The following is a 72,089-nucleotide window of genomic DNA, read 5'->3' as shown; positions in this document are numbered from 1 at the left end:
TATTGATATGGAAATCAACACTGAGTGGACTGACAGGGACCAGGGAGGAGGGGAGAATGAGAGGAGAGAGAAAGAGAGGAGGGAAAAGATCATTTCTATCTATGTTTTTACCTCTTTTTATCTCTGTTCTCTGCACTCACCCATCTCTTTTCTCCACTCACTGCTCCAGTTGATTGAAGCCTTTTTCATGATGCCAACCCTTCATCTTTATTAGACTTTTATTTGACTTGGTGTAACGTGGAGAAAGAATGGTAAAATAACATTGGCACTAACAGCAGGGCTTATCGTACACCAAAGTAACATGTGCCCTTCACAATATTGATTCCTCTGTCTGTGTGATTTCACGAACAGGCTTACCTTAACACACCTCAGCTCTGATCAAGTTATCCACATAAACACTGCAATGCAATTATCCCCTCTTCCAAGGTAGATGACTTTCTCTTGCAGTACACCTGAACAGTATATAGATTGGACAGAATATCAATACTGGAATGTGTTTGAATGGGAGTCTGTGTTATTTTTAATCTGTTTGGTCCAACTTTATAAGACATTATAGAACATTCATAAGCACTATATAGATGCCCTCCATAGATGCCCTACATATATTCTACATAGATGCAACATATATGCACTACATAGATGCTACATAGATGCCCTACATAGATGCTCTACATAGATGATACTTAGATGATGCATAGATGCCCTACATAGATTCCCTACATAGACGATACATAGATGACACATAGATGCCCTAAATAGATGCCCTACATAGACGATACATAGATGACACATAGATGCACTCCATAGATGCCCTCCATAGATGCCCTCCATATATTATACATAGATGCAACATAGATGCCCTACATAGATGCTCTACATAGATGATACTTATATGATACATAGATGATGCATAGACGCCCTACATAGATGACCTACAGAGATGCCCTACATAGATGCCCTAAATAGGCGCTACATATATGCATACATAGATGCTACATAGATGCCCTAATAGATGCCCTACATAGATGTCGTACATATATTCTACATAGACGCCCTACATAGATGCTACATAGATTCCCTACATAGATGATACATAGATGATACATAGACGCTAAATAGATGATACATCAATGCTACATAGATGCCCTACATAAATGCCCTGCATAGCTGCCACATTGATTATACATATATGATAAATAAATGCCCTACACGGATGCTACATAGATGCCCTACATAGATGCTACATAGATGCCCAACATGTAAGCTACATAGATAATATATATATGTCCTACATAGATGCCCTACATAGGTACTACATAGATGCCCTACATAGATGCTACAAAGATGCCCTACATAGATGGTACATAGATGCCCTACATACAATCCCTACATAGATGCTACATGCATGCTACATAGATGATACATAGATGCCCTACATAGATGCTATAAAAATGCCCTACATAGATTCTACATAGATGCCCTACATATATTCAACATAGATCCTACATAGATGCCCTACAAAGATGCTACATATATTCTACATAGATCTTACATAGATGCCCTACATAGATGCTACATATATTCTACATAGATGCTACATATATGCCCTACATATATTCTACATAGATCCTACATAGATGCTACATATATTCCACATAGATTCTACTTCGGGCGGCAGGTAGCCTAGTGGTTAGAGTGTTTGTTCTTAACTGACTTGCGTAGTTAAAAGGTAAAAAAAGCCCTACATATATTCTACCTAGATGCCCTACATAGATGCTACATAGATGCTACATAGATTCCCTACATAGATGCTACATATATTCTACACAGATCCCCTACATAGAAGCTACATAGATGCTACATAGATTCTTCATAGATGCTACATAGATGCCCTACATAAATGCTACATAGATGATACATAGATGATATGTAGATGATACATAGATGTTACATAGATGCCCTACATAGATACCCAACATATATTCTACATAAATGCTACATAGATGATACATAGATGCTACAAGGATACCCTACATAAATGCACTACATAGATGCTACATAGATGCCCAACATAGATGCCCTACATAGATTCTATATAAATGCCCTAAATAGATGCTACATAGATGCCCTACAAATATTCAACATAGATCCTACATAGATACCCTACATATATGCTACATAGATGCTACATAGGTCCTATATAGATGCCACATATAGTCTACATAGATCCTACATAGATGCCCTACATAGATGCTAATATATATTTTACATAGATGATACATATAAGCCCTACATAGATGCTACATAAATGCCCTACATGGATGCTACATAGATGCCCTAAATAGACGCTACATAGATGCCCTACATAGATGCTACATAGATGCCCTACATAGAAGCTCTACATAGATGATACAAAGATGCCCTACATAGATGCCCTAAATAGACGATACATATATGCACTACATAGATGCTACATAAATGCCCTACATGGATGCTACATAGATGCCCTAAATAGACGCTACATAGATGCCCTACATAGATGCTACATAGATGCCCTACATAGAAGCTCTACATAGATGATACAAAGATGCCCTACATAGATGCCCTAAATAGACGATACATATATGCACTACATAGATGCTACATAGATGCACTACATAGATGCTACATAGATGCCCTACATATATTCTACATAGATACCCTACATAGATGCTACATAGATGCTACATAGATTCTTCATAGATGCTACATATATGCCCTACATAGATGCTACATATATTCTAGATAGATAGATAGATAGATAGATAGATAGATAGATAGATAGATAGATAGATAGATAGGTCAAAGGTGGACCTGTGAATTCCTCCACTCCCTCTCCACGTCTGCCTGGCCTCCGTGCAGTCTGCACTGAAAGCAGGCCAAAGGAGAATCACTTACATCACTCTATCAAGCACTCTCGTTAGCCTGTACTCAATTGTGTCTCAAAGTCTTGCCCCTGAACTATACAGTCTACCATTCAACACAGTAAAACGGGCCAAAGGAGAATCATTCACTCACTCATTCTGTATTCATGTTCTGTGCTATACAGTGCGTCTACCCTACTCTCCTACTCTCCTTGCCTCAGCCAGGCATGTCCAGTTCCTCTGCACGTGTGTGTGTGTGTGTGTGTGTGTGTGTGTGTGTGTGTGTGTGTGTGTGTGTGTGTGTGTGTGTGTGTGTGTGTGTGTGTGTGTGTGTGTGTGTGTGTGTGTGTGTGTGTGTGTGTGTGTGTGTGTGTGTGTGTGTGCTCTGTATTGTTACATAAACCTCTGTTAAATTGTCTGGTTTCTTTGTCCTGCTGTCCTCCCGGCAGCAGCAGAGTTGGTCTGTGTCTCTCTGCTATGAGAACAAACAGGCAGCAGCAGAGTTGGTCTGTGTCTCTCTGCTATGAGAACAAACAGGCAGCAGCAGAGTTGGTCTGTGTCTCTCTGCTATGAGAACAAACAGGCAGCAGCAGAGTTGGTCTGTGTCTCTCTGCTATGAGAACAAACAGGCAGCAGCAGAGTTGGTCTGTGTCTCTCTGCTATGAGAACAAACAGGCAGCAGCAGAGTTGGTCGGTGTCTCTCTGCTATGAGAACAAACAGGCAGCAGCAGAGTTGGTCTGTGTCTCTGCTATGAGAACAAACAGGCAGCAGCAGAGTTGGTCTGTGTCTCTCTGCTATGAGAACAAACAGGCAGCAGCAGAGTTGGTCTGTGTCTCTCTGCTATGAGAACAAACAGGCAGCAGCAGAGTTGGTCTGTCTCTCTGCTATGAGAACAAACAGGCAGCAGCAGAGTTGGTCTGTCTCTCTGCTATGAGAACAAACAGGTAGCAGCAGAGTTGGTCTGTGTCTCTCTGCTATGAGAACAAACAGGCAGCAGCAGAGTTGGTCTGTCTCTCTGCTATGAGAACAAACAGGCAGCAGCAGAGTTGGTCTGTCTCTCTGCTATGAGAACAAACAGGCAGCAGCAGAGTTGGTCTGTCTCTCTGCTATGAGAACAAACAGGCAGCAGCAGAGTTGGTCTGTCTCCCTGCTATGAGAACAAACAGGCTGCAGCAGAGTTGGTCTGTCTCTCTGCTATGAGAACAAACAGGCAGCAGCAGAGTTGGTCTGTCTCCCTGCTATGAGAACAAACAGGCAGCAGCAGAGTTGGTCGGTGTCTCTCTGCTGTGGGAACAAACAGGCAGCAGCAGAGTTGGTCTGTGTCTCTCTGCTATGAGAACAAACAGGCAGCAGCAGAGTTGGTCTGTGTCTCTCTGCTATGAGAACAAACAGGCAGCAGCAGAGTTGGTCTGTGTCTCTCTGCTATGAGAACAAACAGGCAGCAGCAGAGTTGGTCTGTGTCTCTCTGCTATGAGAACAAACAGGCAGCAGCAGAGTTGGTCTGTCTCTCTGCTATGAGAACAAACAGGCAGCAGCAGAGTTGGTCTGTCTCTCTGCTATGAGAACAAACAGGCAGCAGCAGAGTTGGTCTGTCTCCCTGCTATGAGAACAAACAGGCAGCAGCAGAGTTGGTCTGTCTCTCTGCTATGAGAACAAACAGGCAGCAGCAGAGTTGGTCTGTCTCCCTGCTATGAGAACAAACAGGCAGCAGCAGAGTTGGTCTGTGTCTCTCTGCTGTGGGAACAAACAGGCAGCAGAAAGGAGAGGACTCTGTGATCCAATCGGGTTTCGATTGGATAACTGCTTACATAATCATTCTGTCTGCCTGGATTATGAAAAGATGACTTGTCAGAAATTAGTGTGTGTGTATGTCTGTGTATGCGCAAGCGTTCGTGTGAAATTTGTTTGTTTTGGTTGAACAGGTTAACACAGAATTTCTGGAATATTTGGCATGGAAACTAGCCAGGGAATGTTTTGGGGTTGTGTTCTGTCAGGGATGGTTGTTGTAATATATTGTCTCCCTAAGAACCTGCATTGTCCAGCCCTTCTCCTCCTCCCAGTCCATACACCAACCTGTTTACTGTAAAATATATGGTTATTTTCATAAGTTTGACATTCAATATACATGCATCTTCTATTGCAGAAATGAGTTGATCAGAACTTCAAATGGTTTGATCAAATGGCCTTCAAACATACCATCAAATCTCTCTTTAACTCCTGTGACCCTAGAGGATATGCTATGCCAGGGTATTGCGTTGGGCCCAGACCTATGCTAATGGTGTGTGAAACAGTCATCTGCAGTTAGATTGAGTTGTCTTTGTTCTGTCTCTGACACATATCCCTCTATCCCTCCCTCCCTCCATCCCTCTATCCTACCCCCTTTCATTGTTTTCCTTAACTACCCCTGTACAGGATTAGTCCACATTGTGTGTTGTGGGGAAAGGACTACTGGTCATTTGGAAAGGGAGGTGGCTGATACGCACAGCACTGACTGCTGGTTTGATGTCCCTCATTACACTTTGTTGTTTGTTTGTGTGCGTATGTGTGTGTGTTGTAGTCAACAACAGTTACAGCCTGACAACAATGCAATCAGGAAAAAACAAAAGGCCAATGAGGCTTTACCTTCTAATGCATTGCAAATCTCAGGCTCTTTAACAGCTTCTAACCCCAAGCCGTAAGACTGCTGAACAATTAATCAAATGGCCACGCAGACTATTTGCATATTTTTTTACACTGCTGCTACTCGCTGTTTATTATCTATGCATAGTCACTTTACCCCTACCTACATGTACATATACCTCAATTACCTCGACTAACCTGTACCCCTGCACATTGACTCCTTACTAGTACCCCTTGTATATAGCCTCGTTATTGTTATTTTATTGTGTTACTTTTTTTGACTTTAGTTTATTTAGTAACTCTATTTTCTTAAAACTGCACTGTTGGTTAAGGGCTCGTAAGCAATTTCACTGTAAAGTTGAATTCAGCGCATGTGATAAATAGCAGTATCTCATTGAATCACTGTGTTCTATTCTGTTGCCTTGCCCTTTGCTCTAAAGGAATCCAACCCAAAGCCCTGTACTCTACTGTCCACTGACCCACCCCCTGTTCCTGTTGCTTAACACGTCTGACACAGCAGTCGAAGGCAACAGTCACGTCGTGTTATCCATGACACAGGCCTGTCCGTCACACTGTTGCCGTGACACTGTCGCTGTGGCACCCAACCCGTTTTAATGTTAGTAAGTGTGTGTGTGTGTGTGTGTGTGTGTGTGTGTGTGTGTGTGTGTGTGTGTGTGTGTGTGTGTGTGTGTGTGTGTGTGTGTGTGTGTGTGTGTGTGTGTGTGTGTGTGTGTGTGTGTGTGTGTGTGTGTGTGTGTGTGTGTGTGTGTGTGTGTGCGCGTGCGTGCGCATGCGTGTTTGTGTGTGTTACTTTGCTATAGAGTTACACATGGCCGGTCAGCCCGGCCCGGTCATGGGAAGACCAGCAGTCAGACTACTGCTGCTGCCCACATAGAGTTGTCTTTGTATGAGAACATACAGGGCATTAGAAATAGGACAGACACTAGCTGGGCAACATCTGAATTGGATCCTGTGTGTCCACCTAAGGGGGTATTCAATGTAAGCAAACTTTACCATTGAGCCCTTTGAGGACAGTGGAAATCCCCTAGCTGAGTTGTCATGTAATAATGTACCAGTTAGCTATCTACTTTGAAGTAAAGTCTTATATTTTCCTTTACATTTGAGGCATTTAGCAGAGACTCTTATCCAGAGTAACTTACAGGAGCAAATAGGGTTGAGTACCTTGCTCAGGGGCACATCGATAGATTTTTCACCTGAACCAACCACCTTTTGGTTACTGGCCCAACGCTCTTAATTGCTAGTCCACCTGGTTATGTCAGAGCAGCTTGGTGTTTCAAATCCTTACCATTCCTGTGTGTAGACATGTTTTCTCAATCTTATATTTAATGAAGGCCTATAAATCTTTATTAGACTAATTAATGATATGCATTAAACATATGTTACACAGTATCTCCATGCGGAGAGAAAAACAACAACAAATGTTTATACATTTATTTTATTTGTAAAATTTTTAGTTTTCAACTACATCATTTTTTGGCAGTAGTTTATATCATTAATCTCCACAGTAATGTAAAGACAAGCTGGCATTTGCTGTGTGACTTTTGCTGCCTTGTCACAGCTAAGCCTTGCATTGATTAGTGCTGAGTGGTGAGCACAGCACAGCACAGCCAAGCTGCTTGTGTGTGTGTGTGTGTGTGTGTGTGTGTGTGTGTGTGTGTGTGTGTGTGTGTGTGTGTGTGTGTGTGCGTGTGTGTGCGTGCGCATGGCTTCATTAGGCCACTGGCGGCATATGTCCATGGCTTGTGTGGCTATGCATGAGGCATCACCACAGTGTAATTGTTGTGTAGTGAGGCTCAATTGTGGTTTGACAATGACTGTGTCACAGCCTTTTGTTTGTCAAGGAGAGAGAAGGAAAAGCCCCAAACCAAGCCTGACTCTTCAGGAGCAGAGCAGAGAGATGTCAATGGGTACACCACACTTCACTAATGAATTAAGAGAGAGACAGAGGGGAGAGAAAGCGAGACAGAGAGAGAGAATGAGAGACAAAGAGAAAGAGAGACGGAGAGAGAGACAAAGAGGGAGAGAGAGGGGAGAGAAAGAGTATGTGTACGTGCATGCATGTGTTCTTGTGTGCGTGTTTGTGTGTGTGTGTGTGTGTGTGTTTGTGTGTGTGTGTGTGTGTAGCGAGCGCGCTCTCTCGCTCTGCCACAAGCATTGTCTGTCTGTGATTCCTGTGCATCCAGCTTTTTGTCCCCTGATGTCCATGGCCACATTGCTCCACTACACACTACCCTGCCCATTGGGCTGGTAACACATACCAACTCCTCTACTGCATATACAAGAAGGACCCTACTCCCCATTCTCCCTAGGGGTCAGGGTTGGGGTGAATTTATTGAAAAATCCTCATAGGAAAATAATTTTAAATACAAAATTGACTGAATTGAAAATAATCTTCTTTAATGTTCGGGGACTGGGGTTGGCTCTTAACTACACACATCTCCGTGATTATTGTGTTATGTTTGGCCCATCTGTGGCTTGAGGCGACTGCCACGCCTGCACCTTCAGCTGTTATCAGCGCTTATTCCCAGAGCTGAGCTGAGCTCCCACTCCGTGGAGCTGCCACACTGTTAATTGGGCTACTCAATGATTCATGATCTTGGCTTAATGTCACCACCCTCACATACCACCCACCCACCTGACCAACTCCTGACTGACTGACTTACACTTAACTCACAGTCCCACTTAACTCACAGTCCCACGGTACACTAATGGTCAAAAGTTTTAGAACACCTACTCATTAAAAAATATATATATTTCACCTTTATTTAACCAGGTAGACCAGTTGTGAACAAGTTCTCATTTACAACTGCGACCTGGCCAAGATGAAGCAAAGCAGTTGGACAAAAACAAGAATACAGAGTTACACATGGGATGAACAAACGTAGAGTCAATAACACAATAGAAAAAAATCGATATACAGTGTGTGCAAATGTTGTAAGATTAGGGAGGTAAGGCAATAAATAGGCCATAGTGGTGAAATAATTACAATTTAGCATTAACACTGGAGTGATAGATGTGCAGATGATGATGTGCAAGTAGGGATACTGGGGAGCAAAAGAGCAAAAATAAATAACAATATGGAGGTGAGGTAGTTGTGTGGGCTATTTACAGATGGGCTGTGTACAGGTGCAGTGATTGTTAAGCTGCTCTGACAGCTGATGCTTAAAGTTAGTTAGGGAGACATAAGTCTCCAGCTTCAATGATTTTTGCAATTTGTTCCAGTCATTGGCAGCAGAGAACTGGAAAGAAAGGCGGGCAAAGGAGGTGTTGGCTTTGGGGATGACCAGTGAAATATAACTGCTGGAGCGCGTGCTACGGGTGGGTGTTTTATTAGGGTATATTTAGCAGCATGAGTGAAGGAGGCTTTGTTGCAAAATAGGAAGCCGATGCTAGATTTAATTTTGGAATGGAGATGATTAATGTGAGTCGGGAAGGAGAGATATTACTCCAGTGCTAGCCTCTCTACACTGGCTTCCTGTCAAAGCAAGGGCTGATTTCAAGGTTTTACTGCTAACCTACAAAGCATTACATGGGCTTGCTCCTACCTATCTCTCTGATTTGGTCCTGCCGTACATACCTACACGTACGCTACGGTCACAAGACGCAGGCCACCTAATTGTCCCTAGAATTTCTAAGAAAACAGCTGGAGGCAGGGCTTTCTCCTATAGAGCTCCATTTTTATGGAACGGTCTGCCTACCCATGTCAGAGACGCAAACTCGGTCTCAACCTTTAAGTCTTTACTGAAGACTCATCTCTTCAGTGGGTCATATGATTGAGTGTAGTCTGGCCCAGGAGTGGGAAGGTGAACGGAAAGGCTCTGGAGCAACGAACCGCCCTTGCTGTCTCTGCCTGGCCTGTTCCCCTCTTTCCACCGGGATTCTCTGCCTCTAACCCTATTACAGGGGCTGAGTCACTGGCTTGCTGGGGCTCTCTCATGCCATCCCTGGAGGGGGTGCGTCACCTGAGTGGGTTGATTCACTGTTGTGGTCATCCTGTCTGGGTTGGCGCCCCCCCCTTGGGTTGTGCCGTGGCGGAGATCTTTGTGGGCTATACTCAGCCTTGTCTCAGGATGGTAAGTTGGTGGTTGAAGATATCCCTCTAGTGGTGTGGGGGCTGTGCTTTGGCAAAGTGGGTGGGGTTATATCCTTCCTGTTTGGCCCTGTCCGGGGGTGTCCTCGGATGGGGCCACAGTGTCTCCTGACCCCTCCTGTCTCAGCCTCCAGTATTTATGCTGCAGTAGTTTATGTGTCGGGGGGCTGGGGTCAGTTTGTTATATCTGGAGTACTTCTCCTGTCCTATTCGGTGTCCTGTGTGAATCTAAGTGTGCGTTCTCTAATTCTCTCCTTCTCTCTTTCTTTCTCTCTCTCGGAGGACCTGAGCCCTAGGACCATGCCCCAGGACTACCTGACATGATGACTCCTTGCTGTCCCCAGTCCACCTGGCCATGCTGCTGTTCCAGTTTCAACTGACCTGAGCCCTAGGACCATGCCCCAGGACTACCTGACATGATGACTCCTTGCTGTCCCCAGTCCACCTGGCCATGCTGCTGCTCCAGTTTCAACTTCCACCTGACTGTGCTGCTGCTCCAGTTTCAACTGTTCTGCCTTATTATTATTCGACCATGCTGGTCATTTATGAACATTTGAACATCTTGGCCATGTTCTGTTATAATCTCCACCCGGCACAGCCAGAAGAGGACTGGCCACCCCACATAGCCTGGTTCCTCTCTAGGTTTCTTCCTAGGTATTGGCCTTTCTAGGGAGTTTTTCCTAGCCACCGTGCTTCTACACCTGCATTGCTTGCTGTTTGGGGTTTTAGGCTGGGTTTCTGTACAGCACTTTGAGATATCAGCTGATGTACGAAGGGCTATATAAATAAATTTGATTTGATTTGAGATACAGTCTAACCAGTGTTGGCCACTTTGGGTATACCAAGCCCATCCCCCTCTCCCTACCTCCTCCTTTCCTCCTTCAACTAGGTTGCTGTGGTCAGAGAGACGTCGTAAATTCCTGAGAATCTCCTCATGGACACACAGTATAGAGAGAGTAGATTTTCATGGAGAACAAAGGAATTCCTTCCACCTCACAGAAATTGAGGTACGAACAAATTTCATGTTCCGGAGAAAGTATAAAAGATCGGTGAAGAATCCAGCTACGAACTGGTCCGTTTGTCACAACTTGGGGAAGCTCATGGGAGACGGTGTGGCCACATTACCATAACGCTGTTTATATAATAACCTCAGATATGAGGTTTACATCTAATTGTTGTATAAGATGAATGAGTGAGTATGATACTGTTTTTATAATTGTGTAATATGATTTTGGACTGTTTAACGAAGAAAAATAGAATTCCATTTTGATTTGAACTAAATCAGAGGACCGCCCCTGAGCCCAGTTAGGGTCAGGCCTCCTGGGACAGCCCATTTTCTGCCATTCTGAATAAAACCCAACTGAGAAATTATCAGCAGACCGAGCTTACCTCAATTACGAGATGGCTAAAGGTTGCAGACCATGTTTTTCTCCATTAGGAGGACAAAGGTTATAGACCATTGCTGAATCTTTTAACCATACCACATGGTTAAACTCTTAGACTATCGATACCGACAGAATAAGAACAAGTCTTTGATATTGATTACTAGTCTGCAGCTAGGAATTCGGCATCATTGAACGCGAAGAACGACAACCGCCGAAACATTCATTCTATAACGAATGTCACTCTGAACAATCCCCTCTAACCACAACCGAGAGAGAGAGGGAGAGAGACGGACAATTCTGACACACTGAGCGTAAATATATACACTGCTCAAAAAAATAAAGGGAACACTTAAACAACACAATGTAACTCCAAGTCAATCACACTTCTGTGAAATCAAACTGTCCACTTAGGAAGCAACACTGATTGACAATAAATTTCACATGCTGTTGTGCAAATGGAATAGACAACAGGTGGAAATTATAGGCAATTAGCAAGACACCCACAATAAAGGTGTGGTTCTGCAGGTGGGGACCACAGACCACTTCTCAGTTCCTATGCTTCCTGGCTGATGTTTTGGTCACTTGTGAATGCTGGTGGTGCTTTCACTCTAGTGGTAGCATGAGACGGAGTCTACAACACACACAAGTGGCTCAGGTAGTGCAGCTCATCCAGGTTGGCACATCAATGCGAGCTGTGGCAAGAAGGTTTGCTGTATCTGTCAGCGTAGTGTCCAGTGCATGGAGGCGCTACCAGGAGACAGGCCAGTACATCAGGAGACGTGGAGGAGGCCGTAGGAGGGCAACAACCCAGCAACAGGACCGCTACCTCTGCCTTTGTGCAAGGAGGAGCAGGAGGACCACTGCCAGAGCCCTGCAAAATTACCTCCAGCAGGCCACAAATGTGCATGTGTCTGCTCAAACGGTCAGAAACAGACTCCATGAGGGTAATATGAGGGCCTTACAGGTGGGGGTTGTGCTTACAGCCCAACACCGTGCAGGACGTTTGGCATTTGTCAGAGAACACCAAGATTGGCAAATTCGCCACTGGCGCCCTGTGCTCTTCACAGATGAAAGCAGGTTCACACTGACCACATGTGACAGACGTGACAGAGTCTGGAGACGCCGTGGAGAACGTTCTGCTGCCTGCAACATCCTCCAGCATGACCGGTTTGGCGGTGGGTCAGTCATGGTGTGGGGTGGCATTTCTTTGGGGGGCCGCATAGCCCTCCATGTGCTCGCCAGAGGTAGCCTGACTGCCATTAGGTACCGAGATGAGATCCTCAGACCCCTTGTGAGACCATATGCTGGTGCGGTTGACCCTGGGTTCCTCCTAATGCAAGACAATGCTAGACCTCATGTGGCTGGAGTGTGTCAGCAGTTCCTGCAAGAGGAAGGCATTGATGCTATGGACTGGCCCGCCCGTTCCCCAGACCTGAATCCAATTGAGCACATCTGGGACATCATGTCTCGCTCCGTCCACCAACGCCACATTGCACCACAGACTGTCCAGGAGTTGGCGGATGCTTTAGTCCAGGTCTGGGAGGAGATCCCTCAGGATCCGCCACCTCATCAGGAGCATGCCCAGGCGTTGTAGGGAGGTCATACAGGCACGTGGAGGCCACACACACTACTGAGCCTCATTTTGACTTGTTTTAAGGACATTACATCAAAGTTGGATCAGCCTGAAGTGTGGTTTTCCACTTTAATTTTGAGTGTGACTCCAAATCCAGACCTCCATGGGTTGATAATTTTGATTTCCATTGATAGTTTTTGTGTGATTTTGTTGTCAGCACATTCAACTATGTAAAGAAAAAAGTATTTAATAAGAATGTTTCATTCATTCAGATCTAGGATGTGTTATTTTAGTGTTCCCTTTTATTTTTTTGCCCCACTGTATATTGATTGCAATTGTTCCCGAATGAGTGAGCGTTCATGTGCAAAGGATTAGCATTTCAATTGTTATAATTGTCACTTTGTAGTGACTTCTTAGTCGACCCCCACTTCCCCTTTTGTCTAACAAGCCGCCATGCCGGTTTAGCCCACTAGGGCACATTCTCATTACATTTACGTTGTTTGTTTGTTTACACATTTCTGTGATTTACTTAGTTAGTAATAAATAAACGATTTAAGACAATTGATGTATGGATGACTCATAGTGAAGACTGGGTTCGTGCAGATAACCAACCATTTACGACGTTTGGAATGAGACTAACGTGAGATAAAGTAAATAATTCATTAATTCGAAGACTAATTGATCAGATAAAATATCTGAAAAGTTATTTTAGGAAATGATAACTTTGTAATCTGAATATTTTTCCTTGGTGTCCTGACTTCCTAGTTAATTAGTTACGTGATTAATCAATTGATCGCCTAGTAACTAATTACAGAGAATCTTTGATAAAAACTATCAGTCTTCAGTTAATGATAGTAAAGACACAACACCAGACACCTAGGTATTTATAGTTGTCCACATATTCCAAGTCAGAACCGTCCAGAGTAGTGATGCTAGTCGGGTGGGAGGGTGCGGGCAGCGATCGGTTGAAGAGCATGCATTTAGTTTTACTAGCATTTAAGAGCAGTTGGAGGCCACGGAAGGAGTGTTGTATGGCATTGACGCTCGTTTGGAGGTTTGTTAACACAGTGTCCAAAGAAGGGCCAGATGTATACAGAATGGTGTCGTCTGCGTAGAGGTAGATTAGAGAATCACCAGCAGAAAGAGTGACATCATTGATATATACAGAGAAAAGAGTCGGCCCAAGAATTGAACCCTGTGGCACCCACATAGAGAGAGAGGTCCAAAGGTCCGGACAACAGGCCCTCTGATTTTACACACTGAACTCTATCTGAGAAGTAGTTGGTGAACCAGGCGGGGCAGTCATTTGAGAAACCAAGGCTTTTGAGTCTGCCGATAAGAATGCAGAGTCGAAAGCCTTGGCCAGGTCGATGAAGACGGTTGCACAGTACTGTCTTATATCGATGGCGGTTATGATATAGTTTAGGAACTTGAGAGTGGCTGAGGTGCACCCATGATCAGCTTGGAAACCAGATTGCATAGTGGAGAAGGTACAGTGGGAATCAAATGCTTTGTTAAGATGGCATTGGAAGACTTCAGAAAGGCAGGGCAGGATAGATCTAGGTCTGTAACAGTTGGGGTCTAGAGTGTCTCCCCCTTTGAAGAGAGGGATGACCGGGGCAGCTTTCCAATCTTCAGGGATCTCAGACAATACAAAAGAGAGGTTGAACAGGCTAGTAATAGGGGTTGCAGTTTTGGAAATTATAATAATAATACTTTTTGAAATAATGGATCATTTTAGAAAGAGAGGGTACAGATTGTCTAGACCAGCTGATATGTAGGGGTCCAGATTTTGCAGTTCTTTCAGAACATCAGTTATCTGGATTTGGGCAAGTTGCTGTGGGGGGGTGCAGAGTTCTTGGCCCGGGGTTGAGGTAGCCAGGTGGAAAGCATGGCCAGCCGTAGAAAAATGCTCAAATATAAAATATATGTTTAACACTTTTTTCATTACTACATGATTCCATATGTGTTATTTCATAGTTTTGCTGTTTTCACTATTATTCTACAATATAGAAAAGTGTAAAAATAAAGAAAAAGCCTTAAATGAGTATGTGTTCTAAAACTTTTGGCTGGTAGTGTATGTTTCTCTATCTGTTACACTGTCTATATGTCTATCTGTTTTTCTGTCAGACAGACAGACAAACAAACAGACAGACGTTTGGTTGATCAGTCTGTCCATTGGTCGTTTGGATCTTTCTCACCCCTCCATTTTCACACTGCAATTCCAGTTCTACCTTGTCTCTGCGTCTCTCAATCTCTCTATCTCTGTTATAGTTCCTGCAGGACCAGTACATTCCATAGAGTACCTCAGAGTCCCTGGCCCTTGAACAAGTCGTTCTGCTTTAGAAGACGATAACTGTTATACACACTCTACACAATTGCATTGTCATGCTGTTACAGTGGCTACAGCGTTGGGCTACATAACTGCTGGCTTGCATATCTTTATCAAAGCCAAGATTCAACATGCGAGATAAAAGGGGAATATATCATAGGATGACTACTTTGTCTATTTGTAGATTGACAAGATTGTGTAATTGTGTTGCTGTGAAAAGACAACCAACAATCTGCATCCAATAATCAGGGCAATCAACATTGTTTAAAAGGAAATGATCAGATTAAACGTTGATAAACATAAAACATTTTTGGGAAGAAACAGAACAACTAGGGAAACAAACTACAGGCCATATCCAGTCCTCCACTGCTTTCTACTCTGTCCTGTGTCATCTGCGTAAATAGCCAACAGGCCAATCGGCCAGACCTTCAAACATTCCGAGCCTGTCGGTTCATGACCTTTCCCTGGGGATCACCATGGAGACGCTGTTGTCAAAGCGGCTGGTGGGCTGGCTGGCCTACGCTCACGCAGCAATAACAGTGATTACGTCCCAAATGGCATGAGGTTTCTATTTAGTACACTACTTTTGACCAAAACCCTATGGGCCCTGGTCAAAAGTAGTGCACCATAAAGGGAATAGGGGGCCATTTAGGACGCACTGAATGACTCAGCTCTGGGCTCTGAAGCTTTGGCTTGACAGACTTTTGGCAGGAAGGCTGCTTGCAGTTGATATTTAGGTTGTTGTTCAGTGTTCTTTCACAGATAAAACACGTTTTCGGACTGAAACGTCTGTTGTGCATGGCTGCTAGCTAGAACTAGGACATGCTGCATGTGAAAGATTAAAAAAAGAAAAACTGTTTTATCGTAATATCACATGATGCGACTATATCAAAGTGGGTTCTGGACCGTTTCTTCAGTTTTATACTTTGGCTTCCAGCAATGGTTTACAATTATTTGCTTGTTTTTTTCCCTGCATGTTCCAACGTTATCAGATACTTTGGAAGGCTGTTGTGGAGGTTAAACATTGGACTCCCTTACTCCTCCTCCTCCTCCTCCCTCATCTCTCCACACTCCTCCTCCCCTCCCCCTCCCTCCCCTAGCCATGTTTATTTACTTCCCCAGAATGCATTGGGAGCTAGAGGACAGAGCAGCAGCAGGGTGTCCTGAGCCAAATGGATAATTGAAAATGTGTTGACATTAGACTGGTTATCAATCACTCAGGCTGAACTGAAACTACAGCTAAGACAAGTAGGGGAAATGCAGGTTTGGGGAGTAACTGATTACATGTAATCTGACTACATTTGTCACTTACGTTACCAGCTAAAATATTATAATCAGATTACAGATACTTTTTAAAAACTAGATTATTTCTTGGATTACTTTTAAATTCAGAAAGAATGTTTGTGAAAAAATACATTGGCACCTTTTCTCAATGACATTCAATTCAGCATTGAAAAAAGGCGCAAGTTTAACCTGTCTGGGAACGGGATTCTGCTGTTCCGCTAGCAGAACCACTCGCCAACAGCCAGTGAAATTGCAGGGTGCCAAATTCAAACAACAGAAATCTCATAATTCAAATTTCTCAAACATACAACTATTAGACACCATTTTAAAGATACATTTCTCATTAATCCAACCACAGTGTCCGATTTCAAAAATGCTTTTCGGCAAAAGCACAACATATCATTATGTTAGGTCAGCAGCTAGTCACAGAAAGCATACAGCCATTTTCCAACCAAAGATAGGAGTCACAAAAAGCAGAAATAGAGATAAAATTAATCACTAACCTTTGATGATCTTCATCAGATGACACTCCCGGGACAACATGTTACACAATACATGTATGTTTTGTTCGATCAAGTTCATATTTATATCCAAAAACCTCAGTTTACATTTGGCTTTGCCTCCAAAACATCCCATGAATTTGCACAGAACCACCTCAATTTACAGAAATACTCATAATAAACTTTGATAAAAGATACAAGTATTATGCACAGAATTATATATATACTTCTCCTTAATGCAACCGCTTTGTCAGATTTCAAAATAGCTTTACGGAAAAAGCAAACCATGCAATAATCTGAGTACGGAGCTCAGAGACCAAAACAAGCAAAACAGATACCCGCCATGTTGTGGAATCAACAGAGGTCAGAAATAGCATTATAAATATTCACTTACCTTTGATGATCTTCATGGGAATGCACTCCCAGGGATCCCAGTTCCACAATAAATGTTTATTTAGTTCGATGAAGTCCATCATTTATGTACAATACCTCCTTGTTGTTCGCGCCTTGAGTTCACAAATCCAATTCATGACGCGCGATTACTAGGTCCAGACGAAAAGTCTAAAAGTTCCGTTACAGTCCGTAGAAACATGTCAAACAAAGTATAGAATCAATCTTTAGGGTGTTTTTAACCTACATCTTCAATAATGTTTCAACTGGAGAATTCCTTTGTCTGTAGAATTGCAGTGGAACGCAGGTCACTCTCACGTGAACGTGCGTGATCAACTCATGCCACTCATGCCACTCTACTCAAAGAGCTCTCCTTCCCTCATTCTCCACAGTAGAAGCATCAAACAAGGTTCTAAAGATTGTTGACATCCAGTGGAAGCCTTAGGAAGTACAATATGACCCCATAGACACTGTATATTTAGGCAATGACTTGAAAAACTACAAACCTCAGATTTCCCACTTCCTGCTTGGATTCTTTCTCAGATTTTTGCCTGCCATATGAGTTCTGTTATACTCACAGACATCATTCAAACAGTTTTAGAAACTTCAGAGTGTTTTCTATCCAAATATACTAATAATATGCATATCTTAGCTTCTGGGACTGAGTAGCAGGAATTTTACTCTGGCCATGCTTTTCATCCGAACGTGAAAATGCTAGCCCAAACAGGTTAAGTTTGTTTCAACTGAGCGAGTCTGACCACAAATCAGAAACCACTACGATGACACACCAAATGTGTTTGATGGATCCGTTTTGTTTTATTCTAATCCAAAAGTAACTGAAGGTAATCCGATTACGTTACTGAGTTTGGGTAATCCAAAACTTACATTACTGATTACAATTTTGGACAGGTAATTGTAACAGATTAAATTTAGAAAGTAATCTACCCAAGCCTTGGGAAATGCATGTAGCTAATGACATACAGCATGTGTAGACTAGCTTTATGTAGAAAAAAACACTTGTTTTCTGGTTTCTTGAAAACTTATTGAAAGTTAAATAATTAATGTCTTCTTTACAATGCATGTTGAAATTTATTCACTTTTGGAAGTTATTCTTGCCATGTGAATGTTAGTTGTCTAGAAATATCTACAAGGGTCACCAGTGGAAAGTAATGTCAGATGTCTGTATTTAATTTAATTCAGTTAAAATCCCAGTGAAAGTGACTGGTTTGACATACAGTAGCCTACATCAAACTCATTTCAACTTTTGCAAAAATAATCGTAGTTACAGTGCAGAAATACCCTGACCCAGGTTCATGTTTGTTTTTAAAAGAGCCCAAAGTACAATGTCATCCTCTGCAGCCTGAGGGAACCTTTAAAAACAACACTGTACACTTCCTGTCTGATTGGGCCTGGTGTGTGTGTGTGTGTGTGTGTGTGTGTGTGTGTGTGTGTGTGTGTGTGTGTGTGTGTGTGTGTGTGTGTGTGTGTGTGTGTGTGTGTGTGTGTGTGTGTGTGTGTGTGTGTGTGTGTGTGTGTGTGTGTGTGTGTGTGTGTGTGTGTGTGTGTGTGTGTGTGTGTGTGTGAGTGAGTGAGTCTGGGCCCCAGAGGAAGCAGCAGTATTAATAGCTGTGTTCTTCACCATCAAGCTCCACCACAACAGCAGCAGCAATCAGACCTGGGTTCAAATAGTATTTGAAATCATACAAATTTGAACATTTGCTGACTGGAGTGCCAGATGGTGGGTTTTGGATTTTTGGGACTGTTCGATTGGTTACATTGCACCAGACAAACTCAATCAAGTAGAGCTAAAGTATTTAAAAGAAAACAAATTCAATTTGAACCCATGTCTAACGGCAATAACACAAGGTCCTAGTGGACTTAGCTTACTCTCATGTTAATTGTGGAACAAACAAAAAACTGTAGGGATATTTTCCTAGGCATGTTGTGGTATCATTTTGCAATATTCTGATTACCGCGTTATTTTTGATTGTGGAGTGGGTGTACTAAGGACAGGGACCCCATACAGTTCAGAAAAGTATGGCCTACTTGCCTTTAACAATAGCCTAATTGCAGAGTTATAGTATAGGCCTATAACTTGTGCAACCCACACAATGTGCAGTGGGTCTTTAAAACCATACCGAGGACAGGAGTAGCCTACACTTCATTTGGGATCTCATGGACCAAGGAGAACCACTTCAGAGACATTTGAAAAAATGTACAATATATTTTTGTTGTTGTTGTTATTATCACAACAGCAATCATAAGTCCTTCATTCATTGCATACATCTTGATAATGATTGAATTTCATATCTTATAAAGGGAGAATGATGATATTTCTATTTCCTGGTGAATTTGAAATGTTCTGGTCTTTGAGAGAGTCTGTCTGGCTACTAAAATATACCCTTTCACTCTATTAGAAAATATTTCTTCATTATTAAAGATACAACAAATAATAAACCACCAAATATAAAAAGCAGAGACCACCTGGTCCTCCTGAGCCACCATACAATGGTATGAGAGCCCCCAACTAGAAAAACAAGGAATCTAGGAAATAGAGATAGAAAGAGGGAGCATCTCATGTTGCTTGGCATGAAGCACTATGCAAGGCTCTGGGGTTGGAGGGGTGGGGGAGGGGCAGGGTGCGCTCTCTCTCTACACAACAATAAAGAGGAAGCAGGGGGAACACAAATAAAGACATGGCCCAACGGCTCTCTCACTGCAGCTCAAGGAAACACGTCAGTGTGAGAGAAGTGGGAGGGGAGAGAAAGAGAGAGAGGGAGAGGGAGAAGGGGGTAAGGGAGGGAGAGAAAGAGGGAAGGGAGAAAAGGAGGGAGGGGAGGAAGGAAGGGTAGAGAAGGAAAGAAGGGAGGAGAAGGGAAAAAAGGAGGACGAGAAGGAGACCAGCTCACAGCAGGTGTGCGCCAGCAGGCAGGCAGCCTTCTATTCTAGAACGGCTCAATGCTGCCTGCTTCCTTCCTTCAGCCCTCATGAGCACACACAGATATATGAGAGCTCAATGATTCTTCTATATGGGACATTTCAGTGGCGATTGGTGCTGTTTAAGATGAGGGAGGAGGATTACATTTTTAAACATGGTCTTATTTCTATTACAGCATATAGGATGACTGTCATTCATATTCCATTCACCCAGTTAAATGTAACATTGATAGGTTTAGGCTACTACACGATACAAACATTTTTCCTCTACTCATCATGAGGTTGCTACAACCTAGCCTATGAATGAATGTTTACAACGTAGGTTCACAGGTCGAGGGAATTTTGAGTAATCAAGGTGACAGACAGTGACACATGCAATACCGCCTTGCACACTCTTGCCTGCATCTAGCTGACCTAGGGCAGCGTTTCCCAAAGTCGGCCCTGGGGCCTCCACTGGGTGCACGTTTTGGTTTTTGCCCTAACACTTCACAGCTGATTCAAATAATCAACTCACCATCAAGCTTTGATGATTTGAATCAGATGTGTTATGCTAGGACAAAAACCAAAACGTACACCCACACGGTGCCCCAGGACCGACTTTGGGAAACTCTGATCTAGGGTGTAATCATGAGTCAAACCGTTGCAAACAAGAGGTTTTATTGGACAAATTCAGGTATGTTTTTCCCCGTTTCGTTCCATTTGCTTCCGTTTAAGAAACGTTTTGCAACAGAATCGGCACAATGAATACACCCCTGATCACACACAAACACAATTCACTTTCATGCACAAACAATTCCTTCTCGCATCTATCTATGCACTCTACTCCTCTCACCTTTTCCCTTTACTTGGGTACTTCAGTGCACAACACATCAGCTGTCTATGAACAGGCAAAAAAAAAACGTTTTCAAGCCAAACCTATCTTGACTGCTAACTGCTACACAAAGCCTACATCGTTGTCACGTCATAGTTAACATAGCTACTAGCAGGAGAGCAACTTTGGTTTTAGAAGTGGGGGAGACGTTTAAAAAAGATATACTCTTTTTTTTTTATTCAGTAGGATAAACACTCCAAACAGCCTAACCAATGGTCCTAAGGCACACTGCTGCCCAGTTTTGTATCTCATTCCAATGATAAAACTAGGGGGGACAAAAATGCTATTTCAGAATGTGGGGTGGACATGTCCCCCCATTGAAAGTTGCCCCCCTGGCTACGAGACCTAAAGCATTAGTAAACCCGCTACAATCATGCAGCACAGTGGAATCAGCAGCAATCAGTTTAGCAGTTACACCTGCATGCCACAGTGGCAATACATTTATAAAAACCAAAAGATTACATTGACTTGGAAGAGTTCCCGTGTTGGATAGCCATAGTCAGCTGGCTAACATAGCATCCCTCTCTGTTTGAGCCAGGTGTTTGCGTAGGTTAAACCAACTAGCTGCATTTGACCCTAGGTAAGTAAGTGAAAGTAAAAAACAATATACTAAGAAATAGAGCTAGCACTCTCTCTCTTGCTCTTGCTTCTCCTTAATTTAGGAATAAATGAATTTGTTCAAATCAATCAATCAATCAATCAAATGTATTTATAAAGCCCTTTTTACATCAGTCGATGTCATAAAGTGGTATGCAGAAACCCAGCCTAAAACTCCAAACTGTTCAACTATTGTCTTTCTCTCTCTTTGAACCAACTACTCACCACATTTTATACACTGCAGTGCTATCTAGCTGTAGCTTATGCTTTCAGTACTAGATTCAATTCAAAATCAAATCAAACTTTATTTGCCACATGCGCCGAAACAACAATTGTAAACTTTACCATGAAATGCTTACTTACAAGCCCTTAACAACAGTGCAGTTCAAGAAGAAGAAAATATTTATCAAGTAGGCTAAAATAAAAAGTAATAATAAAAAGTAACACAACAAGAATATGAATAACGAGGCTATATACAGGGGGCACCGGTACCGAGTCAGTGTGCAGGGGTACAGGCCAGTTGAGGTAATCTGTACATGAAGGGGGGGGGTCAATGTAAATTGATGCCGATTTTTATGAATTGTTCAACAGTCTAATTGCTTGGGGGTAGAAGATGTTGAAGAGCCTTTTGGTCCGAGACTTGGCGCTCCGGTACTGCTTGCTGTGTGGTTGCAGAGAAAACAGTCTATAACTTGGGTGACTGGAGTCTCTGACAATTTTATGGGCTTTCCTCTGACACCGCCTATTATATAGGTCCTGGATGGCAGGAAGCTTGGCCCCAGTGATGTACTGGGCTGTTCGCACTACCCTCTGTAGCGCCTTATGGTCAGATGCCGAGCAGTTGCCATACCAGGCGGTGATGCAACCGGTCAGGATGCTCTCGATGGTGCTGCTGTAGAACCTTTTGAAGATCTGGGGACCCATGTCTCCTGAGGGGGAAAAGGTTTTGCCCTCTTCACGACTGTCTTGGTATGTTTGGACCATGATAGTTCGTTAGGGATGTGGACACCAAGGTACTTGAAACGCTTGACCCGCTCCACTACAGCCTCGTCGATGGTATTGGAGGTCTGTTTGGCCTGCCTTTTCCTGTAGCCCACGATCCGCTCCTTTGTCTTGCTCACATTGAGGGAGAGGTTGTTGTCCTGGCACCACACTGCCAGTTCTCTGACCTCCTCCCTATAGGCCGTCTCATCGTTGTCGGTGATCAGGCCTACCACTGTTGTGTCGTCAGCAAACTTAATGATGGTGTTGGAGTCATGATTGGCCACGCAGTCATGGTGAACAGGGAGTCCAGGAGGGGACTAAGTACACACCCCTGTGGGGCCCCAGTGTTAAGGATCAGCGTGGCAGACATGTTGTTGCCTACTCTTACCACCTGGGGGCGGCCCATCAGGAAGTCCAGGATCCAGTTGCAGAGGGAGGTGTTTAGTCTCAGAGTCCTTAGCTTAGTGATGAGCTTCGTGGGCACTATGATGTTGAACGCTGAGCTGTAGCCAATGAACAGCATTCTCACATAGGTGTTCCTTTAGTCCAGTTGAGAAAGGGCAGTGTGGAGTGCGATTGAGATTGCGTAATCTGTGGATCTGTTGGGGCGGTATGCGAATTGGAGTGGGTCTAGAGTTTCCGGGAGGATGCTGTTGATGTGAGCCATGACCAGCCTTTCAAAGCACTTCATGGCTACCGACGTGAGTGCCAGGGGGTGGTAATCATTAAGACAGGTTACCTTCACTTCCTTGGGCACAGGGACTATGGTGGTCTGCTTGAAACATGTAGGTATTACAGACTCGGTCAGGGAGAGGTTGAAAATGTCAGTGAAGACACTTGACAATTGGTCCGCGCATGCTTTGAGTACACATCCTGGTAATCTGTCTGGCCCAGCAGCTTTGTGAATATTGACCTGTTTAAAGGATTTGTTCACATCGGCTACCGAGAGCGTTATCACACAGTCATCCAGAACAGCTGGTGCTCTCGTGCATGCTTCAGTGTTGCTTGCCTCAAAGCGAGCATAAAAGGCATTTAGCTCATCTGGTAGGCTCGCATCACTGGGCAACTCACGTCTGGGTTTCCCTTTGTAGTCCGTAATAGTTTTCAAGCCACATCTGACGAGCGTCAAAGCCGGTGAAGAAGGATTCAATCGTAATCTTGTATTGAGGCTTTGCTTGTTTGATGGTTCGTTTGAGGGCATAGCAGGATTTCTTATCAGCGTCCGGATTAGTCACCCGCTCCTTGAAAGTGGCAGCTCTAGCCTTTAGCTCAATGCGGATGTTGCCTGTAATCCATGGCTTCTGGGTGGGATTTGTATGTACAGTCACTGTGGGGACGACATCATCAATGCACTTATTGATAAAGCCGATGACTGAGGTGGTGTATTCCTCAATGCCATTGGATGAATCCCGGAACATATTCCAGTCTGTGCTAGCAAAACAGTCCTGTAGTGCAGCATCTGCATCATCTGACCACTTCTGTAATTGAGTGAATCACTGGTACTTCCTGCTTTAGTTTTTTCTTCTAAGCAGGAATCAGGAGGATATAATTATGGTCAGATTTGCCAAATGGTGGGCGGGGGAGAGCTTTGTACACATCTCTGTGTGTGGAGTAAAGGTGGTCTAGGATTCTTTTCCCCCCTGGTTGCACATGTGATATGAGTACACGTAAATATTTGGTAAAACTGATTTACGTTTGCCTGCATTAAAGTCCCCAGCCACTAGGAGCGCCGCCTCTGTGTGAACATTTTCTTCTTTGCTTAATGGCCTTATAGAGTTGGTTTTGAGTGGTTTTAGTGCCAGCTTCGCTTTGTAGTGGTAAATAGACGGCTACGAATAATACAGATGAGAACTCTCTTGGTAGATAGTGTGGTCGACAGCTTATCATAAGGTAATCTACCTCAGTCAAGCAATAACGCGAAACTTCTTTAATATTAGACATTGCGCACCAGCTGTTGTTGACCAAAAGACACACACCCCCACCCCTCGTCTTACCAGAAGAGAGGTTCTGTTCTACTGGTGAATGGAAAATCCCGCCAGCTCTATATTGTCCGTTTCTTCGTTCAGCCACGTCTCTGTGAAACATAAGATGTTACAGTTTTTAATGTCCCATTGGTAGGATAATCTTAATAATAGGTCATCAATTTTATTTTCCAACGATTGCATGTTAGCAAGGAGAATGGAAGGCATTGGGAGTTTACTCGCTCGCCTGCAGATTCTCAGAAGCATCCCCGATCTGCATTCCCTTTTCCAGCGTCTTTTCTTCACGCAAAAGGCGTGGATCTGGTCCTGTTCAGGTGAAAGCAGGAAATCCTTCTCGTCAGACTCTTCACAATTCACAATAAGTAAAAAAATAAGTTACACAATTGGTTGGGAGAATGTAAAATGTCAGCCATGTTCTTCGGCGTCATCTTTTCATTCTCTGAACCTTTGATTGGATGGACAACATGTCAGTTCATGCTGCAAAAGCACTGATAGGTTGGAGGACTCCCTCCGGAAGTGGTCATAACCATGAGCCTTTGAGGTCTTGTATTGAAGCCAATGTACCCAGAGGACAGAAGCTAGCTGTCCTCCGGCTACACTATGGTGCTACCCTACAGAGTCCTGCTGAGGCTACTGTAGACCTTCATTGCAAAACATTGTGTTTTAATCAATATATTTAGTATAGTCTTATCTAAAAATTATAACTTTTTAAATGTTTCACTATTTTTATTTTTATGAAATTCACTGAGGAGGATGGTCCTCCCTGTCCTCCTCTGAGGACTGGTGCATTTCTCTGTCTTTATGTGTCTATATCATTTTCGTGGACACTCAAGCTACTGTATGTATGTTGCTTGACACTGATAGGAAATCACATGGGACTAAGCAATTCTGTTGACTCTTGTTGTAGAGGTGCTGTGCTGTTCTCACCCTGCCTGCTCCTCTCCTCCTCTCTCTCCCTCCCTCCAACCTCCATGTACTTTCATTCTTACATAGCATGAACAGGGCTATACTCCATACATGTGCCACTGCCACCCCTGGTACGAGCTCAGAAAAAGGGACACAAAAAGACAATAGAGACTCAAACTTTAATTGATGTTCAACAACTCAGACTCGCATCACATGTGGCAAGTACTACAGACTATCACAAACTACAAAGGCAAATCAAGCTGTGTGGTGCCCACTGAATTCTCCCTCCCAGACGAGCTTAACACATTCTATGCTCGCTTTGAGGCAGACAATACCGAGCCATCCAGGAAGACTCTCGCCGTTTCGAGATGACAAGGTGCTTTTGCGCTCAGAGGCTGACAGGAAAACTCCCAAAACAGGGAATACTCACAAAGCCTCCAGCCCAGATAGCATCCCTGGCCGTGTCCTCAGAGTGTGTGCTGACTAGCTGGCAGACGTCTTCTCAAACATATTTAACCTGTCACTGTCCCTGTCCCAGGCTGTAGTCAAATCAAATCAAATGTTATTTGTCACATACACATGGTTAGCAGATGTTAATGCGAGTGTAGCGAAATGCTTATGCTTCTAGTTCCGACAATGCAGTAATAACCAACGAGTAATCTAACTAACAATTCCACACAACAACTACCTTATACACACAAGTGTAAAGGGATAAAGAATATGTACATAAAGATATATGAATGAGTGATGGTACAGAACGGCATAGGCAAGATGCAGTAGATGGTATCAAGGACAGTATATACATATGAGATGAGTAATGTAGGGTATGTAAATATTATATTAAGTGGCATTGTTTAAAGTGGCTAGTGATACATTTTTTACATACATTTTCCATTATTAAAGTGGCTGGAGTTGAGTCAGTATGTTGGCAGCAGCCACTCAATGTTAGTGGTGGCTGTTTAACAGTCTGATGTCCTTGAGATAGAAGCTGTTTTTCAGTTTCTCTGTCCCTGCTTTGATGCACCTGTACTGACCTCGCCTTCTGGATGATAGCGGGGTGAACAGGCAGTGGCTCGGGTGGTTGTTGTCCTTGATGATCTTTAAGGCCTTCCTGTGACATTGGGTGGTGTAGGTGTCCTGGAGGGCAGATAGTTTGCCCCCGGTGATGTGTTGTGCAGACCTCACTACCCTCTGGAGAGCCTTACGGTTGTGGGCGGAGCAGTTGCAGTACCAGAACTTTCTGCTCTCTCCACTACTGTCCCATTGATGTGGATAGGGGGGTGCTCCCTCTGCTGTTTCATGAAGTCCACGATCATCTCCTTTGTTTTGTTGACGTTGAGTGTGAGGTTATTTTCCTGACACCACACTCTGAGGGCCCTCACCTCCTCCCTGTAGGCCGTCTCATCGTTGTTGGTAATCAAGCCTACCACTGTAGTGTCATCCGCAAACTTGATGATTGAGTTGGAGGCGTGCATGGCCACGCAGTCATGGGTGAGCAGGGAGTACAGGAGAGGGCTCAGAACGCACCCTTGTGAGGCCCCAGTGTTGAGGATCAGCGGGGTGGAGATGTTGTTACCTACCCTCACCACCTGGTGTAGGCCCGTCAGGAAGTCCAATACTCAGTTGCACAGGGCGGGGTCGAGACCCAGGGTCTCGAGCTTAATGACGAGTTTGGAGGGTACTATGGTGTTAAATGCTGAGCTGTAGTCGATGAACAGCATTCTCACATAGGTCTTCCTCTGGTCGAGATGGGTTAGGGCCGTGTGCAGTGTGGTTGCGATTGCGTCGTCTGTGGACCTATTGGGGCGGTAAGCAAATTATAGTGGGTCTAGGGTGTCAGGTAGGGTGGAGGTGATATGGTCCTTGACTAGTCTCTCAAAGCACTTCATGATGACGGAAGTGAGTGCTACGGGGCAGTAGTCGTTTAGCTCAGTTACCTTAGCTTTCTTGGGAACAGGAACAATGGTGGCCCTCTTGAAGCATGTGGGAACAGCAGACAGGGATAAGGATTGATTGAATGAATATGTCCGTAAACACACCAGTCAGCTGGTCTGCGCATGCTCTGAGGACGCGGCTGGGGATGCCGTCTGGGCCTGCAGCCTTGCGAGGGTTAACACGTTTAAATGTTTTACTCACGTCGGCTGCAGTGAAGGAGAGTACGCCGGTTTTGGTAGCGGGCCGTGTCAGTGGCACTGTATTGTCCTCAAAGCGAGCAAAGAAGTTGTTTAGTCTGTCTGGGAGCAAGACATTGTGGTCCGCGACGGGGCTGGTTTACTTTTTGTAATCCGTGATTGACTGTAGACCCTGCCACATACCTCTTGTGTTTGAGCCGTTGAATTGCAACTCTACTTTGTCTCTATACTGACGCTTAGCTTGTTTGATTGCCTTGCGGAGAGAAAAGCTACACTGTTTGTATTCGTTCATGTTTCCGGTCACCTTGCCCTAGTTAAAAGCAGTGGTTCACGCTTTCAGTTTCACGCGAACGCTGCCATCAATCCATGGTTTCTGGTTTGGGAATGTTTTAATAGTTGCTGTGGGAACGACATCGCCAATGCACTTGCTAATGAACTCGCTCACCGAATCAGCGTATTCGTCAATGTTGTTGTTGGACGCAATGCGGAACATATCCCAATCCACGTGATCGAAGCAATCTTGAAGCGTGGAATCAGATTGGTCGGACCAGCGTTGAACAGATCTGAGAGCGGAGCTTCCTGTTTTAGTCTCTGTCTGTAGGCTGGGAGCAACAAAATGGAGTCGTGGTCAGCTTTTCCAAAAGGAGGGCGGGGGAAGGCCTTATATACATCACGGAAGTTAGAATAACAATGATCCAGGGTTTTACCAGCCCTGGTAGCACAATCGATATGCTGATAGAATTTAGGGAGTCTTATTTTCAGATTAGCCTTGTTAAAATCCCCAGCTACAAAGAATGCAGCCTCCAGGATATGTGGTTTCCAGTTTACATAGAGTAAAATAAAGTTTATTCAGGGCCATCGATGTGTCTACTTGGGAGGGAATATATGAGGCTGTGATTCTAATCGAAGAGAATTCTCTTGGTAGATAATGCGGTCGACATTTGATTGTGAGGAATTCTAAGTCAGGTGAACAGAAGGAATTGAGTTCTTGTATGTTGTTATGATCACACCACGTCTCATTAATCATAAGTCATATCCCCCCGCCCCTGTTCTTACCAGAAAGTTGCTTGTTTCTGTCGGCGCGATGCGTGGAGAAACCAGCTGGCTGTACCGATTCCGATAGCGTGTCTTGAATGAGCCATGTTTCCGTGAAGCAAAGAATGTTACAGTCTCTGATGTCTCTCTGGAATGCTACCCTTGCTCGGATTTCAGTGTGCTAGTCACATTGGAGCCACTCCAATTTACCTACCTCCAACAGACCCACGGAAGATGCCATTTTCATTGCTATTCACACGGTCATAACACATCTGGAGGAACATATTCTGTGTGAGAATGCTGTTCATTGACTACAGTTCAGCATTCAAAACTATTGTTCCCTCCAAGCCCAGAGGCCTGGGTCTGGACACAACCCTCTGCAACTGGATCCTGGACTTCCTGACTGGCAGACCACAGGCTGTAAGGATTGGCAACAACACGTCCTCCGCACTGACTCTTAACACAGGGCCCCCCAAGGGTTGTGTCCTCAGTCCTCTGCTGTACTCCCTGTTCATCCACGACTGTGTGGCTTTGCATGACACCTACTCCATCATCAAATTTGTAGGCCTGATAACCAACAATGATGAGTTAGCCTATAGGGAAGAGGTAAGTGAACTGGCATTGCAAAACAAAGTTCATTGTTGATTTCAGGAAGCAAAGGAGGGAACATGCCCCGATCCACATCAACAGGTCTTAAGTTCCTCGGCATCCACATCACAGAGTACTTGTCATTGACCAACAACACCACCACTCTTGTCAAGAGGTTACAACAGCGTCTCTACTTCCTACATGCTGACCACACATACATGTTATACAATCATTGCATCCACACTGCTAGCGTCTGTGTAGCCAGGCCCTAAAATAAAACTTGGATCTATTTGTGACACTTGACAAGCTGCAAGTCCTGCCTCTCCCATCTCCTCATTGGTTTTTAGGAGCATATACCCACGTGGGTGATTGAACGATGAACTGAGGTCCACACTCCAGTCCAGTTGGTAGTGGTAATGCACCTTAAAGTTAGTTGCCAACTGTCATATAAAGTCCAAAGAAGAAGAAGCATGAAGGAGGAGAGATTACTAGAAACAAACTCGGTTTACCAAGGACAAATTAGCTAGCAACAGCAAGCTAGCTAGCTAAATTGCCACAAATGTTTAATGCTTTTCGACCTGTCCCTAAATTAATATAGTTGGTTCAGAGCCCCGGGTCCTCCCCAAATACACTCTAATACACGTGTAAATATTGGACTATAAATTGAGCTTTCCTTTATTATACTTATGCTAAAATGTATTATTCTATTCCACTGCCATGCCCTTTATGTTCGTATTCTTATATTTTATTGTTTCTTATTGTTGTTGCATTGTTGAGAAGGAACCTGCAATTAAGCATTTCGTTGGATGGTGTGTACCATAAAACTCTCCACTTCTATCTTACTGTTGGTGTTATGGAGGAAGACCATGAGCAGCTGACTTGATATTGCCAACTAGCATAGAGGAACTGTACAAGGATTTTCTGGACAAGGAGATGTCATTAGGCTACTATAACATATCAGTCTGACAATATTTTGAGATAGAGGGAGGGCGCCGGAGAGCGCAAGAGAGGGAGAGTGCGGGAGAGAGACTCTGTCACTAGTACCTTCTTGACACTATGTACTGCTGAAAAGCATACAGAGTGACAACAGTCTTCCCAGTTACTGTAGTTCACAAGGCTGGACACTTTCAGGCAGCTCTCTCCAAGAGACAGAGAGAGGTTGGGGCCACTCCAGCCACCAACCTCCCAAACATGACCAGACAGCGAGCAAATAAAATGGGTGGAGTCTGGAAAAACAACATTCCATGAATGCTAACAATAGCATGGTGCTGGACTGGACCTTATGCTCTCAGCTAAAGTCCAACCACTAGAGTTCAGATAACAGAGAGAGCCAGAGAGAGAGAGGGAGAGAGAGACAGGGAGAGGTTGTGGGGTCTACTCACAAACCAAGTATTCACAAAATGGGACAAACACCAAACTGAGACTCTGCATGCAGAATTATGCAAATGTATCCCCAGAGTACAATGTAAAACACTAAATAATACATGCAGACCAGAATTAGGACTATTCCAGCTAACCTGGAGAAGAGTCCCCTCAGCCAGCTGGTCCTGGGGCTCTGTTCACAAACACAAACAGACCCCACAGAGCCCCAGGACAGCAACAAAGTGGGACCCAACCAAATCATGAAAAAATTTCAAGTTAATTACTTGACACATGAAAAAGAATCAACCAAAACAGAGCAAACTGGAATGTTATTTGACCTTTAACAGAGAGTACACAGTGGCAGAATATCTGACCACTGTGACTGACCCAAACTTAAGGAAGTACAGACTCAGTGAGCTTGGCCTTGCTATTGAGAGAGGCCGCCATAGGCAGACCTGGCTCTAAAGAGAAGACAGGCTATGTGACTACTGCCCACAAAATGAGGTGGAAACCAAGCTGCTCCTCCTCTCACACCCTGATCTGTTTCACTTGTCTTGTGATTGTCTCCACCCCCTCCAGGTGTCGCTTATTATTCCTGGTGTATATATCCCTGTGTTTCCTGTCTCTCTGTGTCAGTCCGTCATGTATGTTTTTGAAGTCAACCAGCGTTTTCCCCGTACTCCTGCTTCTATTCTCCCTTGCTAGTCCTCCCGGTTTTGACCCTTGCCTGTTTTCTGGACTCCGTACCCCCGCCTACTTGACCATTCTGCCTGCCCTGACCTCGAGCCTGCCTGCCACTCTGTACCTCTTGGACTCTGAACTGGTTTTGAACTTTTGCCTGTCCATGACCATTCTCTTGCCTACCACTTTTGGATTATTAATAAATATCAAGACTCAAACCATCTGCCTCCCGTGTCTGCATCTGGGTCTCACTTTGTGCCCTTATACCTCCTAACCTCCTGCCAAATGGAGGACCATATTAGAGACACATATTTCCCTCGGATTACACAGCCCACAAAGAATTTGCAAACAAATTCAATTTTGATAAACTCCCATATCTATAAGGTGAAATACCACAGTGTCACCACAGCAGCAACATGTGTGACCTGTTGCCACAAGAAAAGTAAAGCACAAACACCATTGTAAATGCAACCTATATTTTTCTGTTTATTTATTTTCCTTTTCTACTTCAAGTAGTTGCACATTGCTACAACACTGTATAATATAACATTTGAAATGTCTACATTCCTTTTGTTTTAAGTGTGTAATTTTACTGTTAATTTCTGATTGTTTTTTCCCTTGTTTATTTTCCTATTGTTTATTGTCTATTTCACCTGATTTGGCCATATAAACATGTGTTTCCAATGCCAATATAGCCCATGTAATTGAATTGAGAGAGTGTATCACAGGATTAAAGTCTGCTCGTCTGCTGTGTTTTTGGCAAATCGGAGCTATCAAAGACTCCAGTCACCTAAGTCATAGACTGTTCTCTCTGCTACCACACGGCAATCAGTACTGGAGCGCCAAGTCTAGGTCCAAAAGACTTCTTAACAGCTTCTACCCCCAAGCCATAAGACTCCTGAACAACTAATCAAATGACCACCAGACTATTTGCATTTTACACCCATTTGTTTTTACACTGCTGCTTCTCTCTGTTTATTATCTATGCATAGTCACTTTACCCCTACCTACATATATTAATGACCTGGACTAACCTGTACCCCTGCACATTGACTCGGTACCAGTACCCCCTGTTTATAGCCTTCTTATTGTTATTTTATTGTGTTACTTTATTTATTTATTTAACTTTAGTTTATTTTGTAAATATTTTCTTAACTCTATTATCTTAACTGCATTGTAGTGCATTTTGCGTGTAACTTATTTTAGTTGTTATTTTTTGAGATAGTAAACATTGTCAATTTTCTACTGGGGATAATAATGAAACACTTAACTACAGGCTGATGTTGGTAGGCCAGGCCTAGTGAAGGCAGGGTGGAGGGCCATCCAATCCTAAAAGGCAACTATGCAGGGGGCTAATGACAGACCAATGGAGTCGTTGAATCATAACCACCACTGACCAGGAGACACAGGAATCTACTGAGGGGATGGTGGCCATTCCCCTCACTTACTCACTCACACACACATGCATGGAAACACACACACACACATTTAGTAAAACAACATTATGCCCCAATCCCTGTTTAATTGACTAGGCAAGTCAGTTAAGAAGACATTCTTATTTACAATGACGGGCTAGGAACAGTGGGTTAACTGCCTTGTTCAGGGGCAGAACGACAGATGTTTTACCTTGTCAGCTCAGAGATTTGATCTAGCAACCTTTCAGTTACTGGCCCAACGCTCTAACCACTAGAATACCTGCTGTTACCTGGTGCAGCAGGTGGGTTGCACCTCCCCCAGGTGGGGTGGGACGGAGAGAAGTGTGTGTTTTTGTGCATATGTTTGTGAAGGGGATTTGTCCTGTGGAGGTGATAGGGGGAAGGGGTTAGTGTGGTGTGTCAACATCTAAACAGCACAGCTGTAAAAACTATGCATATCATCTACTTGTATGAGAGAGAGAGAGAGAGAGAGAGAGAGAGAGAGAGAGAGAGAGAGAGAGAGAGAGAGAGAGAGAGAGAGAGAGAGAGAGAGAGAGAGAGAGAGAGAGAGAGAGAGAGAGAGAGAGAGAGAGAGAGAGAGAGAGAGAGAGAGAGAGAGAGAGAGAGAGAGAGAGAGAGAGAGAGAGAGAGAGAGAGAGAGAGAGAGAGAGAGAGAGAGAGAGAGAGAGAGAGAGAGAGAGAGAGAGAGAGAGAGAGAGAGAGAGAGAGAGAGAGAGAGAGAGAGAGAGAGAGAGAAGAGAGAGAGAGAACATTCACACCACTAGTCACAGCTTCCCATAACTAGCTGTGACTATACTCTCTGGCTGACTGCTGGCTCCTCATTCCCTACATAGTGCTCAACTTGGATCCTAATAAATCAAATCAAACTAAGATGCCATGTATTCTGCCACTACATGGATAAAAGCACACATTTTATTTGATGTAAGTGGACATTTTATTTCAATGACCTTTTTTAACAAGTATTTTTCCTTTCTGCCTCTCTCTTTGCATAAGGGCAAGTCTACGGCTGCTTTGCTTCCCAAATAGCACCCTATTCCATATGGGCCCTGGTCAAAAGTAGTGCAATATGTAGAGAATAGGGTGCCACTTGGGGCACTACCGTAGCGTAGCATAGGAGCAGTAGCTTGAGTAGTCTATTGTGATTGGCCTTGCATGTGGTACTTTGGGTGTGCAAGCAATAATTGCTTTGGCTAAAACGACATTAATCGTGTTTTGACGACATATAATGCCATTGAAAAGCTCATTGGAATATGAATACAAAAGAAGATTATGTGAACAGGGGGATGTGTGGGCCCGGATAGACAGAGGTGGGGGGGGCATGTGTCTGTGGCATAGAGATGACTAGAATGCAGTGAGTAATGTGAAATCTGGAGAATATGGTGAGAGAAGAATATATAGGGAACGACAGAGAGAGAGAGGGGAGATAGAGAGGGGAGGTTGAGAGAGAGAAAGGGAGAGCGAGAGAGAGAGGGAAGGTGATAGAGATAGGAAGGGGACAGAGAGGGAAGGCGAGGGAGATAGGGGGGAGGGATAGAGACAAGAGGAAGAAGAGAGAGGGAAGGCAAGAGATATAGGGAGGGAAGAGGGTGGGAAGGCGAGGGAGATAGGGGGAGGGATAGAGACAAGAGGAAGAAGAGAGAGGGAAGGCAAGAGAGATAGGGAGGGGAGAGGGTGGGGGGGGGTGAAATAATGAGTACAGTGCCTTATCTGTACTTAAAAGTAATTCCTCTTTTTGTTCTAGCAGAGTAATATAAACATATTCTATACATCCTTGTTTTTGCATGTAGATAATCTATCATTAACTCCATCTCAGATAAGAAACACATTTATGGGTCATTTCTTAAATGGTCACTTCTTAGATGCAATTCACCTATAGGCATTGCGAGAATCCTTACTTTTAAAAGTATATAGAAAATATGTTACAATCTGATGTATCGAAATAGACATGAGAGAGACTTTCACAAGTCTATATTATAAACCTAAAATAATGTGAATTGTCTGAATGTAAGATTTTGAGCTTCTTGATATTTGAGTCTCTTTGCTCTGATTGGATCCACTAGAATCCTCAGAAGACAAGAGAAGGCCAAATGAATAAGAGTCTAAATTTACCAGGTTATTACGCCATTCAGCCCAGGCGGGTTCGAGCAGTACATGCTGATCCACACTTGACTTGACACCATTCAGCCAATCAACAGGGAACTGGAGGACAAATGTTTCTCCCCTCAACACCTGTGAAAAGACACTAAACTCAGGCTAAAGGCCCCCAATTTGTAGGTCCTATTATAAAACTCACATTGAACTTAAGCCATTACAACACTGGGGTCAATGCACGATCAAAAACAAAAAAGGTTTCATTCAAAAAACCTGCCTCCAACGCCGTATTTGGACATAGCTTAGCAAATCAAATCAAATGTTATTTTTCACATGCTACGTTACCCATACATTTGGATTTGATTCAGCATATCAAGTGCAGCTATATTAGTAGGTTGATAGTGTAACAGGCCCTATATCAGTGCAAGACCTTGCAGATCCGGCCAAAGACAGCAGGGTGTCTGACTGAGTCGGGGGATGGGGTGGGGCATTCATTTGCATTGTAAATAATGACAATGTCAGTTTAGAAGAGGGCACTCCCTTTAAATCTACTGAGCTAGTTATGTTGCACCCAAACAGACAGATCAGAGTAGACCATCCTCCTCAGTGTCGTCTCCTCAACCCCGGAACAGAACAGAGCACAATGGCCTAGCTGCTGAATAGACAGAGAGGCTGGGAGTCTGGCCGACTCTGGGGCCCAAGAATAGGACACATTCTTCAGCACAAAAGGGTGTGTGTGTGTGTGTGTGTGTGTGTGCGTGTGTGTGTTTCAACATCAGTGGATGCCATGTCTCTGCAGAGAGGTCTTGACTCTTTGGACTCTCCACTGTGATATAAGAGAAGTAAGTTATGATGAGGGGAGTACGAGCATCAATCGCTCTGTGAACAGAGGGAGAGAGAGAGAGAGAGAGAGGGTGAAGGAGACCGAGAGGAGAGAATGAGCACCCAGCCATTGTGCCTGTAAATTAGACAGTCAGTCTCTACTTCTATGGTTTCTGTTCAACCATCTTCTTCTATGGTTTTTGTTTCTGTTCAACCATGGTGTGCTGAGCTGAATGAGGTGTCATGTCATTAGCACCAGTTTCATGCCAGCAGGCTCTCTCTCTCTGGGGGGGTTGCTGTTCACATGCATATGTATCACCAGGCCCTGTCTCTCTGCAACAACACATTTGCATAGCACGCACCAGAGCCTACCGTTGTCTGTCTCTAATAGCCAGCTCTGATTGATTCTGTGACTGTAATCTGAAATGAATAGTGAAATTAATCAGTCATTTGTCATTCATATTGTCGAAAACATACTGTAGGCCTCAATGAAACCGGACTCTAATTTGTAACATAGAGAAATGAAATACATGTCTAGTATATAGGCTATTTGTTGATGAAAGTATTATGCATATGATGATGATTATTGTTGACATACATACCAGTGTCATAACAATGTAGTAGCCTATTGGGGGGTTTCTACAACGTACTCTGCTCTCTGTGGACACCATATCCTTTACTAGCCACAATAATTGTCCCCTAGGAGGCTACAAAATCTATGAGGCCACATCAAATGCGTGTTATACAAAGGAGTCGTGGGCTACCTAACGCCAACATTTAAGAACATGTCAGGAGCAGTTAATTAATTGTCCAACGTGCGCTAAGTCTGTACTAGGGTCACAAACCGAGCCAATCGGAACAAAGGATACAGAGACGACAGTAGCTCCACCTCTCCCTCTTTCCTTCTCCGCTGGTTGGTTTATACATGTATATAATCCCGGAGCTGACCCAGAAAAGTAACTCTGGTGACGGATTCTCGCTCGCCCCACAGTGCACTAGAGAGCACCGATCGTTTTAATTCGATGAAATACATGTATTTGGCGCATCGCCTTTGGAAGTAAAGACGGAGATCCAATAGCAGAAAGAGAACGAGAGAACTTCAGAGCAGGGCCATTTAGCTGGTAAGTGTTGTCTTGTGAGGGGGGCATTCGTTGCAGAGAGAGAAACTGTCCTATTACTGAGGGGAAGGTAGGAGAACCATTGTTCGTTTTATTTACGGTTTCTTACATTACCGATTGTTCATATGCCGGCTATAGTGCATAGTGATACTGTATGATAAATTACTAAACGATTGAACTGTATATATTGCCAGACCGAGTTTATTTAAACCGGATTATTATTTTTGTTGTAATGTGGTATCAAAAGTATTTACTGTTCAATGAAATCTAGCTCCTATGTAAATACCTAGAATACACGGGTAAACTGAAGCGTAAAAATGTAGATATAGTGTGTAATAATTCACCTACAAAAAAATATCTTGATCATTCTTTGTTGCTCCCCTTTTAGCCTTTTGCAAAATGTGACATAGACGGAATGAATGTTAAAATGCCTAAACGTTCACGCTTGCATAGCCCAAACACAATTGTATGGATTTTGTTCCGCTGTTGACCATACATACCCTGTTGACCATTCTCTCTAAATGATTGTGGGTTTAGAAACAATGTTGCATCGGATCGTAGTTTTTAAAATTTGTATAGATAAAGCACAAAGAGGTTTGAACGGAAACCTGAGCGCCAGGGGCACTGGAGTTCATTTCTGGGGGAAAGAGAAGAAAGAAACACGACATGCTTTGTTTTCAAGCAGACAGTGAAAAGACAGAGCCACACTCCTATGGTATCCAATGGATCAACCATCATATTGTGTTTATGCGGTGATAGAGACATGTACGTTATTAAGAATGTCATTCATTGTTTTACCTTGCGTAATTGTGGGTGGGGAAATGATGCGTTGTTGTGCCATTTTAACTCTGGTGTTACAGAGATGGCACAAATACAGATTCATTCCGTTTTGAATTAATAAATCGTAGGGTGTTGTCTTTAATTTTTATTTCCATTGTATTTTTCCTATAAGCACAGATCGTAATGACCATCTTGTCCATTTATCACTGCTTGTGCCTAACGAAATGTTTGTAAACGTTGGTTTCCTTTCGCGCAGAAGCTCTCGCTATCATTGTGCATCTAGTACCTTATTTATTACTATGTATCTACCGATTAAAATTCGACATGCGCTCTTCTGCGTCCGTTCAACGACAAAGGTATGACTGGTATTTCCGATCGTGTAATAGGCTACATACTGGCAGCGGATACAGGCAGTAGGCTATGCGTAATGTTGCTGTGGTCGAAATGATGGTTAAACAATCGAAAGTGTAAATGGCCCCCAAACGTCATCTGAATAGATTACTGACTCAACACTGTTTGACTCACTCATAGTACACTGTCTATCTCTATGGAATCACTCACTGTTAAAAGTCACGGCATGGGGTAGTGCTGGGAATTTTATGTTCTCCGGGAGCTGTGTCTCTCAGATTGATCTGATGAACTAGGCAGACACCTAGTCAGTTGTACAACTGAATGCATTCAACCGAAATGTGTCTTCCACATTTAACCCAACCCCTCTGAATCAGAAAGATCCAGGGTTGCCTTAGTTGAGGTCATCGGTGCCCCGGGAGCAGTTGTTGTTGGGGGTTAACTGCTTTGTTCATGGGAAGAACGGAAGCTTTTTCCACCTTGTTGGCTCAGGGATTTGAACCATCGACCTTTCAGTTACTGCCCCAATGCTCTTGCTCTGTATGTTTATCAGTGCTTCCCAAACCTCTCTTTGAAAAACGCCAATCAATCCTCTTATTCACCTATTCGACTACTAGCATGCCTAAAAGGCTCTGGACTGAAGCACCGCTAACAACAACATTGCTCCTCCTCCTCCGCAGGGTGACAGTAAAGGTTTCCTTGTAAATATTCTTATACAGAGTCATCATCATAACTAACATAAACATTGTCCTTCCTCTTGCAGGGTGATAGAGAAACCATGGCAGACCACATGATGATGCCCATGTCCCACGGCCCTGCGACGGCCCTCCATGGCTACAGGATGGGGGGAATGGGTGGCCCTCCACAGCACGCCATGCCGCAACCCGGCCTCCGCACCCTTCCCAACGGTCAGGTCATGCACTACGGCCGGGTGCCGCAGACCTCCATGGAGGCCGCCATGAGGCAGCGGCCCGGTCTGGGGATGGTGGGGCCGCCTGGGATGAGCGGTCAGGTGAATGGCCAGGTCAACGGAGCACAGATGGGAGGACACCATCACCAGATGAACCAGATGATGTATAACCAACAGCATCAACAACAACAGCCACATCAACAACAACAGCAGCACCACCACATGCAGCAGCAGCACCCCCAGTCTCAACCCCAGCACCCCCAACAACAGTACCACCCCAGTGGGCTCACCTCCCAGCAGCTCATGGCCTCCATGCACCTCCAGAAACTCAACACCCAGTACCACGGACATCCACTGGGGCCGGTCCAGGGCCATCACCTGGCCAACGGGGCCCAGTACAGAGTAGGGCCAGGCCAGCTGGCCAGCATGCAGCACATGGGTCAGGGTGGGCCAGGTATGGTGCTGGGACAGAATATGGACATAGACCTGATAGATGAGGAGGTTCTGACAGCGCTGGTGTTGGAGCTGGGTCTGGACCGGGTTCAGGAGCTCCCAGAACTGTTCCTGTGTCAGAACGAGTTTGACTTCATCCCTGACTTTGTTAATATGAAACAGCAGCCGAGCACCGTGAGCTGCTGAGAGATACACAACAGTCAGACGAAGAAAGACGCTGTAAAAACAGGCCGGCGCCCAGAGAAAGACTGAACCACAGACTAGACTAGCCACAGTAGCACACACAAGAGGAGACACGCAGACTATTGTTTCAGTTCTCTCTGTGTGAGTTTAGGCTATCTATCTGTGACCATGTATAGTAGATCTACAGAACACACTGACCTACCTGTGAATAGTAGGCCTACCTGTTGGTTTAAGATGAATTGTAAGGACAGAAAGAGAGGAGAGGAAACGAAAGCTTCCTCTGCATCAGGCTGGCCAGCATCAGTGTCGGTGAGAGCTGAGCTCAGTCAGCCCGGCCACAGGGTGGCGCTCTCTCTGGCGCAGTGGCCTCTGTCGATTCTGTACTGCCTTCCGTCCTGCCTCTGGGCTGCCACCCATGCCCTAGTGTCAATATGTGTGCTGAGGCCTGAGGGATGAATGTAGACTCATTCAGCAGGACAGGAAGACGAGACAGACAAGCTGAGACAATACAAAGACTAGCTTCACCTGAGACTACTAGATTTGATCTATGGCTTTTAGAAATGTATTTATTTATGAATTTACCCAACCAAGTAGCTAGCGGACATTTGACAAATTGAGTTGGTCGTCTGATTATGAATTAGGCTGTTGGGGGGAAAAGAGTTGTTCAAAAATATGCCTAACTTTATTGTGTGTATGTTGAAGGCTGGTTCTTCAAAACAGGCTTGGAGGATTCCTTCCTCATTACCTTACCATTTCCTTTAGTAAGAGCCTGAGAGAGAGAATGGGCCAATGGGGTTAGATTTTCTTGGGTGGTGGGGGTTTATTAGTCTCTGATTGGTTAGGAATTAACTGTGTTACCCTGGCAATCTGGTTCCTCTCCCTGACATAATCTGATCACATAATCAGAACAACATTATAATTATCATTAAAACTTATGTTTCCTTGAATCTTACATGTCCGCAGTTTCTCTATTTCCTACTGCTGAATTAAATCTGATCAAATCACTGGCGAAGTAGTGCTGCACATACAGAGTAGCATCTCTATAGCAAGAGAACAGAGAACACACCCTGCATGTCTTAAAATATTCCTCTGAACACTGAGGGCCAGCGTCTACCTTCAAACAGTTAGATGCTCTCGTTCAGTAGAGTCTCAATGACTACTTTACACTGTACTTCTACTGGTGGACCTTGCGGCAAGGGAATACACTGAGTAGTATTTAAGGAACAACACGCATAACATAACAGCGGGTTATTTACTCTACATCCGGTATCTGTGAGTGTGGCACAGAAGGTAAGGCAGGGGAAAAACCAGAACCTCTCTCAGTCGCAGGTCATTCTGAGTCATAGAACTCACTTTAGACTTTGAACAGCACTGGCAGTTAAAAGATGTAAACACAACGTGTTGGATTGTGAGAAGTACAGTAACCTAGTGCTCTATCTGGGGTGAATCCTAACTTCCACCAAATTTGTACTTAGTCATGCATTGATATCAATGGGTGACCAAGTGAACATTTGACTTTAGTAGGGGTTAGGATTCTGTGAACATCTTGAGTGTGTAAGCCTGCCAGGTAATTCTTGAGGGTAGTGACTGGGTTTGGTCCTCTAACCTAACCTTGGCCAATGTGCTGACTGGGTATGTAGGCTAGGACAGTGGAGGCTGCTTCAACTGCCTTGAACTGTGAACAGCGTTCATTAGTCCATTCTGTGGACACAGCACAGTGCTAGGCACTACTCCAGCAGTACTTGGTTGGTTTAATCATTGTTTAAAGCTGCCTCTCTTTACCTGTGGAATTGATTTCATTACCAAAGGTCCAAACCCAATAGTGCAGAGCAACACACACACAGACATGCACACATACACGCCCGCACACATGCACGCCCTCACACACAGGTTGGTTGCTGTTTCCATAGATTAGCTTACTCAACTGGTTCTTTCCTGATTAGATTTAAATCACTCGTTCACACACGCTTGTCTTAATTGAGGTCATCCAGCATCACAGCCCCAATAACTTGGTAATTAGAAAACTTGGCACTCAAAGGTAGTGTGCACTATATAGGGAACAGGGTGCCATTTTGGAAGTACCCTTGGTAATTAGAAAACGTTCTATTTCTGTGGTGGTGCAGTGTTTTCCCCCAATGCCCACTGTGCATAATGAGTTTTTGGCAAGGTTACTGCTTTGCTCCAGTGACTAGTATGAGAACTTCCTGTCCTGTTCTGTTGTTGAGCTATTTGTGGAGATGTCAGAACAGAGAGGTTGGAGGAGCAGTGAGGTTGAAGAGAGGATTGGGGGAAGGGGAAAGCTTCCCTCTGTAATGCATTGTGGTAATCTGTTCCAATACCAGAGCTACACTCACTGGTGTCTCAGCTCTTTTTCTAGCCTGGAATCTAAAGGGAATATCGCTCTATTTCACTATAGCTTCACTTCACTGTACTTCAATTCACTATTTGCACAAAGTGCAAATATTCAGTTTGGATTCCAGGCTACTCTTAACCCTGTCTCGCCCCTGGAGACCTGCCATTTTGCAGAGCTCTGAGCACAAACATACAATGGACAACAGAAAGTACACTCATCATTGCAAAGGCCGAAACCCCAACCATATCGGGTCATTTCTTGTGGTCGGGTTATCTGTTACCAGTCTATTTATGTATAACTTGGACTTAGATCTGGGACCAGGCTATTTAGGGCAGTTTCACAACCCCTTATGAAAAAATTATCTATTACAATCTGAAAATAATATTTGTCTTTGTCTTTTAAGCCTTAGAGAGGGTGTAGCCTCTCAAAGTCATTTGATTACAGCTATATCAATAATATTTCAGACTTCTAATGTATGGTGTCTTTGTACTGTAGAATGTAGGTAAAGTTGACATAATTAAGGTACTTTTCAAAAAACATTGTCAGATGTAATTGTTGAATGGCTGATGTTGATGTGTTGAATGACAAGAGATGAGGGTTTATCATCCATTTTGACAATTGGGAGTGTTGATATAAATAGGTTGCATGGTAAAACCAGACTTAATGCTGGGCTAACCATTAAGTGCAGCATTCAGTCTGGATTACCCAGGCTAACAAACAGTTTCATTATATCAAGGGTTTGGGTACAGGACAGGCCTGAAGCTTTAAGACCTAGTAGATTGCATGTGAACATTGTGAAAAGAGATGTAATGTCACCACTTTTCCACACATCCGCTGAGAATGTACAGCAGAACGGAATGCATTGTGGGAAGTGAAGTCTTAAAATGGTGGATACATTTGTGAGATTGTATTGTAAAATCCTTGTTCCAAATTGCACCACTTCATTTGGGGTTAACCCCCCACCTCCCAACCCCCAAAGTTTTTATTTTTTGTTTTTTTAAATGTTATTGATTCTATTTTAAGAAAATGTATTTATTTTCAACAACAATAAAATATTTATTTAAAGAACTGGCCAGAGTATGGAGTGTTTTCTAACATGTTTCTGTATCTGCATCGCTCTATGATATCCTTTGAATAACTCATGCATCCTTTGAATACCTCATGCATCCTTTGAATACCTCATGCATCCTTTGAATACCCCATGCATCCTTTGAATACCTCATGCATCCTTTGAATAACTCATGCATCCTTTGAATACCCCATGCATCCTTTGAATACCTCATGCATCCTTTGGATACCCCATGCATCCTTTGAATACCTCATGCATCCTTTGAATAACTCATGCATCCTTTGAATACCCCATGCATCCTTTGAATACCTCATGCATCCTTTGAATAACTCATGCATCCTTTGAATACCCCATGCATCCTTTGAATACCTCATGCATCCTTTGAATACCCCATGCATCCTTTGAATACCTCATGCATCCTTTGAATACCCCATGCATCCTTTGAATACCTCATGCATCCTTTGAATACCTCATGTGTGACTTTGAATACCTCATGCATCCTTTGAATACCCCATGCATCCTATGAATACCTCATGCATCCTTTGAATACCCCATGCATCCTTTGAATACCCCATGCATCCTTTGAATACCTCATGCATCCTTTGAATACCCCATGCATCCTTTGAATACCTCATGCATCCTTTGAATACCTCATGCATCCTTTGAATACCTCATGCATCCTTTGAATACCTCATGCATCCTTTGAATACCCCATGCATCCTTTGAATACCTCATGTGTGACTTTGAATACCTCATGCATCCTTTGAATACCCCATGCATCCTTTGAATACCTCATGCATCCTTTGAATACCCCATGCATCCTTTGAATACCTCATGCATCCTTTGAATAACTCATGCATCCTTTGAATACCCCATGCATCCTTTGAATACCTCATGCATCCTTTGAATAACTCATGCATCCTTTGAATACCTCATGCATCCTTTGAATACCCCATGCATCCTTTGAATACCTCATGCATCCTTTGAATACCCCATGCATCCTATGAATACCTCATGCATCCTTTGAATACCCCATGCATCCTTTGAATACCCCATGCATCCTTTGAATACCTCATGCATCCTTTGAATACCCCATGCATCCTTTGAATACCTCATGCATCCTTTGAATACCTCATGCATCCTTTGAATACCTCATGCATCCTTTGAATACCTCATGCATCCTTTGAATACCCCATGCATCCTTTGAATACCTCATGTGTGACTTTGAATACCTCATGCATCCTTTGAATAACTCATGCATCCTTTGAATACCCCATGCATCCTTTGAATACCTCATGCATCCTTTGAATACCCCATGCATCCTTTGAATACCTCATGCATCCTTTGAATACCCCATGCATCCTTTGAATACCTCATGCATCCTTTGAATACCTCATGTGTGACTTTGAATACCTCATGCATCCTTTGAATACCCCATGCATCCTATGAATACCTCATGCATCCTTTGAATACCCCATGCATCCTTTGAATACCCCATGCATCCTTTGAATACCTCATGCATCCTTTGAATACCCCATGCATCCTTTGAATACCTCATGCATCCTTTGAATACCTCATGCATCCTTTGAATACCTCATGCATCCTTTGAATACCTCATGCATCCTTTGAATACCCCATGCATCCTTTGAATACCTCATGCATCCTTTGAATACCTCATGTGTGACTTTGTATTGAAACCTCAACTACTTCTGACAACTATACAATGAGTCTGACAATACTTCTGCTCCGGTACAGTGAGACATCTCAGTAGTGTTCATGTATGGGCTCTACAGCTGCAGATCCCCAAATATGTGTTTTCATCATTTTACGTCAATTCTCAAGAGGCAGAATCTCACCGGAGAAATCATCCGAGCGAGGGAAACAACGACCCCCTGTCTTGGTATGTTGTAGCGCGTGTATCTGATGCTGTTTGGAACAAAAGAGTATGACATGTAGCATTTGGCCTCCCTTGATAAAAAATAATAATAATAATTAGCCAATCAGCATTGAGCTGAGCTCAACTGCTGGTTGACCTAGCGCTGCAAAATGCCCCCAATGAAGGCCAGTTTGGATTTAGCTTCACACCAATCAAATCATATCCCAAGCAAAATATCATGATTGTCAGAAAAATGTGTCTGTTTCTGGTCTGCGTGTGTTGATGTCCTGCGGTAGCTAGCTTGCAAAATTGACGATTTCCTTAGCCAATGATGGAGATGGGGATTTGGACTTTTGTTTTTGAGTTAATTCTCTGTACAGACTAATAATAATGATGGTAATTCTGATCTAGTCATAAATTAATATGTTTTGCCAGTGGCCTGAGACGATTGAAGTTCAATATGTAGCCTAGATGTAGCCTAGTACACTCAGGAAGTTAGGCTAGCAGGCATTTTAGCTAGGTAGCCTATGACAATAAAAACTAAAAGGGTACTGTATGACAGAGACATAGACCGTTTTGCCAACATGAAAGAGGGGAGGATGGCATTGGTGTTCAACTAGTCTACAAGTAGGGGGAGTCAACTTAAAAAAAAAAACTTGTGCACACACAGACAGAAATCAGTACCATGGACAGCCACATGATATTTAGCAACATTGATTTCACTAAATCGTTTTGGGTATCTTTAAGTTTGTTTTCAGTGTATTAAACTAAGCATATACAGCCTTGTTGATTTGATGATGTTTACGTTGAAATAGTGCTGGAATAGCGTAGGCAGTGCTCCGGTTGTCTTTGTTCTGACTTACATTAACGCTGTGGTTCTAAATCAGTAGTTGCTTAGTAACTAACTTGCTTGGCCTAACAACACCCATGCCAATATATCCTCCAAACACTTGCTTTTCGGGCATGATCACTTAATTATACAATGGGTAGGTCTAATCCTGAATGCTGATTGGTTAAAACAACATTCAAGATGGTGTCTATTCCACAAGTTACTACCGGCTAAATCTATGATGTTAAAATGCCTATTTACTCTGTTCCATCAATCCACTGTCTCATCAGCCCAGCCAGGCAATTTATAAACGTGATTTCCACTATAAAAAGCATCTAAACACATTAGTATAAAGGATTTTGGTAGACAGACCACCCCCCCCCCCCACGGGTATGATCACAGTAACGCAGTGCGGGTCGACCAGGACCTGATGCAGCTGCCGAAGTCGCGTCGTCGTCTGATGGGTCAGTTGCTGCTGCCGAAGTTGCGGCGGCTTAGTACGGACCAGTAGCGATGGCGTCGGACTGGCCAGTAGCGGTGGCGTCGGACGGGCCAGTAGTAGCAAACACCAGCTTCTCAGGCATTATCTCATAATAACTGGACTTCACCCAACAGATTTTGCTCTCCAATTTTGGATGAAACAAACGTATGAGTAGTTTAATTTATTCCGCCACAGTGTGATTGTCATGGCCTTGAATATCACGGTTGTGTTTGAACGAATGGTTATAGAGCAAGCATTGCAATTATCACAACAGTTTTAACTGACTTGGCTTGGCTTCAGTAATTGTACCCATGCACCGCTACTGTAGAACTGTCTGAATGGATATGGATGGATAGTAAACTATCATTAGATGACAGCGTTATAATAAACAGGTTTGACAGGTAGTTGTAGTTTATGTCTAGCACCAATACAAAGCAACAGTACAAGTCGAGGCTCATACAGAGTTGCCTGATGAGACTATGTCTACAGGACTAGCCAAGGTGATAATCCACAGGCAGGACAGGGGCAGACGATATGCTAATCTGGTCATAACTGAGGTTCACCTTGACCTATAATCATATCCTCTCTGGGGGCCTAGTCCACTCCTAGTGAAGGCTATTCCAAACCGTGAGCTGTCGTACTGTAGCTGTACTAAGGACTGGGTTGAAATCAGAGTCTCTTTACCTGTTTTCTGTCCCTGATCTTAATGTATTATGTTTTAATGTTTCAAATGTACAATGCCTTGACTTAACTAGTTTGAAAGCCCTTATATCAGTAACTCAAGTCAGGTGTTGAATACCTGTGTCTGTCTGTCTGTCTGTCTGTCTGTCTGTCCATCCGTCCGTCCATCCGTCCGTCTGTCCGTCTGTCTGTGTCTGTCTGTCCAACACACCCCTCATAAGCTCCTCCTGAGTAACCATTCCTATTGTCACTAGAACAGATGTTGACAGTTTTACTGTAATACACCACAGTCTAACTCTCTTTAAACTACCCTCAGGCTAGTGTAGTCATTCTAGGAAGGAGGACTCACTGCAGCGATGATATCTGTATGTGCTCATGTTTGGCTTTTCTCTGAAATTACCTTGTTGGCTGTTTGACACTCCCTGTCTCAGAAATGACACTCCCTCCTTTCGCTCACGTCTGTCTGTTTCTCCCTCTGTAACAAACAACACTATTGGTTATTGACTCTCCCCCCTGTCTCACCTGCCTTGCCACTCCCTCCCTACTCCCTCCCATGTTTGTTTCTCCTGTGAAGTGAACTACGCTGCTAGCTGTTGACTGTTGACGCTCCCTGTCGCTCTCTCCTCATGATGAGTCACCACACACACTTCTGTATTTGGCTCACTGATTAGATAAGGCCCTGCTAAAGGTGACTGACTGGCAGACTGGCTGGTTGGCTGGGGTGATCTCACAGACAGGCTGCACTGATAACAGGCTCATTCTCATACATAGTTTACTCATACGTTTCTTTCTAGGTCAACCTAGATGTTCTCTCATTCAGAATGAGGCTTCAGGTCAATGTGGATATACAGCCAGGGCCTTTAAATTCACAATGGCTTTTTATCAGGGAAACGTAACTATTAGTACAGCAACGTGTTGGTGCTTCTGTCACCCATGTGTCGACTAACGATTGTCTTCTGAATAGCTTGAAGCCACACAACCTTCCCCATAATATGGCTAGTGCATCTGAAACGCCGTTACCTGCTCTACTCCTTGTGAAGCATTGAAGTATTACCAAACTGAGAGAAGTCCAATGTTAGTCCTCGCCTATCACTCTTGCTTTTTCACTCTCGCTCTCTCTCTCTATCTCTCCTATTTTCTCTCTCCTACTCTATCCTCTAACCCCCCCCCCCCCTCTCTCCCTCTTTTCTTCTTCAGCCAGGAATCACCACGGTTCACCAAACACCACCAGTATTTGGACCGAAGCCATCTCTCCAGTCTCTGTGATTTCTGTATGGCTGTCTGGACGTCACCAGTACCCTGCAACGGCTCTTAAATGCGTCAGACCCCCCCCCCCCCTTTCTCACCCCCCTCACCTGTTTCTCCCCCTCCAGTACCTTAGCCTGACTCCCATGGACGGCATACTGTGTCCTTGAGGACTCTCTCTCTGACAAAGGCCACCCCTTCCTATATTCTCTTTTCTTTCTGTCTGACTCTTTCTTTTTGTATCAGTGTCTGTCTGCCTGCCTGCCTGCCTCCCTGCCTGTCTGTCTGTTTGTGTCTGTCCGACTGCCTGCCTGCCTGTCTGTGTCTGTCTGCCTGTCTGTCTGCCTGTCTGTACCTGTTCATCTGTCTTGCAACCCCTGTTTGCTTTTCAATGAGGACATATGGAATTGGAAATTCAGTTCACTTACTGAATTGAACGAAGTTGATACAAACGTTACAGTGATCTACTTCGTGTGGCTGACTATCGCTTTCATTTTCATTCTACCACCTTCCCACCACTCAACCATACCAAATGAAACAGCTTCCAGGTTGACATAACTCATTAGACATATGTAACTGACTCACTGTTGAGTCAGTGTTTTCCAGGGTTGAGGCAGCCATGCTGACTGTGTGACACTAGCCTCTGTCTGATTAGTGATATGCTGATAGGCGGGGTCTCCAGACATGATAGGTGTGGTCACCAGACATTAGTGATGTATTGGCCAATAGCTTACCTAACTAAGACGAATAATTCCTTTTTGTATATCTTGTTTTATCCTGTATATATTCTTGTTTTACCTTTTTTCATTGCTCATCAGCCAACAGCACTGATGTAAATAAGACAAAAATATATATTTTAGGACATGAGTGTGCAAGGTGGTAGCCTTAACCAACAAATACTTCCAGGGGTCAATTCCAATCCATGTCAGTCAATTTAGGAACTAAACTGGAAGATCCTTACATGACATCTCCAAGCACTCTCTCTTTTGAGGATTTGAGTAGGGATCAAAAACCCTTTTATCGAGTTGGCATGAAGAAGTGTTTCAGTCAGAGTAGAGACAGAGTGATGTACTAGCAGTCAGTCCTTCCCTGGTGAGAGGGCCTCATTGTCTTCCAGAGAGCCTTGTTTTACACACACCAAAGTGCGAGCGCAGGCAGGCAGGCCCCAGGCAGGCAGGCCCCAGGCAGGCAGGCAGGCCCCAGGCAGGCAGGCAGGCCCCAGGCAGGCAGGCAGGCCCCAGGCAGGCAGGCCCCAGGCAGGCAGGCCCGGTGGGGCTCGACCGAAAGAAAGGTACAGTGCCTTGCGAAAGTATTCGGCCCCCTTGAACTTTGCAACCTTTTGCCACATTTCAGGCTTCAAACATAAAGATATAAAACTGTATTTTTTGTGAAGAATCAACAGCAAGTGGGACACAATCATGAAGTGGAACGACATTTATTGGATATTTCAAACTTTTTTAACAAATCAAAAACTGAAAAATTGGGCGTGCAAAATTATTCAGCCCCTTTTCTTTCAGTGCAGCAAACTCTCTCCAGAAGTTCAGTGAGGATCTCTGAATGATCCAATGTTGACCTAAATGACTAATGATGATAAATACAATCCACCTGTGTGTAATCAAGTCTCCGTATAAATGCACCTGCACTGTGATAGTCTCAGAGGTCCGTTAAAAGCGCAGAGAGCATCATGAAGAACAAGGAACACACCAGGCAGGTCCAAGATACTGTTGTGAAGAAGTTTAAAGCCGGATTTGGATACAAAAAGATTTCCCAAGCTTTAAACATCCCAAGGAGCACTGTGCAAGCGATAATATTGAAATGGAAGGAGTATCAGACCACTGCAAATCTACCAAGACCTGGCCGTCCCCCCTCAGCTCATACAAGGAGAAGACTGATCAGAGATGCAGCCAAGAGGCCCATGATCACTCTGGATGAACTGCAGAGATCTACAGCTGAGGTGGGAGACTCTGTCCATAGGACAACAATCAGTCGTATATTGCACAAATCTGGCCTTTATGGAAGAGTGGCAAGAAGAAAGCCATTTCTTAAAGATATCCATAAAAAAGTGTTGTTTAAAGTTTGCCACAAGCCACCTGGTAGACACACCAAACATGTGGAAGAAGGTGCTCTGGTCAGATGAAACCAAAATTGAACTTTTTGGCAACAATGCAAAACATTATGTTTGGTGTAAAAGCAACACAGCTCATCACCCTGAACACACCATCCCCACTGTCAAACATGGTGGTGGCAGCATCATGGTTTGGGCCTGCATTTCTTCAGCAGGGACAGGGAAGATGGTTAAAATTGATGGGAAGATGGATGGAGCCAAATACAGGACAATTCTGGAAGAAAACCTGATGGAGTCTGCAAAAGACCTGAGACTGGGACGGAGATTTGTCTTCCAACAAGACAATGATGCAAAACATAATGCAAAATCTACAATGGAATGGTTCAAAAATAAACATATCCAGGTGTTAGAATGGCCAAGTCAAAGTCCAGACCTGAATCTAATCGAGAATCTGTGGAAAGAACTGAAAACTGCTGTTCACAAATGCTCTCCATCCAACCTCACTGAGCTCGAGCTGTTTTGCAAGGAGGAATGGGAAAAAATTTCAGTCTCTCGATGTGCAAAACTGATAGAGACATACCCCAAGCGACTTACAGCTGTAATCGCAGCAAAAGGTGACGCTACAAAGTATTAACTTAAGGGGGCTGAATAATTTTGCACGCCCAATTTTTCAGTTTTTCATTTGTTAAAAAAGTTTGAAATATCCAATAGCAAAACATTTCAGCGTTTATCAAAATGTTGCCTAGGCTATTGTATCTATGGTAACAGGACAAAGTGGGGATCAATGGCAATGGTAGAGAACAAGGAAGGACTTAGGATGGTCAAAGCAGGCCTTCTGAATCAACGTCTACAGCACAATGATTTGCTGTCCTTGATGAATTTGCTGTGAAAGAGTGCCCATGAGATTCCTGCCTCCCATTCACACTGCACTACCAATCTCTGGGACAGGCTTCCCAAGAGACACACACATAGAATCATAATGTACACTCAATGGACTGCAGGTAGAGCACTACACACCTCCCGCCCGCGCAACACTGAGTCACCCCCAGCCAATGGAAGAGGGGAATTTCCTGAGCAGTTTCTCTGTGTGGTGCAAGTGGCATGCTGACTCAGCCATGCAAATTCACTCATCTGGTGAGAGGAACAGACAAACTGGGAACCTACGTATGCCTCACAATATAGACTCCCCCTCTTTCTCTCTCGTTCTCTGTTTGTGTGTGTGTGTATATGTGTGTGTGTGTGTGTGTATATGTGTGTGTGCGTGGACGTGTTGAACTATTATTGTGGGGACCTGAAGTGTCCACAAAAATAGTAAACAAACAAAAATTTGACCAACTGGGGACATTTTTATTCCCCAAGAGGTCAAATACTATTTCTAGGGGGTTTAGGGTTAAGGTTAAAATTCGTGTTAGATTTACAATTACGTTAAGGATTAGGGTTAGGGGTTAGGGAAAATAGGATTTTGAATGGGACTGAATTGTGTGTCCCCACAAGGTTATCTGAACAAGACTGGCCACATTAGAAGTTAAGATATATTCCTGCTTTCTGTGTGAGGATGTGGTAACAGTGTACACAACAAACACACAGCCATAGCCCAAAGGCCAACTGTATTCACACACAGAAACACACTGTAAACACCATGACCAATACTGTATCAGCTATGCCTTGTAAAGACTGATCCCCGCCAGAAGCATTCCCCCTTGGTGACAACAAGCATGGTGATCTGGTGACAACACAACAACACAACATGAGACAGACCCTACAGTACGTGGGTTGGAGCTGAAGCGGTTTACAGAGTAATATGACTCAACTATCCCCAAACAGACAAACATGCTGATCAGTTAACATAAACACACTCGCATGGACACACACACACACACACACACAGGGTATGTCTCTCTTTTTTTTAACCTTAATTTAGCTAGGCAAGTCCGTTAAGAACAAATTCTTATTTACAATGACACAATGACGGCCTACATCTCTCTGTAGATGACCGCAGTAAAAACAGATGAAAAACAGTGCAGATGTTTTTAGTGAAGCAGAAAAGGAGAAAAATAACAGGATATGTGACATAAACTCTGAACCATAACAGGAAATAGACAGTAAGTCCTGTTAAACACTAGAGAAAATCAAATCAAACTTTATTTGTCACCTGCGCCGAATACAACAATTGTAGACTTTACCGTGAAATGCTTACTTACAAGTCCTTAACCAAACGTGCCTTTCAAGAAGAGTTTTACCAGATTTTTTTTTACCAAGTAGATTAAAATAAAAAAGTAATAATAAAAAGTAACACAATAAGAATATCAATAATGAGGCTATATACAGGGGGCTCCGGTACCGAGTCAGTGTGCAGGGGTACAGGTTAGTTGAGGAGGAATAGAACTGATGTCTATTTTAGCCCTTGGCAATGCAGACGCTAGTTGGCGCGCGCGAGCACTGTGGGTGCAACTAACACAGGTTAGTTGAGGGTGAAGTGACTATGCATAGATAATAAACAGAGAGTAGCAGCAGTATACAAAAGGGAGGTGGGGGGGGATCAATGTAAACTGTCTGGTGGCGATTTTATTAATTGTTCAGCAGTCTTGTCACGCCCTGGCCATAGAGAGGCTTTTATTCTCTATTTTGGTTAGGCCAGGGTGTGACTAGGGTGGGCATTCTATGTTCCTTTTTCTATGTTTTTGGATTTCTTTGTTGTTTGACCGGTGTGGTTCTCAATGAGAGGCAGCTGTCTATCGTTGTCTCTGATTGAGAAACATACTTAGGTAGCTAAAGACTTGGCACTCCGGTACCGCTTGCTGTGTAGTAGCAGAGAGAACAGTCTATAACTTGGGTGACTGGAGTCTCTGACAATTTTATGGGCTTTCCTCTGACACCGCCTATTATATAAGTCCTGGATAGCAGGAAGCTTGGCCCCAGTGATATACTGGTCTGTTCGCACTACCCTCTGTAACTTCACTTTAGCAGTGATAAATTCATGAACTTCTTTGAAGAAAAGATTATGATTATTAGAAAGCAAATTACGGACTCCTCTTTAAACCTGCGTATTCCTCCAAACCTCAGTTGTCCTGAGTCTGCACAACTCTGCCAGGACCTAGGATCAAGAGAGATGCTCAAGTGTTTTAGTACTATATCTCTTGACACAATGATGAAAATAATCATGGCCTCTAAACCTTCAAGCTGCATACTGGACCCTATTCCAACTAAACTACTGAAAGAGCTGCTTCCTGTGCTTGGCCCTCCTATGTTGAACATAATAAACGGCTCTCTATCCACTGGATGTGTACCAAACTCACTAAAAGTGGCAGTAATAAAGCCTCTCTTGAAAAAGCCAAACCTTGACCCAGAAAATATAAAAAACTATCGGCCTATATCGAATCTTCCATTCCTCTCAAAAATTTTAGAGAAGGCTGTTGCGCAGCAACTCACTGCCTTCCTGAAGACAAACAATGTATACGAAATGCTTCAGTCTGGTTTTAGACCCCATCATAGCACTGAGACGGCACTTGTGAAGGTGGTAAATGACATTTTAATGGCATCGGACCGAGGCTCTGCATCTGTCCTCGTGCTCCTAGACCTTAGTGCTGCTTTTGATACCATCGATCACCACATTCTTTTGGAGAGATTGGAAACCCAAATTGGTCTACACGGACATGTTCTGGCCTGGTTTAGATCTTATCTGTCGGAAAGATATCAGTTTGTCTCTGTGAATGGTTTGTCCTCTGACAAATCAACTGTAAATTTCGGTGTTCCTCAAGGTTCCATTTTAGGACCACTATTGTTTTCACTATATATTTTACCTCTTGGGGATGTTATTCGAAAACATAATGTAAACTTTCACTGCTATGCGGATGACACACAGCTGTACATTTCAATGAAACATGGTGAAGCCCCAAAATTGCCCTCGCTAGAAGCATGTGTTTCAGACATAAGGAAGTGGATGGCTGCAAACTTTCTACTATTAAACTCGGACAAAACAGAGATGCTTGTTCTAGGTCCCAAGAAACAAAGAGATCTTCTGTTGAATCTGACAATTAATCTTAATGGTTGTACAGTCGTCTCAAATAAAACTGTGAAGGACCTCGGCGTTACTCTGGACCCTGATCTCTCTTTTGAAGAACATATCAAGACCATTTCGAGGACAGCTTTTTTCCATCTACGTAACATTGCAAAAATCAGAAACTTTCTGTCCAAAAATGATGCAGAAAAATTTATCCATGCTTTTGTCACTTCTAGGTTAGACTACTGCAATGCTCTATTTTCCGGCTACCCGGATAAAGCACTAAATAAACTTCAGTTAGCGCTAAATACGGCTGCTAGAATCCTGACTAGAACCAAAAAATGTGATCATATTACTCCAGTGCTAGCCTCTCTACACTGGCTTCCTGTCAAAGCAAGGGCTGATTTCAAGGTTTTACTGCTAACCTACAAAGCATTACATGGGCTTGCTCCTACCTATCTCTCTGATTTGGTCCTGCCGTACATACCTACACGTACGCTACGGTCACAAGACGCAGGCCTCCTAATTGTCCCTAGAATTTCTAAGCAAACAGCTGGAGGCAGGGCTTTCTCCTATAGAGCTCCATTTTTATGGAACGGTCTGCCTACCCATGTCAGAGACGCAAACTCGGTCTCAACCTTTAAGTCTTTACTGAAGACTCATCTCTTCAGTGGGTCATATGATTGAGTGTAGTCTGGCCCAGGAGTGGGAAGGTGAACGGAAAGGCTCTGGAGCAACGAACCGCCCTTGCTGTCTCTGCCTGGCCGGTTCCCCTCTTTCCACTGGGATTCTCTGCCTCTAACCCTATTACAGGGGCTGAGTCACTGGCTTGCTGGGGCTCTCTCATGCCGTCCCTGGAGGGGGTGCGTCACCTGAGTGGGTTGATTCACTGTTGTGGTCATCCTGTCTGGGTTGGCGCCCCCCCCCCTTGGGTTGTGCCGTGGCGGAGATCTTTGTGGGCTATACTCAGCCTTGTCTCAGGATGGTAAGTTGGTGGTTGAAGATATCCCTCTAGTGGTGTGGGGGCTGTGCTTTGGCAAAGTGGGTGGGGTTATATCCTTCCTGTTTGGCCCTGTCCGGGGGTGTCCTCGGATGGGGCCACAGTGTCTCCTGACCCCTCCTGTCTCAGCCTCCAATATTTATGCTGCAGTAGTTTATGTGTCGGGGGGCTGGGGTCAGTTTGTTATATCTGGAGTACTTCTCCTGTCCTATTCGGTGTCCTGTGTGAATCTAAGTGTGCGTTCTCTAATTCTCTCCTTCTCTCTTTCTTTCTCTCTCTCGGAGGACCTGAGCCCTAGGACCATGCCCCAGGACTACCTGACATGATGACTCCTTGCTGTCCCCAGTCCACCTGGCCATGCTGCTGCTCCAGTTTCAACTTCCACCTGACTGTGCTGCTGCTCTAGTTTCAACTGTTCTGCCTTATTATTATTCGACCATGCTGGTCATTTATGAACATTTGAACATCTTGGCCATGTTCTGTTATAATCTCCACCCGGCACAGCCAGAAGAGGACTGGCCACCCCACATAGCCTGGTTCCTCTCTAGGTTTCTTCCTAGGTATTGGCCTTTCTAGGGAGTTTTTCCTAGCCACCGTGCTTCTACACCTGCATTGCTTGCTGTTTGGGGTTTTAGGCTGGGTTTCTGTACAGCACTTTGAGATATCAGCTGATGTACGAAGGGCTATATAAATAAATTTGATTTGATTTGTAACGCCTTACGATGCCGAGCATTTGCCATACCAAGCAGTGATGAAACCAGGATGCTCTTGATGGTGCAGCTGTAAAACCTTTTGAGAATCTTTTCAGTCTCCTGAGGGGGAAAAGGTTTTGTCGTGCCCTCTTCACGACTGTCTTGGTATGTTTGGACCTTGATAGATCGTTGGTGATGTGGATACCAAGGAACTTGAAACTCTCAACCCGCTCCACTACAGCCCCATCGATGTTAATGGGGGCCTATTTGGCCCACCTTTTCCTGTAGTCCACGATCAGCTCCTTTGTCTTGCTCACATTGAGGGAGAGGTTGTTGTCCTGGCACCACACTGCCAGTTCTCTGACCTCCTCCTTATAGGCCGTCTCATCGTTGTCGGTGATCAGGCCTACCACTGTTGTGTTGTCAGCAAACTTAATGAAGGTGTTGGAATCATGTTTGGCCACGCAGTCGTAGGTGAACAGGGAATACAGGAGGGGACTAAGTACACACCCCTGTGGGGCCCCAGTGTTAAGAATCATAGTGGCAGACGTGTTGTTGCCTACTCTTACCGCCTGGGGGCGGCCAGTCAAGAAGTCCAGGATCCAGTTGCAGAGGGAGGTGTTAAGTCTCAGAGTCCTTAGCTTAGTGATGAGCTTTGTGGGTGCTATGATGTTGAATGCTGAGCTGTAGTCAATTAACAGCATTCTCACATAGGGAGACAAACAGGCAGGCTATAGCAGCAGTTGGAATATAAGGCAGCTACAGACAGACAGACTCCTAGCAACATGTAATATAAGCAGCCTCCACGCCCATCTCCCTCTCCTCATCTTTCCTCTGTTTCACCCCCCCTTCATGACTAATCCTCAGACCCTTTATTCCATGAATGAGTGGACATTACCTCCAAATGACAACAGAGAGGAAGGAGTGAGGGTTTAAACTAGATAGCTCAGCCACAAAGTCAAAATTGGCTATATCGTTAAAAACTCGGAAACTTTTTTGGTCTTAATTTAATGTTAGGATTAGCCATAATAAGGTTAAGGTTAGGGTTAGGTTTAAAATGGTAAGAAGAGAAATGGTAGAAATAGCTTCGGTAATTAGTGATGGATGGATCTCTGCTGCCACCTGGTGTATGTGTTATAGCTCCTGCAGTATAATGCAGACAAGGCAGAACTGTAATCCCTACTGCTCATCTCATTAGTGTATTTGAGGAACTAGAACTATGTTTGAGCTTCTAGAGAGAAAACTCAACACATTAGTCAGTGACTGAGGGAGATGGGTTCTATTTCAGTGGAAGGGTGGATTACGTCTATCGACATTCAGAAGGTTGGAGGTTGAACCTGGCCATTCATTCACATCAGTCTGCAGATGTTTGATCTGCACTCTGTAAATTGGCACTGAGGGCAGAGTGGGGGTCCAGGGTCTTGATTGTGCCTTGGGGACAGAGAAGGGCAGAGATGGATCCTGCCTGGAGTTCCCCGGTACATGTCCAGATCAGGAGCCATGAAAGGTACCAGTGGCAGAGCTGAGCTGGGTGGTTGCATCAGCTAGTTGCAGGTGTCTTCACATGTGCCTGTGCCTGGGTGTGTGTGTGTACATTTATGTGTGCCTGTGTTGGAGCCTGTGTTGAAGCCTGTGTATATCCCTGTGCCTATGACAGAGCCTGAGTCTGTGCACTCTGCAGGGCAGCGTTGGCCAGGCTCTGTTGGCGTTTCTACTGCAGCAGCAGTCTCTGCTCAGACAGCAGAACCTCCACAAAGTGCTACAGATGACTTACCTCCCAACTCCTCCACTAGGGGGAGACAGAGAAACAGAGACAGGCTGTCACATGCTAGCTACGTGTTGCTGGACTAGCTGGACTAATTTATAGCTAAACTAAGCTAAGATAACTTGATCTAGTACCAAGCTAAGACTACTTGTCACACTCCTGTAAGTAATATGATAGAAGTTTCCTAATCTCCTGTATACCTAATATGCATCCACAAAAAGGCACAGTCATAAAGGAACTATTTAATGGGTGTTAATATATTCCTACCTGCCTGGCCCACTCCTGGATGGCGCAGGAAGCCCCTCAGGATGGAGTCCACCAGCAACCGTGTCTGGTCCTCACCTAGGACGGGTGGAAGTTATCCATGTGATGGATATGTATTTAATCAGATCTATACAGTTTTATTACATTCTGAACGGTTTTCGTTTGTTTATCAATCTATTCAATGACATACTTTCATGTATTAATTGGTATCTTACTCACCACCCCGTCATCGTCCACCCCCACCAGCAGGCTGCCCTCTCCGCTGTTCAGGAAGGCACAGGTGTAGCGCCGCAGGTGGGCTCGGAAGGACGAGCACAGGTACTCTCCTGGAGGATGAAGCTATTCTCTACTGCTAATGTACTGTTTCCATTTAGTGTGTCGTGGAACATTGATGGTATATTCAGTCATGTCTAAAATTATTGCACCCTTGATAAAGATAAGCAAAGTAGATTATATAAAATAAATAATACAAATACTGAGCTATATTGTTTTATACGAATACAACTGCTCAGAGAATGTTTCACAAAAAGATAGATGTCACAATTATTGGCACCCCTAAAGATTCTAAATAAAAACAAAGATTATAAATAAAAACAAAGAAAATGTAATCTGCATTAACATTCTTCTTTTTTCAGTACATCTCATCTTAAAACGTTTTTGGGATAGGGGGCAGCATTTTCACTTTTTGGATGAATAGCGTGCCCAGAGTGAACTGCCTCCTACTCTGTCCCAGATGCTAATATATGCATATTAATATTAGTATTGGATAGAAAACACTCTGAAGTTTCTCAAACTGTTTGAATGATTTCTGTGAGTATAACAGAACTCAAATGCAGGCGAAAACCTGAGAAAAATCCAACCCGGAAGTGGGAAATCTGAGGTTTGTAGTTTTTCAAAGCTTGGCCTACCGAATGCACAGTGTCTATGGAGTCAAATTGCGCTTCCTATGGCTTCCACTAGATGTCAACCGTCTTTAGAAACTTGTTTGAGGATTCTACTATAAAGGAGGGGCTCATGAGACCTGTTTGAGTCATTGGTCTGGCAGAGTGCCTTGGTCTCATGATGCGTGTTCACAAGAGAGTTAGCTCTCGTTCCAGTGCTTTTCTTCAGACATAGAAATTATCCGGTTGGAACCTTAATGATGATTTATGTTAAAAACATCCTAAAGATTGATTCCGTACATCGTTTGACTTGTTTCTACGACCTGTAACGGAACTTTTCGTGTTTTTGTCTGGACGAAGTACTCGCGCCTCATGAAGATGGATTACTGGGCTGAACACGCTAACAACAAGTGGCTATTTCGACATAAATGATGGAACAAATCAGTAATTTATTGTTGAACTGGGATCCATGGGAGTGCCTTCTGATGAAGATCATCAAAGGTAAGTGAATATTTATAGTGTTATTTCTAACTTCTGTTGACTCCAACATGGCGGATATTTCTTTGGCTGGATTGGGCTCTGAGCGCCGTTCTCAGATTAGGATTTTTCCGTAAAGTTTTTTTTAAATCTGACACAGCGGTTGCATTAAGGAGAAGTCTATCTTTAATTCTGTGAATAACACTTGTATCTTTTATCAATGTTTATTATGATTATTTCTGCAAAATCACAGGATGCTTTGGAATCCAAACATTACTGCACGTAACGCGCCAATGTAAACTGAGAATTTTGGATATAAATATGCACATTATCGAACAAACATACATGTATTGTGTAACATGTTGTCCTATGAGTGTCATCAAAGGTTAGTGATTCATTTGATCTATATTTCTGCTTTTTGTGACTCCTATCTTTGGCTGGAAAAATGGCTGTGTGTTTTTTTGACTTGGCGGTGACCTAACATAATCATATGTTGTGCTTTCGCTGTAAAGCATTTCTGAAATTGGACACGATGGGTAGATTAACAAGAAGTTTATCTTTCATTTTCTGTATTGGACTTGTTAATGTGTGAAAGTTACATATTTCTAAAAAATATTTCTGAATTTCACGCCCTGCCTTTTCAGCGGGAATGTTGTCGAGGGGTTCCACTAGCGGAACGCCTGCCCTAGAAATTTTAAAGCATGCATGTGAAATCCCTTTGTCATCCATCAGCATGGGAAAAGGTCTCAGAATTGAAAAGAGAGAAATGGTTGTTGACTTTCAGAATTCAGTGTCACGACTTCCACCGATGGTGGCTCCTCTCCATGTTCGGGCGGCACTTGGCGGTCATCGTCGCCGGTCTACTAGCTGCCACCGATCCCCTTTCTTTTTCGTTTGGTTTTGTCTGTCTTGTTCTCCACCTGTGTCTAGTTTAGGTTAATTGGTGGGGTATTTAATATTGCCCTACCCTCCAGGTTTTGTGTGGGATTGTTTGTGTAGCTGTCGTTTCTTTGGGTTGCATTTGGTTCGTTCAGTTGAACGGGTGTTTTTTCTTGTCTGCATTCCTGTTGTTTAGTGGCTACTGTTGTGGTCCTGTGCCTGTTCTTGATGGACTTGTAAATAAACACCCTTCTTGCAATTCGCTCTCTCCTGCGCCTGACTCCACACCCACCTCTCCTAGGGAGAACCTGACAGAATCCCGCACCGCAATCATGGAGTCAGCAGGAGTGGATGCGCCCTTTCCATCCATGGAGGAACGTGCCCTCCAGCATACAGCCGTGCTACACCGTCTGGGGACGGCCATGGATCTAGTGATGGAGAGATGGGAGAATAGCGGCCTCCCTACCCCGTCTTCAACCGCTCTCCAGCCTACAACACCACCTTCTCCGGCGGAGTCCGGCCCCAGCAGGATTCGGCTACCGCTACGATGGGACGGCTGCCGTGTGCAAGGGATTCCTACTCCAGCTGGAGCTTTACCTGGCGACCGTTCACCCGACTCCCTCGGGAGAGGAGAGTGTCAACGTCCTTGTCTCCTGCCTTTCGGGCAAAGCCCTGGAGTGGGCCAACGCGGTCTGGGAGGGTCCAGACTCAGCGAGGGACCATTACCATTACCATTACCATTACGGCTGTTTCATCTGAGGCAGGAGACGAGGAGCGCACAGGATTTTGTGCTGGAGTTCCAAACCCTGGCCGCCGGCGCGGGGTGGAATGACAGGGCCCTGATGGACCACTATAGGTGTAGCCTGCGAGAGGACGTCCGCAGGGAGCTAGCTTGTCGAGACACCACCCTCACTCTGGATCAACTGATCAACATGTCCATCAGGCTGGACAACTTACTGGCTGCTCGCAGGCGTCCAGATCGGGTTCTGTTCGTTCCACCTCCCAGCACTCCCGCTCCGACACCCATGGAGTTAGGGGGTGCTGCAGCTAGGGCGACCGGAGGAGGAGCCTACACCTGCACCAGTTGTGGTCGGAGAGGGCACACTGCTGACCGGTGCTGGAGGAGCTCGTCTGGGAGTCGAGAGGGCAGGCACTGCTCAGACACCTCAGGTGAGTCAGCACCAGGCTCACCCAGAGCTCCCTGTTGGTCATAAGTATGTGTTGATTTCCTTTCCTGAGTTTTCCCCTAATTCCCAGCATAAGGCACTAGTAGATTCAGGCGCAGCGGGGAGTTTTATGGACTGCGGGTTCACGCTTAAGTTAGGGATTCCCTTGGTTCAGATGGACCAACCCTTCCCTGTGCACGCCCTAGATAGTCGACCATTAGGGTCAGGGATGGTCAGGGAGGCCACAATTCCGCTGGACATGGTGACACAGGGGTGTCATGAGGAGAGGATTAGTCTCTTCCTCATTGATTCTCCTGCGTTTCCAGTGGTGCTGGGGATTCCCTGGTTGGCTTATCACGATCCCAACATTTCGTGGAAACAGGGGGCTCTTAAGGGGTGGTCAGAGGAGTGCTCAGGTAGGTGTGTGGGAGTTTCCATCGGTGCGACGATGGTGGAGAGTCCGGACCAAGTCTCCACCGTGCACATTTCCTCCGAATATGCCGATTTGGTTATCGCTTTCTGTGAAAGGAGGGCGACCCAATTACCACCTCATCGACGAGGGGATTGTGCGATAAACCTCCAGGTGAACGCCGCACTTCCCAGGAGTCACGTGTATCCCCTGTCACAGGAGGTGGCGATGGAGACATATGTCACCGAATCTCTGGGACAGGGGTACATTCGGCCCTCCACGTTACCCGCCTCCTCGAGTTTATTTTTTGTGAAGAAGAAAGAGGGAGGTCTGCGTCCGTGCATTGACTATAGAGGTCTAAATTCCATCACAGTGAGGTTCAGTTAACCGCTACCTCTCATCGCCACAGCGGTGGAGTCATTTCACGGAGAACTCTACTTCACAAAGCTTGATCTCAGGAGGTGTATAACTTGGTGCGAATCCGGGAGGGAGATGAGTGGAAGACCGCTTTTAGTACCACATCTGGCCATTATGAGTACCTCGTCATGCCGTATAGGTTGAAAAATGCTCCAGCTGTTTTCCAATCCTTTGTAGACGAGATTCTCTGGGACCTGCACGGACAGGGTGTGGTGGTTTACAACGATGACATTCTGATCTATTCCACCACATGTGCTACAATTTGACGCCACCTCCATGCCAATAGGCTATTTGGAAGGGTTGCCGGAAAAATGTAGTCTGAAGTGTGCTAAACAGCATTGGCACTTGGATTGGAACTGGTGCTATGATCAGATTACATGAAAATAGAGATCTTTGGCCACGCACACCAGTGGGTTTGGCTTCGAAAGGATGCGTATGCAGAAAATAACCTCATACCAATTGTAAAATATTTTGGTGGATCTTTGATGTTATTGGGCTATTTTGCTTCTACTGGTCCTGGGGCCTTCACCTTTTCAAGGTCAATGGTATAATGAATTTAACCAAGTACCAGGTCATTTTAGCCAAAAACCAGGTTCAAATCAAATCAAATTAATTTATATAGCCCTTCGTACATCAGCTGATATCTCAAAGTGCTGTACAGAAACCCAGCCTAAAACCCCAAACAGCAAGCAATGCAGGTGTTGAAGCACGTTGGCTAGGAAAAACACCCTATAAAGGCCAAAACCTAGGAAGAAACCTAGAGAGGAACCAGGCACTGAGGGGTGGCCAGTCCTCTTCTGGCTGTGCCGGGTGGAGATTATAACAGAACATGGCCAAGATGTTTATACATAGCCTAACTATACAACGTGGATGAGCATCCACACTGGAGGAAAGTTGATTGTTCTGCAATAGGCCTATATCTGTCAATCAATTGAGGGCCCAAATCAGCTCATCAACTCAACCAGGGAAACACCGTGACCTGGTATCGTTTTTCACACCTTTCATTATGTGACAATGGATAGGCTAATGGGTAGCCTACAGAATGTAGCCTATTGGAATTTAATCAAATAACAAGGGGCCTATTGCAACCATCGATGGCACTAGATTATTGCTTGTTGATGTCTCTTTAAACCATCAATACACACTAAATTCACCCGCACAGCTGATCCCAATTGCCACCATTATTGGTCACCTCATTAAAGCACCCTAAAAGAAGATGTCAGGTGTTACCTTAGTCCTGCTTCAAGATACGTTCGCCCTCTGGTTGGTATTGTAATCACATCAATTTAGTCCTTTTTGAACAGACTAATGGTGATTTATCTATACTGAACAAAAATATAAACGTCTCATGCAACAATTTCTAAGATTTTATTGAGTTACAGTTCATTTAAGGAAATCAGTCAATTGAAACATTCATGAGGCTCTAATCTATGGATTACACATGACTGGGAATACAGATATGCATCTGTTGGTCACAGATACCTTTAAAAAAGGTAGGGGTGTGGATAAAAAAAACAGTCAGTATCTGGTGTGATCACCATTTGCCTCATGCAGTGGGACACAGCTCCTTCACATAGAGTTGATCAGGCTGTTGATTGTGGCCTGTGGAATGTTGTCCCACTCCTCTTTAATGGCTGTGCGAAGTTACTGGATATTGACGGGATCTTGAACACCCTGTCGTACATGTTGATCCAGAGCATCCCAAACATGCACAATGGGCAACATTTCTGGTGAGTATGCAGGCCATGGAAGAACTGGGACATTTTCAGCTTCTGGAACAATGTACAGATTCTTGTTTCATGGGGCTGTGCATTCTCATGCTGAAACACGAGGTGATGATGGCGGATGATTGTCATGACAATGAGCCTCAGGAGCTTGTCACCGTACCCACTAAAGTCGGTTACGACTCCAAACTGCAGTCAAGACCCTGGTGAGGATGACGAGCACGCAGCTGAGCTTCCCTGAGACCGTTTCTGACAGTTTGTGCAGAAATAGTTCGGTTGTGCAAATCCACAGTTTCACCTGCAGTCAGGGTGGCTCGTCTCAGACCATCCCACAGATGAAGAAGCCAGATGTGGAGGTCCTGGGCTGGCGTGGTTGCACGTGGTCTGCGGTTGTAAGGCTGGTTGGACTTACTGCCAAATTCTCTAAAATGATGTTGGAGGCAGCTTATGGTAGAGGAATTAACAGTAAATTCTCTGGCAACAGCTCTGGTGGACATTCCTTAAGTCAGCATGCCAATTGCACGCTTCGTGAAAACTTAAGACAACTGTTGCATTTCGTTGTGTGACAAAATTGCACATTTTAGTGGCCTTTTATTGTCCCCAGCACAAGGTGCACCTGTGTAATGATCATTCAGTTTAACCAGCTTCTTGATATGCCACACCTGTCAGGTGGATAGATTATCTTGGCGAAGGAGAAATGCTCATTAACAGGGATGTAAACAAATTTGTGCACAACATTTTTGAGAAATAAGCTTTTTGTACATATGAAAAATGTAATGAACATGAAATTTGACAAGCATTCCTTGCTTGTCCAAGTATTTCATCGTTTACCATGACAAATCTATTGTGGCAATTTACCTGACACTTTGTATGAGTGGAAACTAAAGTTGGTGTAGATTATTGTTATTATTTTATTTGTTTCCTGTGTTATCCAAAATTGTCTGGCTGGTCATTTATCAATATTAAAATATTCCTGGACTAAAATATTCCTGTAAATATATCAAGTCAATCTGGAGGATTGAGTTATTTGTGCCAGAAGGGCGTGGGCCGGAATAGAAACCGTGGCGACACTGTAGGCCTATATGTGTGAGGTCATGCTGAAGGCAGTGGCCCCAACCACTAGACCTCCCCAGGTCACAATTTAACTTAATTTTGACCTTACCATACACTTAAATGTCATAGCCTTGTTGAGACCAATATCTATATCGTTACTAAGCTACATAAAACAACGGTTGTTGATGTGTATGGCTGCATTTCAGATACATTTTGGTAATATGACATAGGTCCGTGCTATCTGGGAACTTGGGACTTCCCTACCCCAGTGAAGTTGAAATGGTCAGGGTTAAGGTTAAGGTTAAGGTTAGGTTAGGGTAAGGGTAGGTCTTAAGGTTAAGGTTAGGGTTTTGAGTAGGGGTGTCCCAAGGAACCCAGATAGCAATACCTAAAGGACCTAGGGCCTGGCGTTTGAGCAAGCGAGAGATACAATTATTTGGATAGCAAGCCCTGATCCCAATGACTTGACTGTCCCCGCATGGAGAGAAGGGGAACTGCTCTTTTTAAGGGACTCACAAGGCTCATTTGAATTTCCTGATGCAGCAGACAAATTCACAGAGACAAAAGAGTGATCAAGTTAAGATCCGACATTTTATAATTTACCACAAAATCAACATTTTGCAATGGCTATATCAGGCTCCGGGATAGCCACCTGTGGTTTGAATTGAAGATGTCAGTCCATAAGCGCAGATGAAGGATATCAAGGATCTGGAAAGATTATGTGTGAAGGAATGGTCTAAGATCCCTCCCAATGGATTGTCCAATCTTGTAAAACGTTTTAGAAAAAGACTCAATGCCATTATACTCGTAAAGGGACAATGGCGGAGTATTGAAAACGAGTACCAATCATTTTGACATCTTTCTTTTTGCAAATTACTTGTTTAACAAAAATCTCTTTCAATGAGCAATTGTATTAGTATAAAATAATATAATTTCCCACGTTTTTGTAGCATACAATATAGCTCAGCATTTGTTGTTTATCTTTATCAATGGTGCCAATAATGTTGGACCTGACTGTATATCCTATGACCTATGACCCCGACCTCCTCTCGTGAACTCTACGTTGCATGACTCACTGCTCACGTGAGCCCTGTAGAAGAGCCTCTCCTCATTGGTGATCTCGTGACCGTTGATGGCACTCTCGGACTGCGTACCTGACAGGCCCAGAGGGTTGACGTCCAGTGGGGTTACACAGGGGTCATATATGTAGGTGGGAGAGGAAAATATCAAATGTACACTTTCCTAATGATGTACACCTTCCCTTTTGCCCTCAGAATAGCCTCAATTCTACAAGGTGTCAAAAGAGTTCCACAGGGATGCTGGCTCATGTTGACTTCAATGATTCTCACAGTTGTGTCAAATTGGCTGAATGTCCTTTGGGTGGTGGACCGTTCTTGATACACACGGGAAACTGTTGAGTGTGTAAAACCCTGCATTGTTGCAGTTTTTGACACAAACCATGTTCAAAGGCACTTAAATATTTTTTCTTGCCCATTCACCCTCTGAATGGCACACATACACAATCCATGTCTGACTGGTGGTGGTCTGACTGGTGGTGGTCTGACTGGTGGTGGTCTGGGTGGTGGTGGTCTGACTAGTGATGGTCTGACGTGGTGGTCTGACTGGTGGTGGTCTGACTAGTGATGGTCTGACTGGTGGTGGTCTGGGTGGTGGTGGTCTGACTGGAGGTGGTGGTCTGACTGGTGGTGGTCTGACTAGTGGTGGTCTGACTGGTGGTGGTCTGACTAGTGAGGGTCTGACTGGAGGTGGTTTGACTGGAGGTGGTTTGACTGGAGGTGGTCTGACTGGTGGTGGTCTGACTAGTGATGGTCTGGGTGGTGGTGGTCTGGGTGGTGGTGGTCTGACTAGTGGTGGTGGTCTGACTAGTGGTGGTGGTCTGACTAGTGGTGATGGTCTGGGTGGTGATGGTCTGGGTGGTGGTGGTCTGACTAGTGGTGGTGGTCTGGGTGGTGGTGGTCTGACTAGTGAGGGTCTGACTGGAGGTGGTCTGACTGGAGGTGGTCTGACTGGTGGTGGTCTGACTAGTGATGGTCTGGGTGGTGGTGGTCTGGGTGGTGGTGGTCTGACTAATGGTGGTGGTCTGGGTGGTGGTGGTCTGACTAGTGGTGGTCTGACTAGTGGTGGTGGTCTGACTAGTGGTGGTGGTCTGACTAGTGGTGATGGTCTGACTAGTGGTCTGACTAGTGGTCTGGGCTTAGAGGGCCGTCACTGGAGTGCTGACTAAATCCCAAATTTCATCACAGTTCACGTCCTTCCTTCCCTCTTGAACTCTGGGGGCAACTGAACATCATCGTTGGAAGTGAGGGAGGAGAAAAGGAGGAGGGCAGGAGGAGGGCAGGGTATAACTGTTTGGCTATCATATGTCTAAGGGCAAATAAGGCTCTACAAAAATAAGTGCTTTATATAGGGCGTCATTCTGGACACAACCCAAGTCATAGACAGTGTAGCCAGTCTCAGAATAACAAGTCAGAACCAGATTGTGTGTAAAGGATAAGTGAACGGGGGTCCTCTATAAATCAAGTCGTAAACGATCAAAATAGAAATCAATCAAACCCATCAGCCGTGGCCAGGGAGCAGCACTGACACAGAACTAATGATGACAAAGCTGATCTATGTGTTTCACTGTGGTGTGGCTGGAGATGTCCTTAGACATGGCTCTTGGGTCAGCTTTGCATTTTCCACACTACTGGTTAAGGTTAGGATTGGAGGAGGGGAAGCTGACCCTAGATCTGTACCCAGAGGAAATAATTCCTCTCTGGCCCAGTTTGACTTTCTACTTTGCCTTTCCTGATGTTGTTTGGCAGTAGTGGAAGCCCTATTGTTCAGCATTCCATTTGATAGTCAGGAACATTTAATTCATTGCATTTAATCATCACTCTATATTTTGGGTAGTGCTGTGACCATAGAAATAGAATGAACAGAACGGGCTTGGAACCTCTAACCCTGGCAATTTGATTGGTAAACTTATGGTCACTCACAATGTATGCCTGGTATTGTGATTAAATAATTTCCATGGTAATGTAGAATGTTCTTTCATATGATGTTAACTGATGTGGCTCATGCAATACTATGTATTTTTTGTAATGTCACAGCATATTAATGGGTACACATTGCTTTTACTTCGCAATAGTTGCCAGTCCACCCATTATGCCATCATTGACTTGAATAGGGATGACTGTTCTATTCATTCTATTTCTATGGCTGTAACACCCTTCGCGTTCCATTCCAAAGGAACCAGAATAGAATACGCAATATCTCTTTAATCGCAGGTCCATGGCTCTTGACAGCACCATTACCTGTCATGATAATAGTATGCACACACAACCCTCTTCATGTATGTAGAAACAGCAGCTCAATCCATCTATAAGGATGTCCTTGAATATATTCAATACATTACCAAGCCACTAGATGCCAGTGTTGTTCTAAGCAGACAGTCTGGAGTTGTGCTCTGTCTCACTCTGTCTGACTCATATCCATGTCCCGAGGCTGAGGTCAACTCACAGCAGCCTGTCCAGTGACCTCAGACATGTACCTTACTGAGGTGGAGTTTCATCTCAAGTTTCAAGTTTCAAGTTTTTAATGTCACATGCACAATTACAACAAAATGACTTTCTTGCAAATGCAAAAATGCAATAATCAATAACAATGTAACACTAGAAAAAACACATGAGAAATAAGAAAAAATATGAAGAACACAATCAGGAAGTAAGTGAGCATACAATATACAGGGTCAGTTCCAATACCATATTTACAATGTACTGGAGTGATGGAGGTAGGTACAGTGCATTCGGAAAGTATTCAGACCCCTTGACCTTATCCACATTTTGTTATGTTGCAGCCTTTTACTAAAATGGATTCAATATTTTTTCCCCCCTCATCGATATCCCATAATGACAAAGCAAAAACAGGTTTTTAGAATTTTATACCATTTTTTTTTTTTTTAAGTATTCCGACCCTTTACTCAGTACTTTGTTGAAGCACCTTTGGCAGCAATAACAGCCTTGAGTCTTCTTGGGTATGACGCTACAAGCTTTGCTCCGTTATCTTTCCCTCCATCCTGACTAGTCTCCCAGTCCCTGCCGCTGAAAAACATTCCTACAGTATGATGCTGCCACCACCATGCTTCACCGTAGGGATGGTGCCAGGTTTCCTCCAGATGTGAAGCTTGGCATTCAGGCCAAAGAGTTCAATCTCGGTTTCATCAGTCAAGAGAATCTTGTTTCTCATGGTCTGAGAGTCTTTAGGTTTCTTTTGGCGAACTCCAAGCAAGCTGTCATGTGCCTTTTACTGAGGTGTGGCTTCTGTCTGGTCACTACCATAAAGGCCTGATTGGTGGAGTGCTGCAGAGGTGGTTGTCCTTCTGGAAGGTTCTCCCATCTCCACAGAGGAACTTTAGAGATGTTTTAGAGTGACCATCGGGTTCTTGGTCACCTTCCTGACCAAGGCCCTTCTCCAGCGATTGCTCAGTTTGGCCGGGCGGCCAGCTCTAGGAAGAGTTTTGGTGGTTCCAAACTTCTTCCATTTAAGAATGATGGAGGCCACTGTGTTCTTGGGGACCTTCAATGCAAAAGAGCAGTGATGTTTTGGGGCTGTTGTCGGGCAACACGGACTTTCAACTCCCTCCAAAGATTTTCTATGGAGTTGAGATCTGGAGACTGGCTAGGCCACTCCAGGACCTTGAAATGCTTCTTACGAAGCCACTCCTTCGTTGCCCGGGCGGTGTGTTTGGGATCATTGTCATGCTGAAAGACCCAGCCACGTTTCATCTTCAATGCCCTTGCTGATGGAAGGAGGTTTTCACTCAAAATCTCACGATATATGGCCCCATTCATTCTTTCCTTTACACGGATCAGTCGTCCTGGTCCCTTTGCAGAAAAACAGCCCCAAAGCATGATGTTTTCACCCCCATGCTTCACAGTAGGTATGGTGTTCTTTGGATGCAACTCAGCATTCTTTGTCCTCCAAACACGACGAGTTGAGTTTTTACCAAAAAGTTATATTTTGGTTTCATCTGACCATATGACATTCTCCCAATCTTCTTCTGGATCATCCAAATTCTCTCTAGCAAACTTCAGACGGGCCTGGACATGTACTGGCTTAAGCACGTCTGGCACTGCAGGATTTGAGTCCCTGGCGGCGTAGTGTGTTACTGATGGTAGGCTTTGTTACTTTGGTCCCAGCTCTCTGCAGGTCATTCACTAGGTCCCCCTGTGTGGTTCTGGGATTTTTGCTCACCGTTCTTGTGATAATTTTGACCCCACGGGGTGAGATCTTGCGTGGAGCCCCAGATCGAGGGAGATTATCAGTGGTCTTGTATGTCTTCCATTTCCTAATAATTGCTCCCACAGTTGATTTCTTCAAACCAAGCTGCTTACCTATTGCAGATTCAGTCTTCCCAGCCTGGTGCAGGTCTACAATTTTGTTTCTGGTGTCCTTTGACAGCTCTTTGGTCTTGGCCATAGTGGAGTTTGGAGTGTAACTGTTTGAGGTTGTGGACAGGTGTCTTTTATACTGATAACAAGTTCAAACAGGTGCCATTAATACAGAAGAAGTTACAGGTCTGTGAGAGCCAGAAATCTTGCTTGCTTGTAGGTGACCAAATACTTATTTTCCACCATAATTTGCAAATAAATTCATAAAAAATCCTACAATGTGATTTTCTGTTTTTTTTCTTCTCATTTTGTCTGTCATAGTTGAAGTGTACCTATGATGAAAATTACAGACCTCTCTCATCTTTTTATGTGGGAGAACTTGCACAATTGGTGGCTGACTAAATACTTTTTTGCCCCACTGTATTATGTGTTGTGTTATGTTAAATGTTATGTTATGTGTTATGTTATGTGTTATATTATGTGTTGTGTGATATTATGTGTTGTGTTATGTTATGTGTTATATTATATATTATGTGTTATGTGTTGTGTTATATTAAGTTGTTATGTGTTATGTTATGTGTTATATTATATATTATGTGTTATGTGTTGTGTTATATTAAGTTATGTTATGTGTTATGTTATGTGTTATATTATATATTATGTGTTATGTGTTGTGTTATATTAAGTTATGTGTTGTGTTATGTTATATGTTATATTATGTGTTGTGTGATATTATGTGTTATGTTTTATATTATGTGTTATGTGTGAGTGAGCAGATGATGATGATGTGAGTGAGTGTGTAGGGCCCTGTGAGTGTGCATAGAGACAGTGTGTTAGTGTGTAGGGCCCTGTGAGTGTGCATAGAGACAGTGTGTTAGTGTGTAGGGCCCTGTGAGTGTGCATAGAGACAGTGTGTTAGTGTGTAGGGCCCTGTGAGTGTGCATAGAGACAGTGTGTTAGTGTGTAGGGCCCTGTGAGTGTGCATAGAGACAGTGTGTTAGTGTGTAGGGCCCTGTGAGTGTGCATAGAGACAGTGTGTTAGTGTGTAGGGCCCTGTGAGTGTGCATAGAGACAGTGTGTTAGTGTGTAGGGCCCTGTGAGTGTGCATAGAGACAGTGTGTTAGTGTGTAGGGCCCTGTGAGTGTGCATAGAGACAGTGCAAAAATCCAAATAATAGGTCAATAAAGATACAAGGTTTACTCAGATAGCTATTCATTACTCTTATTGCTTGGGGATAGAAGCTGTTCAAGAGCCTGTTGGTGTCAGATTTGATGCACTGGTACCGCTTGCCCCACGGATGCAGAGAGAAGATTCTATGGCTTGGGTGGCTGGAGTCTTTAATGATTTTCCAGGCCTTCCTTCCATGACATAGAGGTATTGAATGGCAGGGAGCTCGGCCCCAGTGATGTACTGGGCTGTCCGCATCACCCTGTGTACCACCATGCGATCGAGGGCAGTGTTATTTCCATACCAGGCAGTGATGCAGCCAGTCAAGATGCTCTCAATGGTACAACTTTTCAGTGATAGAGATGCTGAATAGTATGAAGACAATAGATAGTGATAATGGTTCCTCTTATATTGAAGGACATGCCCCCAGCACTGATCAATGGCATGGAAAGCATTGGAATACTACTGTACTACATGAGCTGTGTCTTTTTATTCAACATTATTTGGTTCTCCAATTTTATGTCTGTAATCCTGCAGGCTATCCAGGCCTGTGAGTTAGCTCAGATACTCTACTCAGCCACCCATCCCCAGAGAGAGAGGGAAGCGCTGACCCCTCTCCTCCTCTTCTCTCCTCTTCTCCTCTCCTCCTTTCCTCATTTTCCTTATTCTATCACCCAAGTGAGTCATCAACAGCATGCCAACTTCACTGAGAGTCGTCAGGCCAATTTTCTCTTCTCTTTGCCCATTTAATCACCAAAATCTTTCTCTCTTTCTCTCTCTCATTCTCTTCCCTCTCTTTCTCTCTCCCTCTCTTTCTCTCGTATCCACTGTTTCTTTCAAAGGATGATCAAATCAGGAAAGAGCTGAGTCGTTTTGGTAAGTTTGCTAG

General features: G+C 44.1%; 1 protein-coding gene across 1 annotated transcript; it reads left to right on the top strand.

Annotated features, from left to right (window-relative positions):
- Nucleotides 1-36,447: 36,447 nt before the first annotated feature.
- On the top strand, nt 36,448-42,735 carry LOC109907389 (cbp/p300-interacting transactivator 3). The gene is made up of 2 exons (XM_020505322.2): nt 36,448-36,643; nt 38,532-42,735. Exon 2 carries the CDS (start codon nt 38,547-38,549, stop codon nt 39,315-39,317), a length of 771 nt encoding a protein of 256 aa, XP_020360911.1. The 5' UTR covers nt 36,448-36,643; nt 38,532-38,546; the 3' UTR covers nt 39,318-42,735.
- Nucleotides 42,736-72,089: the final 29,354 nt, after the last annotated feature.

Source organism: Oncorhynchus kisutch, linkage group LG17, assembly GCF_002021735.2.
Source record: "Oncorhynchus kisutch isolate 150728-3 linkage group LG17, Okis_V2, whole genome shotgun sequence".
NCBI lineage: Eukaryota > Metazoa > Chordata > Actinopteri > Salmoniformes > Salmonidae > Oncorhynchus > Oncorhynchus kisutch.
This window is presented reverse-complemented; position numbering and strand designations above follow the sequence as displayed.

What these genes read in the sequence shown, in the direction of transcription:
- LOC109907389 (XM_020505322.2), top strand. Translation starts at nt 38,547, where the DNA reads ATGGCAGACCACATGATGATGCCCATGTCCCACGGCCCTGCGACGGCC.